The sequence below is a fragment of the Hemiscyllium ocellatum genome, chromosome 30, assembly GCF_020745735.1.
Source record: "Hemiscyllium ocellatum isolate sHemOce1 chromosome 30, sHemOce1.pat.X.cur, whole genome shotgun sequence".
Classification (NCBI taxonomy): domain Eukaryota; kingdom Metazoa; phylum Chordata; class Chondrichthyes; order Orectolobiformes; family Hemiscylliidae; genus Hemiscyllium; species Hemiscyllium ocellatum.
The window spans coordinates 35,700,565-35,772,653 of NC_083430.1; the positions used below are offsets into that span (position 1 = coordinate 35,700,565).

The 72,089-nt window shown below is 39.1% G+C and overlaps 1 protein-coding gene across 1 annotated transcript; it reads right to left on the minus strand.

Moving 5' to 3' along the window:
* Positions 1 to 31,762: 31,762 nt before the first annotated feature.
* On the minus strand, positions 31,763 to 54,753 carry pdik1l (PDLIM1 interacting kinase 1 like). The gene is made up of 3 exons (XM_060847301.1): positions 54,657 to 54,753; positions 35,354 to 35,655; positions 31,763 to 33,716 (listed from the first exon to the last, which is right to left on the minus strand). The coding sequence occupies exons 2-3, from the start codon at positions 35,636 to 35,638 to the stop codon at positions 32,976 to 32,978; spliced, it is 1,026 nt and encodes a 341-aa protein (XP_060703284.1). The 5' UTR covers positions 35,639 to 35,655; positions 54,657 to 54,753; the 3' UTR covers positions 31,763 to 32,975.
* Positions 54,754 to 72,089: the final 17,336 nt, after the last annotated feature.

A 72,089-nucleotide genomic window follows, 5' to 3' on the forward strand; every position in this document is an offset into this window, starting at 1 on the left:
CCCAGCTCTTAATTTTAATGCCCTTCCCATGATCTGAATACCCTGGACAATCATGGTAAGCATCCATTATCTACCTGATGAGCTGGCACAGTAACTGACCAGATCCTCATCAGGTCTGGGAAAATAGATAACCAGAAGCTGCTTTATTTATCTGGGGTTCATTAGAATCCGACAAATCAAAGACTTCACAAATATCAAAGAATTGAAAAAATGTCAACCTCTTTACCACAAAGTATCCAAACCAAAAACTTGGAATGACAAAGATCAGTAATGGAGCTACACACGGTGAATAAGAATCACATCAGTTGGCTGCGAGATTATGGTGTTCAATTCTGGACATAACATCTTTTCTAAAGTGCAAAGGTCTTGAAAAGAGAAAGAGAGAGAATTTTAAGTGGATCATACAGAGATTAAAAGTTATTTATTTGGAAAGATGGGTAAAGCCAGGATCATTTTCATTTGTGCAGAAGCTGTAAGAATTTTTAACGATTTACTCATGGGATGTAAGCATTTATTATCCATCCATAGTTGCCCATGATGCAATGGTGGTGAGTGACCTTCTTGAACCAGTACATGTGCTATAGATAGTCTCAGTGCACAAAATAGGGAAGGAATTCTAGGGTTTTGATTTGGTGACAAAGGAACAGCAACATATTTCAAAGTCAGGATAGCTTAGTTTTGGAGGAAAACTTGAAAATGGTGCTGTCTCCATCCATTCCGTGCCTTTGTTCCTTTATCAAGGTGACAGATTTTGAAGCTGCTGCAGAATGAGCTTTGGTGAGTTGTTGTAATGCACTTTGCAGATGGCACACCATTGTGACAGTCAGTTGTTGGTGAAAATAGTGAATGGCAAAGGGGGTGGACAGGTGTTCTAATTAAGCCAGTCACTTTGTTGAATGAATGATGTTAGAGCCACATTCATTCAAGGAACTGTAAAGTATTCCTGACTTGTATATAGTGGATAAGCTTTGAAAATGATGAAGCAAATTACTTACTGTAAATACTAGCTGCAGAATTTATATGATTGAACCAATTATATTTAATGGGAATCCAGGATGGTATCGGTGGAAAGTTTCAGTGATAATGACATTAACATCATGGGGTAATGATTGGATTTTCTTCCAGCTAATGTGTGTAAGTGTTGCTGGTCAACAAGTGTATCAGTCCAAACCTGAATATTCAAGTATTTGATAGAGGTGCTCAAAATCTTGAAGGGTTTCAGCATAAGAAAGCAAAACTATTTTGAGCATATAGGTCAGTAAGAGTACACAGATCATCGTGCAAAATTTGTTCTTTTGCCAGTAATTTGTCGTGATCTGGAATACATGACCTGTAAAGCTAGTGGAAATAGAGAGAGAGAGAGAGACTTCACCAGAAATGAATGATCAACAAGAGTTAAAATAAATTCATTATACTGCTCTAAGGAGTACTAAGAGATGGCAAGGCCAGTAGGGGATGCAAAGAATGGCTAAAAGGTCCATGATATAATAGTACAAAGACTTTCCAAGGAATAGACTTCATTGGTAAAATCTTTCCATTCCCATGTCAGAAATCCCTGCCACTGAAAATCCTTTATACAACATTAACCCAAGTAGCAGTTTCATATTAAGCTCTGGTATTTCTTTCCTAAATCTCATCTGGTTTTTACATGTAATACTTTGCAATTCAAATGGTGTCCCATCCTTTTCATATCCTCCAATTCTTCACATTGTCCTTAAATATTAGTATGTATCCCCAACATTAACATCTGCAAGGGGCCCAACTCCTTACATTCCTTAAAATATTATCCCACCCAGCTCTGGGATGGGCATTTTTCAGCTGTCTTTGGGCCATGGGATGTGAGTTTTTAAAACAAGGCTTCGTAGCCCCATTTTAAATTACATGAAATAGATGCAAGTTTCAACTTTTACCTTTATTATGACTGTAGCAGATCAGATGTTTCTCAGTTCAATGTAGGAGTGTTTCAATTGAGAAAAGGCAATACATGGTGGGAGGAGCTTCTATAACTAGTCCTTGTTTGATTTTGTAGATGGTGGATTAATGTCAGCAAAATTGTTCCTGAAGGATTAAAGGAAATAAAATATCGCTACAATATCACTGTTACCAACTTGAAAACAAAGCAGCTCTCAGTGTTATCTATGAAAAGTAAAATGTCCAAGGAATACTTGGTCAAAATATTAATCTCAATTTAAACATTGTCAATTTCACTCAACCTTAAGTTGTTTTTGACTGCACTGCCTGAAAGTATGTTAGCAGATTCACTACCAACGTTCAAATGGGAATTTGATAAATATTCGAAGAAAAAAAATTGCAGGTATATAGGGGAAGAGTAAAACTGACCATAATTGTTTGAATTATCTTTTATGCAGTAAGGTCATTTGAAAATAATTGCAAGAATAATTTTTCTCATATCAGCTTAAGATTAGTTCATAAACTGAAACAAGTTTTAGATTGAAAAATGCTGAAATAAATGATGCAAAAGGAAATACTTTTAAAAGTTTCAACTCAAACTGACATTTTTCTATGCTTTAGAATTAAGGTTGGCATTGTGTAATAGTACAAAATGGGTGTCCATTTTAGGTCTCTCTTTAAATTTCCAATGACTCCAGGAGTGCCACTATCTCTATAACCTATTTGGTACAATGAAATGTCATACAATTCTGTATAATTCCTTTAGATTGGAGACATTGATCCTTTAGATTTCATGAGGGATATCATCAGGTCTTAATGTCTTAACCCAACCACGTGGTTCATTATGGAATCTTATCGGTATTAGCTTTGAATGAGGAGTGGGACTATTCAGTTGACCTTTCAGAAAGCCAGCATAGATATGAAAAGGCTAAATGTCTATTTTACAAAACCCTAGCAAGAGATATCAGCCTGTTTGACAAAAGATTTAAAACATAGCACTTTACTGGGAAAACAAAATAACATAACTGGAACAAAAAAGATTTCATACCTAATCAATATAAAATATGATCTAACTTGAAGAGCATATTAAGAGTTAAAAAGTTAGTATTTGTAATTGAATGTTTCCTGCCTGCTGTGCAGTTTGTTACTTATGGCCATATTTACTAGCAGATTTGGCCAAGCTTAATTTCAAAATCCAGGCATTTTAGTGCTTACAAAACACATATATGGATTTGTGTCAAGAGCGTGGTGCTGGAAAAGCACAGCAGGTCAGGCAGCATCCGAGGAGCAGGAGAATCGATGTTTTGGGCATAAGCCCTTCATCAGGAATGCATTCATGGATTATACCCAAACCTCAAGTTTTTGGGAATGCCATATATGTAATTTTTTTGCTTTGTGTCTTACAAATGAACAGCTTGGAAACAAAACATGCTGCTGTGGGGTCTTAGAACTCATATCTTTCAAATTGTAATTGGAAACCAGCACAAATATCACAAACTGATTTGTCAGTCTCAATGCAATGATGTTGAAATATGTGTGGCAGAGTACAGTTTAATTATTTTGTAGTAGTTCAGGATAAGCATGAGGGAGAAAGGAATAGAAGAATTTATATTGATGAGGTTCATTGAAAAGCTGGGAAAAAGTTCATATGGATCATAAACACCAACATTCACTCAATGCACTGAATGGCTTGATTCAGTGTTCCAAATTTGATGTTGACCACATCATTAGGATGTGTTCGGAGATGTTTCAGGAAATGGTGGGGTTTGAGAAGGAATATCAAGACATACAATACACTTAAACAGAAACATGTTTAAGCTGAAGCCACATTAAGAATTAGAGGTCAAGTGAACATAGGTACACACCACATTGTTAAAATGAGTTGCTGGCTATTCAGATGGAAATTTCCAGATTCCCCAACAAACTAAGTAAAAAAAATTCTCAACTCCTTTGTAGTCTTCCTGCTGTCTACCTCAAATCTGTACCTTGTGAATTATGAAACTGTTAAGTGAATTAGGTCCTTTATGGATTGGTAGTTAAAACTGGTCAATCTCTTGTGTCATCCTAACTGCCTTCCTAACTTTTTGAGTCATCCACAAGCAGTGACTGCTATGAGAGACAGACAGCTGGCTCAAATCAAATTTCACAACACAGTAAACTAAACTGAAGTCCCTTCCCAAATGGTCACTCTCATGGCTCCTAACTTAGCTTTTGAATAACCCATCCCAAACTTAGCAATTAATTTCTAGATGCCAGACTCAGGTGTTCATATATTTACAGGGTCAGAATCAAACAGGATTGAAATATACCCAGTCCAACTAGTCCACACCGACCATGTCCCCAAACTAAACTAGTCCCATTTGCCTGCATTTGGCCCATATCCCTCCAAACCTTTCTTACTCATGCACTTAGATTAAGTGTCTCTTAAATGCTGTAACTGTACCTGCATCCACAACTTCCTCTAACAGTTCATTCCATGCACAAACCACTATATTAAAAAGTTGTTCCTCAGGTCTTTAAAATCTCTTCTCCTCTCAACTTAAAAATATGCCCCTAGTTTTGAAATCTCCCACCCTAGGGAATAGACTCTTGCTATTCACTTTATCTATATCCCTCATCATTTTTATAAACCCCTATAAAACCTCCTACACTCCAGAGAAAAAGAAAGTCTCAGCCTATCCTTATAACTCAAAACTTCCATACCCAGCAACATCCTGGTAAATCTTTTCTGCAGTCTCTCCAATTTAATAACATCCTTCTTATAGTAGGGTGACCAAAACTGCACACAGTACTCCAAAAGGGGCCTCACCAACATCTTGTACAACCTCAAAATGATGCCCCAACTCCTAAAGGCTAAGCAATGAAGGCAAGCTTGCTAAATACCTTAACCACCATGTCACCTTGCAATGCAAATTTCAAAGAATTATGTACTTGAATCCCTACGGTCTCTCTGTTCTACAACACTATCCAGGGGCTTATCTTTAATTGTATTATTCCTGCCCTTGCTGGTTTTACCAAAATGCAATATCTCACGTTTATCCAAATCAAGGTCTAACACATTGACCCAATTGATCAAAATCTCTCTGTAACCTTAGATAACCTTCATTATCTACATTGCACCAATTTTGGTGTCATCCACAAATGTACTAACTATGCCACCTATATTCTCATCAGAATAGCTCAAAAACCTGGACAAGCCTATCCCACAAGCTCAGTGTGTAAAATAATCTCTCCTTCACTTTTTGTGTACATGTATTGAACTATAAAAAGTTTCAAACAGGGAAAAAAAAAATCCCTCTCTGGATCTACACATAAACACATGGAGGCCTCTCCCACAAACTCCATGTGGAAAAAAAAAACTCTCCAATGATATTCTCCAGACTATAAGTCCCAAATGATTTAAAATAAAAATTCTGCTTCTGCTATATAATCACCATAAGAAAATCACAAGAAAAGCATGCAACTCTGGAGAAGTTGCAAAATCCATGCTACTCTGACTCTACCATCTTTTTGAATAAAAGATACTTTAACAGATAGAAAATTAAACATTTTAAGCTGATGTGTATTTTAAACTCCAAAACTTTATTTGTGGTCTCCATTCACACCAAAGACAGACAAAACACACGGTTAAGGCATAAATAACAAAACTGACCAGATTATAAATTCATGAAGTGTTCCACATTTTTAAGAGGTTTATAAAATCATGAGGAGAATGGATAGGATAAATAGACATGATCTTTTCCCTGGGGTGGGGAGTCCAGAACTGGAGAGCATAGGTTTAGATTGTGAGGAGAAAGATATATATATATAAATAAATAAACTAAGGAGCAACCTTTTCATGCAGAGAGTGATGAGTGTATGATTCCAGATGAACAGAGGAAGTGGTGGAGGCTGGTACAATTGCAACATTTAAAAAGGTACCTGGATGGGTATATGAATAGGATAGGTTTGGAGAGATATGGGCTGGGTGCTGGCAAATGGGGATACCTGGTCAGCATGGAGGAGTTGGACCGAACGGTCTGTTTCCATGCTATACATCTCTATGACTGTCTTTCACAATATGTTGTTTCAGTTATAAATGTGGATTCCTTCACTATTTTTCTGGAATATTGATCAAGGATACTTCAGTTCACTCAGGCAAAGACAGCAATACTTCTAACTCCGTTTTCTACTTTGAGCTTCCGGAAGCTGGTGTATCATATTAGGCAAGGAACTTTCAAATCATCATGCTTTTTCTGTAGAGGCCCAGAACTTTCTCTCAGAAGACTTAGTTCAAAAAACATTTATTCTCTCAGAGTGATTGAGGCTTCGGAGGCCTCAGGAAGAGTCAATTAACATTCAACAATCGTCAACTGTTGAACATAGGATCTCTTCCAGACTTGGCAGAGCCAATTTCTAGGCACAGACCTCATTAATAGCTAACTTCTGTTTAAACACACTGCTTTTCCCAGGGCCAGAGTGTCTGTTGGAACCTTTTAATCAGGGCTTAGTCTGCAATTACCCTCGAGGTGTTGCCTCACAAACAAAGCTTGCTCAGCCTGTTCTTCGCCTTTTCCCCACACAAGCTGTCCCAAAGTTCACAAATCATTTCCAGCTCATAATTCAAAATGGATAAAAGAACAAAAATTTTTTTAAAAAATAAAAAAAAAATCAGCAAGGCTTCCAACAGTCACGATATATTCAATTCCCTCACCTAAATATACACACATACAAGCCCTTCTCCTAGGTGCTAGAGGTCATAGGTTTGGAAGGTGTTAGTGAATGAGCTTTGGTGAACTTCTGCACATCTTGTAGATTGTATTATAGAGCTGCTATTATAATGCATTGTGATGAAGTCAGTGGATATTCTAGGAGGAGGTAAATCAGCAGGATGGTTTCTTACCATATTTGACCAAAAGCAATGAGACTTTGTGCACTCTGGAGTTAATATTGAGGACTTACAGGGCAATTCCTTCCTGATTTGTATAACATTGAATTGCTACTTCCCATGGGCTGACATAACCCAGACATGGTAGTGGTGGTGGCTAGGACACTTGATCATGTCTTTCAGATATGTCTGGCTATTACATGGACCAGACTTGGGAATGACATTCCCAATTTTTGTACAAGCCTCCAGATATTGGTAAGGACATCTTTGCAGGATCAATAAGACATTCTGATCCTAGCAGAAGCAAATGAACAGAAATTTCAAATACTTCTGTTCAGCAGGATGGTTTACGTCATATTTCGATGCGGATTTAGTGACAAGCTTTCAGTAGTAAGGATACACATGCTTGGAAAGCTCATGGCACAATGGTATCCTCTGGGTCAGAAAATCTGGGCTCAAATTCCATCTTCCCCAAACACTTCATAACATATGTGAACAGGTTGATTGAATTATCTACAACTAAATTGGGGATTATGCCCTCGTATCTTTATAGATTGCTCATAATTCTCAAGATAATCTTCATCTGCCAACCACAATGTTCCTTCATTGGGAAACTTAAACTTTTCTATTTATTCCATCTTCCTGGAGGAAAAGATTCCTTCCTGGATTAAACTTATTTGTGGTTCCTTTATAACAATCATCTGATATCAAACTCCCTCCATTTTTAGCTTCTGGATAATTAGCAACCAATCCACAACTTCCATTTTATGTCCCAGGAGCTTTCATTTATTGGCACTTGTCTTGAGGGGCTATACACAGCACTTATTAGGAGCAGCATAGAGATTAGGCATCAATCATTCAGGTCTGACTGTATGTGAAGTGTATTCATTTGGGTGTGTAGTGGTTAATTGTGATGAAAAACAGCAGCCACTAGAGTGTATAGCAGTGTAAAACAAAACATCAGCAAACAGACCAGCAATAGACAGGCATTGAGCATAATAATTTTTATTGGTGCAGAAGCAGGTGTGGTGAGGTCACAGCTATCCTTTGTAGATATTTTAAGCAACTTGTTCAGACATGTTATAACACACCTGAACAAGGTAGCAGTTGAACCAGAATCTTCTAGATATTAGGGACTCTACCACTGTAGCACGACAGCCCTTCCATCAATTGCATCATAGTATTAATTGTAGCAATCACTGATCTCTGAAAACAAAGAGTAGCAGCACCAGTGACTTGGAGGGAAGGAAAATGAAAATAGGTCACAATTCATAATGAATAGTATTTGCCTCAAAATAAATATTTGAATCAGGGTGTTACTGTCAAAAAGGTAGCATTCATCATCAATTGAAGTACTGCTCATCTGTCGAAGGAAAATGAGATCAAGAACAGGGATTTATGGGAACTAAACAAGATGCTATTTTAATGATTTGCATTGTAAAAGTCATCCATTTTATGATTTCTGATCATTTTTTAAATAGCTTGCCATTTAAAAGTGGAGATAAATAAGAAAGTGTTCCATTAAGCCTGTGTAGCATGTGGTATTGATCTGCATTCACATTAAGAACTACATAACAAAAAGGAAAACAAGATGGCTGTCATCAAGAAAGCTGTAACTATACATGGGAAGAAAATGCAGCTGTAACTGGGATGAGAAGCGATACATATTAACAAATAAACAAAACATAACTCTCAGAGGCAAGACAAAAAAGTTTTAAAATGTTTTATCTAAATGCACACCATCTATGCAACCAAAAAAGTTCATAAAAAAAGGGTTTTCACGTTCGCCAAATTTCATCATCCAAAAGTTTGACCAAGAGAGTTTTATCACAGCAGAAGCAATAAGTACCACACAGGCATGAAGCATGATGATAGTGGTTAGTGCTGCTGCCTCACAGCACCAGGTACCCAGGTTCAAGTCCAGCCACAGGGTGCTGTGTAGATTTTGCACAATCTGTGTCTGCATGGATTTTCTCCAGATGCTGCAGCTTCCTCCCACAGTCCAAAGATGTGCAGGTTAGATAAACTAGCCATAGTGTCCAGGGATGTGCAAGCTGGATGGGTTAACCATGGGAAATGCAACGTTAGAGGAATAGGGTAGAGGGTGGGTCACTCTTTAGAGGGTTGGTGTGGATTAAATAGGCCAAGTGGCCTACTTCCACAGTGTAGGGATTCTGACCTATACACAGACAACTATTCAGTATCCAAATGTGAAACACAAATATCTATTTTTAAACGTTATGCTCAGACCCAATTCCATGGATAGTTTGTCCAATTAGCCATAAGTTATAACAAAAGTGCAAGCCGAGACAGCAGCAAAGCCAGAACAGTTTATTCAGGTAGCACCTTGGATTTATACTGAGCTTTTCATGAAAAAGCATCCCAGGCATATCACAAGGGTGTTGATTTAAAACTTAAACAGTATACCAGAGCATTAAAAATAGGAATCAATATAGAGTAAATTATAGATTAGCCATGATCTGATTAAATGGTCATGTACAAAAGAGAATGAAAAACCTACTTTCCTCGTGTTCCTAATACCATTTTAGATGTTTCATCTGCACTATAATTTGGGCTTATTTGCCGCCCTTACCAGAGATGTGGTGAGGTAGAGATTAAATTCATCTGGTGGGAGGATTGTTGAAATCTGCTGTATATACACTGCATTAGATGCCTTATTCTTATTCAGCATATTGATTAGATCTGTACTTTATCCATGAAGCTCTCCTAATATTTAGAAAAAGGTAATAGGAATAGATTTTTTAAAAAAAAGTCAAATACTTCCTGCTAACAAGTCAGGAGAAACGGCAGTCTGAGCCCATCATCAGTCCTCAGCCATCATTCACAGATGACATTGAAATTGGTTTTGTCGTTTCTCCTCTCCCACCGCCCCCCCCCCCCCCCCACCACCCCAGTTATTTTTTCATATTACTGTAGTTCTGACAACAGTGTGCTAACAGCAAATACAGATTCAAGTACATGCAACTTGAGCAGTCATCTATTTTCCCCACCTCAATCCTTCTGGAAAGCACATGAAAAAGTTAACAACTCTCCAGTCCATCACATCTTATTCATAAATCCTGCCGAAGTACCATTTCAAATGGCTGTTCAATGGGGAGAAAAGAGAGAGAGGGATTAGTTATACATTTCAGCGGTTTTATTTTGTGTATTAACCAACAATCTGAAAATAACTTTGACTTCAGCCCAAAATTTACTGATCATAATACTACCTTCACTATCCTTTGCAAATAGAGCTGATCTAACCACTGTTTCAGCTCCATTCTGCAACAGTATTTGTGCTATGACCTCTTGCTTTGTATCACAACACCCACATTAAGCAGCACTCTGGAATAGAAATGGCAAGAATATGGGTTTATGCTGCACTTTACCCTCAGTAAGATCCTAATTTCAAGAGGATGACAGACATTGTTGCACAAATAATTAAGTTATATTTCACTGGAGCTTTTACTATTACAGAAACTAGGTCAATCGCCATCTAGAGTATATTAATTTGCCTTCATTAGCAAAGACCATTTGGAGTCAGAGTCCTACAACACAGATACAGGCCCTTTGGCCCAAACTGATCCATGCCGACTCAACAATGTCAGTCTATATTTACCCCATTGCCATGCAGCTTGCCCATATCCTTCTAACCCTTTCCTATCCATGTATTTGTCCAAATGCCTTTTAAATGTTGTTAATATACCCTTCCACTGGCAGCTCATTCCATATGAATACCACCCTCTTAAATAAGTTGCCCTTCAGGTTCCCATTTATTCTTTCCCTTCTAACTTAAACTGATGTCTAGTCCTCAATTCCCCGACCCTGGAAAAAGAATGAGTGCATTTGCCCTATCCATGCCCATGATCTCATACACCTCTATTAAAAAGTCCCCCCCTCAGTATCCTACGTTCTAAAGAAAAATGTTCTAGCTTGTCCAAACTCTCTATAATTCAGACCAAATGAGTCCATGCAACATCCTTCCTAGAACGTGACCAAAACTGAACACAGTACTCCAAGTGTGGCCTCAACAACATTCTGTACAACTGCATCATAACTTCTATACTCAAATGTCCTGACTGATGAAGGCCAGTGTGCCAAAACCCTTCTTCACTGCCCTGTCTACCTGTAACTCCACTATCAGAGAACTGTGAACCTGAACTCCAAGATCACTCTGTTCCACTATACTCCATAAAGCCCTGCCATTCATCAAAAAACACCTAAACTGATTGGTCTTTCCAAAATGGACTTTCCACTTATCTATATTAAGTTCCATTTGCCATTTCTCAGCCCACTTCCCCAGCTGATCAACGTCCTGCTGCAACTTCTGATAATCCTCCTCACTGACACTTTAGTATCAGCAAACTTACTAATCACGCCTTTTACATTCTCATCCAAATCATCAATATAGATAACAAACAGTAATGGGCCCAACACAGATTCCTGAATAACTACACTAGTCACAAGCCTCCAGTGGTGATAGTAATGGCAAAGTAACTCCAGCATGCTGAACACCCCAGTGACCAAGTACATCTAAGCTGTGCATTCAAAAAGAAGTGGTAATTTAAAGAAGAAACATTTCCAGGGAAAAAGGGAAATAGCAAGGAGTGAAGTGGTACTAACTGGATAGCTCTTCAAAATAATCAGCAAGGTATAATGGGCCACATGGCACCTTGGAGGCATTTTAAATTTTGATTCTGTAAAATTACAATTCCACAAAAGCCCATAGATAACAGGGGAGATACAGGCTTGCAATGCATCCTGGTCCATTAAATTTGGAAATGTTACCTGTAACTACTGTTATTTTGGCATTGCGCAAGAGCTGTTCCACAAGACTAGAAAACTTCCAGAGACAGCAGCATAGAGAAGGTACCTTTAAGCATATTAAATCGTTATCCAGTTTGGTTAAAGATGGCTTTATTTATAAGCAATATTACAATGACATTAAATTAGACTTCATGCCAGCAGGTGGGCTCTAAGGTCCATTCTTCAAGTAGCGAAGATATTCCATACAAATTATGAAGAGAGTAGACTTTCCACATGGTAAGTCAATAGAAAACGCCTTGCTTGGGTGTGAAGAATTGTTTTACTAAAGATTAACAACTTAGTCTTGATGTGGCTAGCAAAGATTGATTGCAGTTGTGTAGTATTGATGAGGGATGGATAATAGGGCAGCCAGCGTAGTCTATCTGTAATAGATATATTGGACATTATAATTGCCAGTGTGACAGATGATTGCCCTAATAGAACATGAAAATTTTTTGCATTTACTGCATATTCCATAAAGTGTGATGCAAACATGCTTTATCCAAATTCAAATCAAATTTTCACACTTGCCAGGAACATCATGATTATTCCACAAACTCCTCGGTAAATTATTACATGTTTCATTTAATACAACATCATGCAACACGGAGTTGTATTTCTTCCCCACAAATGTTTTTAAATTACATTTGCTCTTCCTTCCCGTTCCATAGTTAAAGTGCATTTCAAAACAATATCCTAAAACAAAAGTGATATTGCACAATAACCACATTACATTTAAATGTAATAGAAAAAACCTTGAAGGCCTCAGCTTCAAAGAAAACATCAAGGTTCAATTTTAGTCAAAGCTATGATCCTAATCAGATCAAAATGGATTGTGCAGTTCAAGTATAAGAATCACAATCTAATGTTTAGATTGATTTAATTGGTGTGACAACCAAAGTAAAACAGCAGCAAATGAAACGGAGGAGCCAGGAACTCAAAATCAGAGTAAGCAACCACAAAAAACTGTCAACGGAAAATGTCAACTGCCCACTTATGCATACCCTATCCAACACACAATTCAAATCTTTCGAAAGCACCTGAAAAATCTATGAAGGACAAGCACAGCAGATTCATGGGATTGTCAAAGTTCCTCTCTAGGCCATACTTGGCACCATGTTGGCTTGATTCGGTGTCACCAAGTAAAAGCCTGGAACTCTGATCTTCAAATGTCTGAAATTTACTACGTCCAGTTGTAAGTTTAAAAATCTACACATTTAATATTATCTATTGAACAGTTTTGTCATTTTCATGTTTTCCTTAAAAACCCCACAGATGAAACCTCAATTCTCTTAACCTTAGGCTTCAATTGAATATTTTCTCTGGAATATTAAAACGCTCACCATACATAGTTGAGAATATTTTTGAATATATAAAGAAATTACCTGTATGCCTACAGCATCTTTCCATGCAACCAGTAAATCATTAAGTGTAGTTACTGCTACAAAGTACGTGCCTTGACTGAAAATATCAGAACAGCAATGAGAAAATGATTAGACAATCTCTTATGCCAGTAGAAGGAACATTGTGCAGGGCCACTTTGAAGAACTTCCCTGTTCTTTGAACTAATGCTAATATTTCAAAGAATATATATACATATCTGAGACAGACAGGATGCTAGTTTTGTTTCTAACTCCAAAGATGACACCTCCAGAAATATATGACAAGTCCAGATGTTGTTCTCCAAGTGGCATTTGAGTTATACAGTATAGAAGTAGACCCTTGAGTTCAACCATCCATGCTGACCAAATATCCTAAAAATTACCTCATGCCTTTTCAATCAGAGGTAACAGTACTATTTAGTCATGCTGACACCTACACAATTTACAGAAATATCCATAACAAATTGTTTTCAACTTAGGAAATGTGTACATGTCCCTCACTCCAATGGAATGTTACCTAGTCCTCTGTAAGGATTTACAAAAGATTCAAAACAGGATTACATTTTTTAATGCTGTCTCAATTAAGGATCCTTCCGAAAAGGACTGAGCACACATTGTGCAGGCCAGCACTTGCCCTCCAGAACAGAGGGAGTGCAACGATGTCAAAGATATTATCTTTCAGAAGGAAATATTAAAATGAGGTTCTGCCTGCACCCTCATCTCATTGTTGTATTGAAAGACATACCAGGGGAGTTATCCCTAGTACACAGACACTATTTATGACAAATATTAAAACGCAGATGGTCTGGTAATTTTCTAATTGCTTTTTATGAAAGTGCACAATTTGGCTACCATATTTCCATATGGTATATATGCTATGTTTTACTCATTTGTGGGATGCAGGTGTCATTGTCTGGCCAGTATTTATTGCCTTTCCCTAGTTGCCCAAGGTGGCGGTGAGCTGCCTTCTTGAACTGCTGCAGTTCATCTGCTGTGGGTTGACCTACAATGTTATTAGGAAGGGAATTCCAGGATTTTGACCCAGCAAGGAATGGCGATATATTTCCAAGTCAGGATAAGCAACTTGAGGGGACCTTGAAGGTGGTGAGCCCCTTCTAGATGGAAGGGGTCAAGAGTTTGCAAGATGCTGTCTGGGGATCTTTTTCTGTAGAGCACCTTGTAGATAGTAGCAGCATTATGTACTGGGTGTCAGTGGTGGAGGGAGTGAATGCAGTGCCAATCAAGCAGGCTGCTTTGTCCTGGATGGTGTCAAGCTTCTGGTGTCGTTGAGGCCTGCACTCATCCAGTCAAGTGGGGAATATTCCATCATACTCCTTACTTATGCCTTGTAGACGGTGGATAGGCTTTGGGGAGTCAGGTGGTGAGTTACTCACTGCAATATCCCTAGTTTCTGACACTTGGTGAGTCCAGTTGAGTTTCTGGTCAATAATAATCCCCAGAATCTTGACAGTGGAAGATTCAGTGATGGTAACACCAATGAATATCAGTTGGCGATGGTTAGATTGCCTCTTATTGGTGGTCACAGACTGACATTTTTGTAGCATGAAATGTTACTTGCCACTCTCAGCCCAAGCCTGGATATCGTCCAGATCTTGTTGCATTTGAACATGGACTGCTTCAGTACCTGAAGTTGTGAATGGTGCTGAACTTTGTGTAGTGAACATCCCACTTCTGACCTCATGATAGAGGGAAGGTTATTGATGAGGCAGTTGAAGATAGTTGGGCCTAGGATGCTACCTTGAGGAACTCAAGCAGAGATATTCTGGAGCTGGGATGACTGACCAACAACCACAACCATCGTTCTACGTGTCAGGTTTGACTCCAACCAGACAGTTTGGCCCAATACCCATTGATTCCAGTTTTGCTAGGTCTCCTTGAAGCCACACTTGATCAAATGTAGCCTTGACGTCAAGGGCTGTCACACTCACTTCTGGAATTCAGCTCTTTTATCCATGTTTGAACAAAGGCTGTAATGAAGTCAGGAGCTGAATGGCTCTGGCATAACTCAAACTTGGTAGGTTCTTGCTGAGCAGGCACTGCTTGACAGCACTACTGATGACACATTCCATCACTTTACTGATGGTAATGTAGATGGATAGGGCAGTGGTTGGTTGGGTTGGATTTGTCCTGCTTTTTATATACAGGACATACTTTTAGGGGGCAATTTTCCACATTGTTGGGTAGATGCCAGTCTTGTAACTGTACTGGAATAACATGGTTTAGGTAGCGCACATTCTAGAGCAGAAGTGTTGTTGGAATGTCGTCAGGACTCATAGCCTTTGCAGTACTGAGTGTCTCCAACCACTTGATCTATCACAGTGAATCAAATTGGCTGAAGATTGGAATCTGTAATGTTGGGGACCACTGGAAGAAGCTGAAATGGATCATGCACTTGACTCTTCTAGCTGAAGATTGCTGCGATAGCTTCAGCCTTATCTTTTGCATTAACGTACTGGGCTCTTCAATCATTGAGGATGGGGATATTTGTGCAGCCACCTCTTCCAGTAAGTTGTTTAACCATTTACCACCTTTAAGTAGTGAATGTGGTGGGACTACAGATCTGATCCATTGGTTGTGGGATCTCTTAGCTCTGTCATCACTTGCTGCTTATGCTATTTGGCGGCTTCACTAGATTGACACATCTTCAGGTATGGCAAAGTGAGGAGTGCAGATGCTGGAGATTAGAGTAAAATTAGGGCTCCTGCCCGAAACTTTTATGAAGTATAATTCCCTTCAAAGATAAAACATACTTTTGAACACTGAACAAGCAAGTTAACCAACAGCCTATCTAGGTCTCAAGACAGACAACCCCCAAGGTACAAGGGTTTAGTATATTACAATAAAAAAATGATCCATTAAATAATCAGTGCTGATCCAAGAGCTTGTAAAATGATCAGAAATAGCTCTAAAATCCTCATCTCAAATTGTACTGAATCCAAGAATGCCCTCCACTCCCAACTGTTCACAAAATAAAGTCAGAGCTATACAGCACAGAAACAGGCCCTTCAGTCCAACTTGCCCATGCTAACCAGATATCCTAACCTAATCTAATCCATTTTTCCATACCCCTCTTAACCCCTTCCTATTCATATAGGCATCCAGATGCTTTTTAAATGCTGCAATTGTACCAGCCTCCACCACTTCCTCTGGTAGCTCATTCCATACACACACCACCCAGTTATTCCTTTTATACCTTTCCCCTCTCACTCTAAACCTGTGCCCTCTAGTTCTGGACTCCCCCACCCCAGGGAAAAAGTTGTCTATTCAAACGATCCATGCCCCTCATGATTTTATAAACCTCTAAAGGTCACCCCACAGCTTCCTACACCCCAGGGAAAACAGCCCCAGCCTGTTCAGCCTCTCCCTATAGCTCAAATCCTCCAACTATGGCAACATCCTTGTAAATCTTTTCTGAACCCTTTCAAGTTTCACAACATCTTTCTGATAGGAAGGAGACCAGAACTGCACACAACATTCCAAAAGTGGCCTAACCAATGTCCTGTATAGCCGCAACACGAGTTCCCAACCCCTATGCTCAATGCTCTGACCGACCAATAAAGGAAAGCATACCAAACACCTCCTTCACTATCCTATCTACCTGCAACTCCACTTTCAAGGAGCTATGAACCTGCACTCCATGGTCTCTTTGTTCAGCAACACTCCCCAGGACTTTACCATTAAGTGTATATTTGCTTTTCCAAAATGCAGCACCTCGCATTTATCTGAACTAAACTCCACCTGCTACTCTATTCATGAATCACATTATCATTCACTCTGTTCTCAGACCCAACTCTAGTGGCGAAGCAACAAAGCTTCTTTCCCTAAATACTTCAGGCTCCAAATATACCAAATCCACTCTCCTATAAGCTTATAGGAAGTATTGGAACAGTGATGACAATTTTCCTACATTCAAGACACTTAATTCTTTTCACAGGTTTTCCTACAAAGCTGATAAGTCTAACATCCCCCTTGCTTTAACTTCACAGTTCTTTGAATAACCTCTGCAGCACCAAATCTAAAAGCACCGGAATTCACTATTGTTATGTGAAGAGAAATGTTAAATCAACACTATGGTAGCTCTGTATCTACTTCAGCCTCACTAAATTTGTGTGCCCATCACAAATTAAACTTGGCAACTTAAGTGTACTTAGAGTTCAAACCACGTGGCACTTGTTTACTTACACAACAGACCTCTCAGCTACACCTCCAAGGTGAAATATCAATACCCTGCTCCTTTCTTCAAGTTAAATCACTGTCATAATCATCCTCTGAACAATTTCTGTACTGCTGTCACTGCCAACAGCTGCCTTTCCTTTTGTTTGGCTGCTACTTAACAGCACAAATGAAAATAAAGTTTCTCAAAAAGCCCAATAAATGACACCTGTAACAAAGACTGGCAAAGCCCCTTGCAAATCTAACACTTCTTACACATAATTTCATTACTGTTCCATTAACACATGCTTGCACTAGGGAAGATTCTGGTTATATGGTGGCTATTTCTCCACTGAAAAAGTTGAGTTAAGTATTTATAAAGGATCATGGAGCACATTAAAACATAGTGGCTCCAAATTTAAATGTTTTTAAAATTACAGTTTCATTTTTCAGACAGATCCTCTAAGTGTCTAATAATTTTGTTAACAGTCTCTTGACCAGGATAATGAGAAAGGTTGTGTATGCCAGAGTCTCCAGGTCCCATGATATTGGGGAGGCAATTTAATCTCTGAACATTGTCCAACATCTTTTAAATTGAAAGTATTCTTGCAAAAGGGCAAATTTGAAGTTCATTCTTGCTACAAACTGGTTTAGCTTTCTAAAATGTGCAATACCTATCCCAATATCTGTCTTAAATAAACATGCCTAGGTCACCATAACTTGTCTTCCAGCCAAAAGGAAAGAAACCATGGCATCAAGCATCACCATAGAATCCCCACAGTGGTGAAGCAGGCTATGTAGCCTATCGAATCCACACCAATCTTCCAAACAACACCCCACCCAGACCCACCACATCCCTGTAACCTTTCACTTCCCCACAGCTAGTTCGCCTAGCCAGTACATCCTTTGACACGGAGCAATTTAGCAACGCTAATCCATCTAACCTCACACATCTTTGGACTTTGGGAAGAAACCAGAGCATCTGGAGGAAACCAGTGCAGATATGGGGAGAATGCGTGTGGGGCATTTGCACAGTCACCAGAGACTGGAATCAAACCCAGGTCCCTGGCACTGAGACAGCAGTACAAACTACTGATAGACCATGCCACCCTAAGCACCAAACATGACAATGGCAAAGCTAGCCCTGTTGATCCTGCAAAAATGTCTTTACCAATATCTGGAAGCTTGTACAAAAAATTGGGAGTGCCATTCCTCAGCCTGATCCATGTCAGATGTCTTCTGAAAGGCATGATCAAGTGTCCTAGCCATCACCATCATCCAAGTTATGTCAGCCCACCAGAAGTGGCAACATAATGTTATACAAATCAGGAAGGAATTGCCCTGCAAGTACTCAACATTGACTCCAGACTGCACAAAGTCTCATTGCATTTGGTTAACTATGCAAGGAACCATTTTGCTAGGATATCCATTCACTTCATCACAATGCACTATAATAGCAGCACATACCATCAACAAGATGTACAGAAGTTAACCAAAGCTCAATCACTAACACTTTCCAAACCTACGATCTCTAACGCCTAAAAAAGGGCAGCAGATGCATATGAAGACTACAACTAGAAAGTTCCCTTTCAAACCACACATCATTTTGAGTTTGAACTACATCCTGTTCTTTCCTGGTCTCTGGGTCAAATTTCTACAAAAATCAACTCCCTCCCAGTACTGTAGCTTACTGACAGCAGAAAGACATAGCAGTTCACTAAGGGACGTCACCACCATTTTCTCCAGGGCAATTAGGGATAAGCAAAATCCAGATTCTACAAACAAAAGTAATTTGAGTGCCAGATCTCAAGGCTATATTAAGTAGCAGAAAAACATTTGTTGCTACTCAGGTATTTATTTGATCATTATTCATTTTGCCTTTCCCCATCCTGAACACTTGTACCTTCCCTCCCTTATCTATTTACTGTCACACCTCCAACCCTCAGCCACAATCCACATTGTACCCTTACAAGAAAACTACTAAACATACTAAAAGTTGCAAACAGGAAAAGACCAGCAGATCTATCAAGCTTGCCCCACACCAGAACAGCTGGAGCATTAATAAAATTTATTTTCCTCAATTCATCCTTCTCTTTTCCTAGAATTTAGGCAATACTAACATCTTCAAGTACAGGCTGCCCTCACCTAAAAAAAAGGTGTGCAACATGTTGAGTAGATACCAGGTAAAGAATGTAGAAATGTAGAGGGGAGGAAAAGGGTAATCCAACTACTTCTCCTAAAATTGAAATGCCCTTAATCTCTCCCTCCCCTGCACTAATGCCCTTCCGACTGGATTGTTATGTAACTTTTCCGCATATTCCTCACTGGAATGTTATACACAAAAAAAAAATGGGAAAAGTATTCCATTCCTGTCAGAATCAAGCCGGGACAGCTTTAGTCCACCAGGTGTGAAATTGAGACTACCCAAAACATGTTCACAAAATCTGCAAACAGGTGAGACAACATTATTAGTTTAGGTTGAATAAAAATCCCAAAAATATCACATATCTCAGTACACCACTCTAACACTGAAAATGTAGAACCATTAAAGACATTTGAAACTAACACAATAGTAGGTATTAATTAAGTCTGCAATTGAAATCCCTCAAAAGAGGTTTTAAACTGTGTGCAAAGTAATTTTTGTTGTACAAGAAGTTGGTAACTCCCTCCTTTCTTACCAGTCATGTGTGATAGCTCAGCCTGAACTTAGCACAAGCACATGCTGATAGGATAAGTATTCTAACCCAAGATTTCTCTCATTTTAGGCAGAATGAGTTTTCCCCTCTCAATTACACATTGGCAAACAGTTGGCACAAACCAGCTGCGTGGCTAAGTAGCCTAGGCAACAAGACTTGCCCCAAAGCCAGCACACTAAAATGGGGATGGGAAAGAAGTATTTCATTGGGAAAAAAAAATGAAGTGGAAGACTCAGACAAATCCTTTGACAGGCAATAATACCTGCTTCAGACATCAGTCTCAGTTCAGTTTGACAGCTCCATTCAAACATGATCAAAATTTAACTCGCTAACTTGAAAACCCCAAATAACCTCATTATGCTATTCATTCCCAAGGCAAAAGATGACTTTTCTCCAAGAAAAAAAACATTACTTCTCAATTTCTTCCCTGCTCCAAGAATTTTGGGTGCATTACTCAGTCCTCAATTCTGTGCTGCATCTTTAATCTCCAAATTTAGGTGCAAACAAAATTAAGCACTGATCAATTGCAAAGCAAAATTAAGCTCTGAAGAGGAGTCATCTCAACTCGAAATGTACATTTGCTCGTTCTCCATGGTTGCTGCCTGACCTGCTGTGATCTCCAGCATTTACTTTCAGCACAGATTCCAGTATCTGCAGTAATTTGTTCCCTCATTAAGCAATAGCCAACCATTCAGCTTGCTGTTTAAAAAAGCTGGTATGTGAAGAATCTATTACAATTGGTCAGGAGTAAAAAATGGTGACATTTAAAAAGTTTGGGTTATTAACTTCTCTAAACTGAACTGAGAATAAGTGGAGTGACACTAAAACAGAGAGAAATGGTTTAAGTCAGATTAAATTGAGGTGGAGTCAAATGTTTCCAGCTACTGCCTGCCAGGTAATCTTTGAATCCAAAGTGAATTTTTCAAAAGGTGGCAATGCATCCTGCGCTTCAAGTAACTAGTAGTGTCTGCTGCACAAAAAAAAGTCATAAAATGCAACTCGTCTATGGTTGTGTTTATCCTCCATGTGAACGTTCTCTCAGTTAACTTTGCAATCCTACCACCACGTCCTACTTGTTTCTCCCTTGTGTACATACAGCTTCCACTTAAATGCATCCTATTCCACTTGTCAATTCAGGGAATTCCCTGTTGCAGTGCTTCACATTGAGTAAAGAAACATCTCCAGTGGATTTAGAGATACTTTTGTTTTTGATCTTAGGTTTTGACACCAAACACCTCCCTAATCCAAAGATCTTGTGGGTGTAATAAGTACCACTGAATCATTGTTGTTCTGTGAAGTCTCGATAAATTAAGTGCTCATGCACTTCAAATACAGCCTGAGGCAATTCACTTAAAACAAAAACAAGTCACTGAATTGCATTCAAACAAAACCCAGTAAACTGCTTTACTAGTAGCTGTCAATGACCAAGCAAGCTGGGCTCGATACAGAATCTGCATTTTCTCCAGCTATTTTTGCAATACTGAGCTAAGAATCAAGTCTCCAAACAGCTAAACTAAACAGGTTACATTTGGATAAGTTGACATTAACAGACACATCGTAACAAGTATATCCAAATGAATTGACTTAATTATGAAGTTAACCTTTTACACAGTGCAAACAAATGCTCGTTTACTTTTCATTTTTACACAAGAACCATTTTGTCAGAATAGGAACCAAAAAGTAGTACGCCATTCCATGCCCATTTCTTAATTTATTTAATATTCCTTCTATTAAAGCTCAGAATTCCCAGAATAGATCTACATTTGTGGGTAAAACAAAATCCTTGTCAGTAATTTACATTGCAATTCATCTTGCTGATAACATACTTAAGAGTCATAGAGACATACAGCACGGAAACAGACCCTTTGGTCCGACTTGTCCATGCCAAACAAATATCCCAATCTAGTCCCACCTGCCAGCACCTGATCCATATCCTTCCAAACCCATCCTATTCTTATACCCATCTCGATACCTTTTAAATGCTGCAATAGTACCAGCCTCCACCACATCCTCTGGCAGCTCATTCTGCCCTCTGCGTGAAAATGTTGCCCCTTAGGTCCCTTTTATACTTTTCCCCCTCACCCTAAACCTATGCCCTCTAGTTCTGGACTCCCCCACTCCAGAGAAAATACCTTGTCTATTTATCTTATCCATGCCCCTCATGATTTTATGAATCTCTAGAAGGTCACCTCTCAACTTCCGATGCTCCAGGGAAAACAGCCCCAGCCTGTTCAGCCTCTCCCTACAGTTCAAATCCTTCAACACTGGCAACATCCTCAAAAGGATTCAGAAAAGATTTACAAGTTTCACAGCATCCTTCCGATAGGAAGGAGACCAGAACTGCATGCAACATTCCAACAGTGGCCTAACCAATGTCCTGTACAGCCACAACATGATCGCCCAACTCCTGTACTCAATACTCTGAGCAATAAAGGAATGCATACCAAACGCCTTCTTCACTATCCTATCTACCTGCGACTCCACTTTCAAGGAACTATATACTTCATTTTCGACTTGAGCTAATCAAGTTTAGTTTCTCACTAACAAACTGCTGGATTACAAAGTTAAAAATCACAACAGACTGGTGCTGTTTTCCCTGGAGCATCGGAAGTTGAGAGGTGACCTTCTAGAGATTCATAAAATCATGAGGGGCATGGATAAGATAAATAGACAAGCTTTCGGATCGCCGCTCCTTCATCAGGTGGTTGTGTCCAACACCGGCATCTCCAAATCATGGCTGGATTACAAAAGGAAGTTGTGAAGCATTTACCTGGATCAGCAGTACTCCGTATTAACCAGAGCATTTCAACATTAAAAGTAAACCTTTTTTGTTACTTACTAGATCAGATTGATTCCAACTACAGAAATACAAATGTGATATTACACAGATATACAGGGTAAGGAGCTGGGCTGATCAACCAAAGATTGACTCTTTTGATAACGGTAGGATGGAGTGAAGGAAGAGGATGGGCTCATTAGTTATATTTTCCACCATTTTACTAGTCCAAAGCAAGATGGGAAACATTAAATTTAGCTTTCAAAACTGCAGAATACCCACACCAATTAGTGCAAGATCTGGAGGCTACCAAGGAGTTAAACTATCAATAGTAGTCCTAGACTGACTGATTCACTGGGAAGAGTGATAAAACAGGAGCTGGCCATTCAGTTCATCCCACCTGCACTGCATCTCTGAAGTGGAGCTATCCAATTATTTATTTTGCTGCATTTCCTCTCCTTTAAATGTTTATTCAATTTAAAATTAAAAAAAGTTCAGGCAACATGTTAAACTTACTTGCAAGTCCATAGAAATGAGGTGCTATCAAGTCTCAGAAATAAGTTTCAACAATCTTGTTCAAACTTTGCTGCAATTATAATATATAGTAAATTTATGAAAAAGTCAACCTTTAGACAGTTCATTTTAAAATCGCTGAAACAAGTTATACTACTGGATTAGCTATCACTGAGCTAAACCAATGGCCATGAATGTGAATTCAAATGATAACCATGGAAATTTTGGTTTTGAAACGTAAGGGAGAGACTGCAGGTCTCCTTTTTAAAAACTCAATTTCATTGAAGTCCTTATGACAATCCAGGAGCTTGATGGTCATTTTTCTTCAAATCAGCATTTTTCATTTCTATTGAATTTGATTTAAAAAAATAATATCTAGTTTCCTTGTTGTCCATTTTTGTATAGGCAAAAGTTTTTTTCAGAATCCACATCAAACAATAACTTAGGAATACTTGTCTCAACATCACTAAAAGACAAAAAAAAAGACACTGAGTTTCACTTGGTAGACACAGTAGATGCTTCAAAGCATCAACACGAGAAATTCCAAAGCTAGAGGCCACAAATTTAAAGTTTCTTTCCACATACATCAAAACTTCATTTATCTAAATTTATCATAAATGAGTTGGATCAGAAACATGTTAAAAACTTCAATTAACAGTAGGTTTTTACAAGTAATATTTCTAAGCAAAATATGAAACAAAGTAAAACCTACCTTCACAAACCAACTGGAGCAACAAAACTAAGAAATAAACCTTTGAGAAAAAAAACACTACTACCCAGTATTGGAAGGTCTGCAGTAGGAAAGTGGAGAATCCTTTCATCAAGGAATTTGAAAAATTAATATTCAGACATTAACCCACTGTTAAATTCTTGATGCTGACATGAAGAAACTTGAATAAAGAAAAGTGAATATACATATACAAGACAGTACAGAGATATAATAAAACAGTTTAGATCTTACCATAATACCAGGTCGCTATTCAAGTTATGCATACCAGCATACAAGAGGAGTCACAAACATAGAATATTTGTCTTCAGAAATTAAGTCACATTTTCTTCTCTTTAAAAAGGTGCCTGCTTTCTTTTAGACAAAAGAGATCAGATCAAAACACCTTAAAATGTAATGCTAACAATAAAATTTAATAATTGGTAACACAGGAAACTATTGAGATTCAAGTTTCAAAAATTTCAAATATTTTCAATCGCTCATAACAGATGGGTTACCTACCTAATTAGTCACCTTTAGTCTGCAACATATTAGGAGGCTACTCCATTATGCCAACTTTATGAAACAATTAACTAGTCCTAATCCCCTGCTCTCTTCCCGCAGCTATCCAAATATTCCTCTAATTCTTTTTGTAAAAAGTTTTCAATTCTATTTCCATTACCTTTTCAGGCAGTGCATTCTGGATCACAGCAACCCATTTCATAAACTATATTCACCTCAATCCCCATACTGGAGCATATTGAGATGCCAAATCAAATTCAGCTAATATCACTGTAGAATAATGAACATTATGCCTATTCCCTTCAGCCAGTAAGGGAGGGAAAGAACAAACATCTGTGCATATACATCACTGACATTGTCAAACTATCGCAAAGTGTTTCACAGCTCTTAATTACTTTTGAAGCGAGAGGGCCTATTGCACTGCACAGGAATGCAGAGCCAACTTGTGCACAGCAAAACTCCACAGAACAGAAATTGTCCAATAGGCCGTACTAGATCATTGTAAAATGGTATTGTTCAGGAATAAATATTGACATTGAAAAAAAATTAAAGGCATCAATTGTTACATGTGCAGAGAATGGTTTTAACATTTCATCCTGAAAGATAGTACTTCTGACAACAATATTCATTCTGGTTCTTGCCTTTAGTACTGTGTTAAATAGAACAGGACAGCTGTACAAACTACAATAAATTTATATAATTCTCATTTTGATTATTTTATCCACAAACATGTGATAGCATCACCCAAGTCAAAAGGGTATAAAATTTTAATATCCACTTCAGAGACAAATGCATAAACTAGGCAGTGCAGTACAAAACAGAAGGTTGCTACATTGTTAACAGTCCCTTTTCTTGGGCAATACATTAAATAAACTCCACAGTTGCCCTAAGTTGGACAATTTTTTACCAAGCACTATTTTAAATACAGGAGCTGCTGTAACTGTTCTGGTCAATATTTTCGATATTCTTGCCAATGTCCGCTGATGCACATACCATTTACAAGATGAACTGCAGCAGTTTGCCAAGACTCCAACAGTACCTTCTGACCCCTACCACAGAATAGGAAAGGATAACACACATGGAAGCACCACCATCTGCAGGTCCCTGTCCAAGCCACACACTATCCTGACTTAATAAGAACATAAAATAAGAACTGGGAGCAGAAGTCAGCCCCTCAAGCCTGCTTCACCATTCATGTGATCATGGCTAACCTCAGCTCAGCCTCAACTCCAATTTCCTCCTGAGCCCAAAACCCTTCAGCACATTACTGCACAATTGACCACCACCTTCTCAAAAGGCAGTAGAGATTCCAATAATTATTTGGCCTAGCCAGTCAAACTCATGCTGTGAACAAGCATTTTGATTATGCATCACCAAAACAGATTATCTGAATGATTGTGTACAGCAGACTGCTGTAAACAAATTGATTGCATAGTTTCTACAATGGAACAATGCAGACATGTTTAAAAAAACATTATTTAAAATGGACAGTAAAGCAGAGCATAAGACTAGCTATTTAAAATGCAAGCGCTTGCTTTCTGCAAATAAATTAACGACATGCAAAACAGCAAGATGCTCCGGTGTTTAGAAACAGGATGCTGTTACAGGCATTAAAGTGCTATAAGGATGTTCTTCTCAGCACTGAGGGGCACAATTCAAAAGGGAAGAGCCAATTTAGGTCAAGCAATGCTAGAAACTTAAGTGGGCTGCTATAGTGTCTTATTATTTTCGTTAAATGGAGTTAAAACAAAATCAAATGGCGAAGATTGCTCTATAATGGTCATTATAAAAAGTGAAGCAGCTTAGCAGTTTGAACCATGTTTCACTTAAACTAGTGCTAACTCCACTAATGCAACGGAAGAGGAAGAATTGCAAAAGATAATGGGCAGACATAACTGTTACACCACTACAAAGTGCAAGTGGATATAGGACAGTGGGACTCAATGTCCATGACCTGAATACCCAAGTATATAATGATCATCTGTGACATCTTCCCAAAAAGATGTTGGAGTTGTGGTCTGCTCAACATAAAGATGCCGCAATTTCTTTATAAAAGGTAGATCACAGTTTTCTTCAGTTTCTTTATAACAGTAATTCCAGTAGGCTTTTAATATTGACCTGCATAATGCAGAATAGAAATGGCATTAACAATCAAATTCCTTGGCATTCCTTAAAAGCTATTACAGCAAAGTTCTTGGAATCATCCAGATGATTAACCTCCAGAAAACCTCCACCCCAACTCTCCCAGCCACTGCCTGACCCCACCCCCCCGGGCAGCCAGACCGGACACCAACAGTAAGACTGCTGTTGCCGTGTGCACGTGCGTGGCCGGGGGAGGGGGGGCCTAGACTGTCCAGGACTGTTCTCGGCAGCATTTCAGTGAGCGGTGTTCGTTTTTAACCATTGTACCTGTAAACAAAAGATGCGATCAGGGTTGAAACGGCTCTTTGATGTAATATTTCTATCAGGACCTTGAGATCCCCTTCGGATAATGGAGATTCCTCTGTAGATCGCGTCTACCGCATGATTTCCCACGCACAAAGCCATGTTGACTATCCCTAATCAGTCCTTGCCTTACCAAATACATGTCCCTCAGGATTCCCTCCCAACAACCTGCCCACCACCGACGTCACGCCTACTGGTCTATTAAAGTGGCTTGTCCTTACCACTAACCAGCACCACGTTAGCCAACCTCCAGTCTTCCGGCACCTCACCTGCAACCACTGATGATACAAATATCTCAGCAAGGGGCTCAGCAATCACTTCCCGAGCTTCCCAGAGTTCTAGGGTACACCTGATTAGGTCCTGGGGATTTGTTTACTTTTATGCGTTTTAAGACATCCAGCACTTCCTCCTCTGTAATATGAAGAATTTTCAAGCTGTCACCATCTATTTCCCTACATTCTATATTTTCCATATCCTTCTCCACAGTAAGCACTGATGCAAATCCTCATTTAATATTTCCCACATCTCCTGCGGCTCCACACAAAGGCAGCCTTGCTGATCTTTGAGGGGGCTTTTGCTTCCCTAGTTACTCTTTTGTCCTTAATGTATTCGTAAAAATCCTTTGGATTCTCCTTAACTGTATTAAAAAGGTCAACTAAAAGATTATGCTTATTCCTTTGATAATTTCTCAAGATTGGTAGCAGTTTAGTTTCTTTGCAACATATCTAGACGCTTGGACAATCAAGAAACTCTTCAATACTGTCGTCATGTATTACTTCACTCTTAAGTAACTGTGCTTAAAAAGCAAGAGCAGGTGAAGAAGTGAGGACTGCAGATGCTGGAGATTCGAATCAAGATTAGAGTGGTGCTGGAAATACACAGCAGGTCAGGCAGCATCCAAGGAGCAGGGAAAAAAATAATCAATGTTTTGGACAGAAGCCTGATGAAGGACTCCTGCCAGAAACGTCGATTTTCCTGCTCCTCTGATGCTGCCTGACCTGCTGTGCATTTCCAGCACCACTCTAATCTTGACTTAAAAAAACAGCCCAATGACAGGTGGTGTCACAATGGCCAAGGAATCCTCAACTTTACTGTTAACTCCAAGTTTCACAAATGCAATATGGTAAGGAAACCTCCAGTTGATTAACACCTATTGCACTTAAATACTGCTTCATACTGAATAAACATGCCAAGAAGCAGGGACTTCAACATCCATCTCCAACAGTGCACCGGTATATCACGATAACTGATCAAGCCTTGAACAGCACAATTGCCAGATTGCACCTGAAGGAAATGTTAAGAACTACACAAGAGAAAATCTATTTGACCTAGTCCTCACTAGTTTATCTATTGCAAATGCAACTAATCAAAAAGTGGTTACAGCAGAAATGACCTCCGCATAGCCCTTGACACAACGATTTGCTTTTACATGGAAAACACTGCCGTGTCACTATTACAATGTAAAGACAGATTCAGAACAGAATTAGCAGTTCAAATTAGGCACCTGTGGCACTGAAATCCATCAGCAGCAGAACTGCATACCATCATAATCTGTAAACTCCACATACCATACCAGTCCACCATTACTATCAAGCCAGAAAATAAAAACTTTGGTTCAAAGAGTGTAGTGTAGACTAAGAACATCTTAAAATGAGGCTGAAGATACATCATACCAAATAACAAAATGGATCAGGTTAAAAACTCTGCAGTCATGTCACATCAATTACCATTCGCGACTGAATATTATCTCCATCTCTCGAAGATGGGAAAGCCCAGCACTTTAGCACAAAAGACTTGTGGTGAACAATTCTTCCCTATCATGTAGGTCGATGTTCACCCAATCCACATGATAAAGAAATAGCTGAATGTACATGAGAATGCAAAGGCTATGGGACCCCCCAATAACATCCAGCTGCAGCAAACATTTATGCTCCAGAAACAGCTGTGCATCTAACCAGTGTATTCTAGTGCAGTCCAATATTAGCATCTAACAATGTGGAGATTCGCCCCAGGAAAAAGGATGACAAATCCAGTCTGCTCAGGTGAAAGGGATCATTGACACGAGAAAATATGCACTCTCTAGTCATCTTTTGCCAGTGCTTTTTGTTCTTCACCCCCGCCGGACTAACATCTCCACCCCAATCCAGGAAATTTTTAGCAATTACAACTGCTACACATTTCTAGACAAAGATTGGTAGAGATTTAGAATTCCTAAACTATAGTTGACGCTAGATCAGTTGTTAATTTTAACGGAGATAGATACTTTTTTGTTAAGCATAGGTATTAAGGAATGGGCCAAAGGGCAGCTACATCTTGCTTGGCTACAGATGACTGAAACGATGGAACAGGTCCGAGGAGCTGAATGGCCTACTATTGTTCCTACCCAAAGTTTACCTACGTTACTGGAAGTCCAAGGTTCAAAAATGAGGAGATTTTTAGGTCGGACTCGATTCAATTATAAGTCAGCTTTAAAAGTACCAGAGGAATTTACACTGGGTACACAGTTACAACACAAGTCAAAACCAAAAGGGGAACTGCAAAAACTATGTTAATAAAAGCAAAGACTAGCAGCTTTAAACATAGGAAAAATGCCAAAGCTCTGATCTCGGCACAATTAAGTAACAGTTCAAATCTATGATAAAAGGACATAATAGGAGTGACAAAAAGCTTGGGTCAACATATAGGAATAAGAAGAGACACAGAGGTATAGTAGTTAGGGGACAGAATCGCACAGCTAAAATTCCTGGACAACCGACAGCAAACAGCTAACAACGAGGAACAAAGGGAGTGATGGGGATGCACAGTGAGGCATGTTCACAGTGAACATATGGAGGGACAGTTACAAGCACTATGAAAAAATGTCAATTCCGCACATTTCTAGATTATATTGAAATGGGTAATGCTGTTCTGCTGAAATTTTGTGGGCATCAGAATATCTATCAAATTGCCCTGGATTAGTTTAGTAGCAGAAAGTAAAAAGAATGAAGGGATAGGGTTGATCCAATTATACCTTACTGTGAAACATGCAATTTCCTTCTTTGTAAGTAGTGGCTTTCCATGATTTTATTTCATGGAAATAAGCTCAGTCATTGAGAAGCCTCAAAAGCAGTGCTCTTCTAGAGTTTGAAGAAATTGTACAAATATGAATCATGAGTATTTACAGATATCTTAATGTTTTCTTTGCACTTTTCCCTGAAGTAAATGGATGTGGCCATCTGAATCATGACTTACGATCAAGTAACATTCTTCCACTGAAGAAACATGGCTACAAAATATCTTTCAACACCATGTTGCCAAACTCTTATCAGCAGCCCCATGACAATATCAGAAGCTGCAGAAGCCAGTGAAGCACTGCTGTTACAAAAGAACTTAAGCATTTATCCTCCTTGACGACTCAATTCCAACATCGATTTTGCATTCTACTACCCCCGCCCCCATCATGTCTTATCGATAGTATGCAGAGATGTTAATTAAGCAATACTATTATGGCCTCAAAAATAATTTAAAACTAAACAAACAAACAAACATAGTGCCACCCATTTCAAAATGAATGGAACATTTAAATAGAGAAACCAAGTTGAGATGTTAGCACCCAAATGCAAATTAAAAAAGGTATTATAAAACAAAAAAAAGTCATAAAATGCCCTAGTGTCAGAGCCCATGAAGGTGACAAACAGTACTTGCATAGTCAAACAGCTTTAAAAGGAAAAAAGTTAAAAGAGCCTGAAAAAAAAGCTAAACACCATCATATTATTACAGAATATATTCTTTAAATTCCCCAAAGTTTTGCTCAGCAGATAAAATTTAGCAAACGTTCTTCACAAAACCGTCATCTTCTTTTCCACAAACTCAACACATGGATCATATGTGACAAAAACAAATGAACCATAGATGTTGCACAAGATTTTTCAACATGGGCATCAGGGTAAAAAAAAACAATTGTACCTCCACATCCTTACAAAGAGTGCAAATAATATGGAACAGGCTAAGAATTTTTTTTAAAAAGTACTTCCCCATTTACCTGCTCCAACTATTTTAAACCTGTCTTTATTATAAAAGGCAATCAAGATACTCCATGCACCATGTATGCAACTGCTCTACACCACTAAATAAAGAAGTCCCTTTTAATTTAAATCACGCAGCTATTGTCATAGGACTAGAACTTTACTGTCTGGGTTTAGACTCAATTAAATAGAAATTCCTTAAAATTCAAAAATTGTTCAAATAGGAAGACCACCTGAGGGTGTTTAGAAAATTCTCATGGGCTCTGGCACCTTTGTTTTTGGCACAAAAATCTCAGAGTATGAATGGTTACATAATCTGACAATTTAAGGAAAAATCTGTGGCAGCCCTTTCCCTTCAACAATCATGGATCCCAAGCATGAGGTTAGTAACTACAAGCAATGTTTTAGAAACTAAATTCCAACTAAAACAAAAAAAATGGCAGATTATAAACTTGTCTAAACCATAAATGTTAATGAGCAAAAATTGAATACAAAAATAGTTTTCATATAATTTTAATTATACATATTACATTTAAAATAAATTACACAAATCTTACAAATTTCACAGTAAAGTTTACGTATAGTTTAATACATTTTGTTTTCAGTAGAAAGGTAACCCATTTGACAAGATAGTGCCTTGAAGTTTTAAAAATTTCTACATTTTGTAGCTTTATGTAATAATGCATGACATCACCATTACACCCACTTTAACTTTTAAATAGTTTCCATTTGACCTGATGGATTTTATATGTGCAATACCCTTGATACAGCAACATGGCAATGACAGTAGTCAAAAAGGCATAAAGTGGAGCAGACAGATGTTCTGCAAAACACCCTTATTCCCTTCCATCTGCACAATCCATTCTAAATTACATCTTCTAAAAGGACAATTATGGGATTACATTTCTATTGCATCTTTCCCCACATATTTCCTTCCCCCCCCACCCCAATTTATGCTAGTCCAAATAACGTAATATATCAAAAAGTAAAGATAACCTCAGATTTAAATTATAGCCAATATAATGAAAGTCCTAATTCTACTTTTAAATGGCCTCTTTACATTTAACTCAGAAGTATGGTCATCTTTTCCATGTTCAAACTGGTGAAACGTCCTTCTTTAGAGAATAAAAAATAACAGAGCAGACATTTAAATATGCCCAAACGGACAGGGTATTACTACTGGGGTATTACTGGCCCATATTCCACAGATTAGAAGATCAATTTCAACATGGAGACAGACAGCATTTAACACTTTTTAAACCAATTTGTAAAAATAAAGATTTGGGGTAGAGGAAGAGGAGAAATATATTTCTTAAGAATATATATTAAAAAGTCAGCAGTCACGAAGTTCAGGCACCACCTTGAAAGCATGTATGTTGACATTTTACTGTTAAATAACATCAATTTCAAAATTACATTTGTCTCAACTAAGACAGTGTTGGAACACAGCTCAATACACCATCAACATTTGGTGGATTTCTCAATCAGGGTCAGTTAACTTAGCACCAGCCTTCTCACCGTAAAGGCATTAACAACATAGAAAGTTGTATTAATGCCAATAAATTCTAAAACGTTAATTGGTTGTCATTTCCAATAAGAATTAAGTTGTGGTGGTCTAAGATTTCTCTGAAAGGACCTTAAAAAGGGGCCAGACCACCATAAAATCATTTAAGAGCACCACTAGATTATCATAACAGCTTAGATCAAGAGGTCTTATGAGGTTGGGGTGAGCATGGAGGGAGGAAGAGGAGAGTCTGAACATATGAAACAACTCATGAATAATTAGTGATTAATTAAATTTCATAAAATCCAACAAATGGCATTCCAGAGCCATACAATAGATTATGTCCTTCAGCACCAAACAAAATATTTCAACTAGTGATATATTCAACAAGGGATTTGCAAGCTATGGGTCAGAACGTTCAAGATTCATCAATTGGGATTTGGTTATGTAACAGTAGTGGTGTCAGTTTTGAGTCAAGGTGTAGGAATAGCAACACCTTAGAAGTGCAGGTTAAATTGAGCTCGTTAAATTTTGAATTTACACTTTGGGCGTCTAGGGTGGCAGAGAAAAAAAAAAGTTGCTTGCCTACAATGTCAAACCTTTGGCAAGTCTCAAAATTGGTCAGAGCCAGCCCTGTATACCACTTCTTATTTTCACATGTATACTCAACTTACGCAGTCCGGCTGCACTCTCTGCATGTGATTTTACATATCCTCAGTTCTAATTCAAAAGCATCAGGTCTGTCCTGTGGATTTGCTGCAAGCATTTCTTTAATCAGTTGTCTCATTCCTGCATTCATGGACTTTTTCTTAACAGGAATATTAAGTTCCATCTTGGGGTTTTCCAACAGTGCCTCACCGAGGGGCACAATCACTGCTCCCTGACGCACATAGCTTCCCAATAGTTCTTTCTTAGTTTGCGAATCTATAAATGTAATCCTTTCCAACATGGCCCAAATGATGACCCCCAGTGCAAAGATGTCAGCTTTAGCTGTATAATGGCCTTCCCAAACTTCTGGTGCCATATAAAAATCTGACCCACAAGCTGTCGAAAGCCAACATCTGTTCACGTTAACTGGTTCTTTTTGATCTGCTCCCAGTCCGGAGCAGACTTTACTCAGACCAAAGTCTGCCACTTTTAGTACAGGCCCACCTCCTCCAGCTTCTGATCCGGTCTCAGTAATCAATATGTTATCTGGCTTCAGGTCCCTGTGCACAATTTGATTTTTGTGTAGAAAAGCCAAGGCACTACTGAGCTGCAGCATGAAACTAGTGTTGGTCCGACGGTTGGGCTTTCTCGACAGCAGATACTCATTCATGTCCCCACCATCACAGAAATCCATTACAAGCCAGAGATAGTACGAACTTCTAGAATCAAAGCTGAGTTCCCCTTTCAGTGAAGTTTCCACCAGCTTTAAAAGCAAATACATAGAAGATTTTGGTCCAGTTGAACATACATATAGAAAATATAGCTTACTGGCTGGTGAGTCTCCATTCTTATTTAGAGCTAGACATTTTAGAATGCCACAACACCTGACTATCAAAAATTTACATGGAATTATTACATTTATTGAAGCTTGCATTAGTTTAAACAATAGTCAGCAAAAAAGACAGATTTTAAGCTTTTTTTAATACATTTTTCAATACGAGTCATAATAGCAACCATTTTAACTCAATAGATAAAAACATGACCCCAAAATGACTAAACACTAATTTTCAAATCCAAAGTACATGCCTTCAGCTTCTCATCAACTGAAATTTTGGACATAATTGTTGGCAGATGCTTAATGATCAGCCTAGTCGGGGTACATTCATTACTTACTCCACTTGAATAGTCACAAATAGTGAGATAAGAATTCATCTCCCAAGTCAGTGGGCTGATCTCCAGAAGTTGGGAGAAGTAGAATGACTTAAAAGAAGTTGGGGCTAAGACCACACAGGCAGTATGCGACATCTCATGCTTAACAGGGTTCTCAAATTTATCTTATCTGGCAAGCCACATTCGTTAGGATCATGGAAAACTGTCTTAAAATTAAGCAGTGTCTAGTGTCTCACTTCATAAAAAACATATAAAATAATGAAAGTAAAATAATTACATATGGGACATCACCTAATGGCTAGCTCAAAAACTAAACAAAAGTAAAAAGGCAGAATATATTACAGAAACCAGTAAAAACCCTTTTGAATCTCTATACACTGGACATTTACACAAGCCCACTCTCAATCTTTGCACATTTAATGCAATACTGAGCTACACAAAAACATTATGGAGATGCAGCCTCAGAAAAATATCACTTCCCATTGTTCGCCAAGTATTTAACGTTCGAGAAATGCGACAATAATTAAAAAGGGTTAAAACATTGTCATGAAGAATTACATTGTACTTTCTATTCATTTTGCAACAAAACTGTTGAAATGAATCCATTTCTAAAGGAGCACAAATGCACATAATTCTCCCTTTCCTCTGTTCTGAATTAGAAATCTCACTTTAGAATCTTAGGACAATAAATGATTGGCTTAAAACCCAAAGAAAATCACTGCAGTTGAGCTGATGCTAGTACAATCTGCATCTGCACCATACTACCTACACATAGCTTGGATGTTCTTGATGCAGACAAGATTCTTTACTCTGCAGTATTAATATTCTTCACCATAAGTGGGAATGCAAAATATGTTGGGGTATCACATTTTCTCAGATCAGACAATACAGCCATTACTAAACTATATTAGTTAAGCGAGATAATTTTAAACCATTTTGAATATTAAGAGACTGCCTGCCATTTACCCCTCAACCGTACTTCATTGTAGCACTATAACAAATTGATATAGATCAAAGAGGCGCTCACCACTTTTACATTCAGACCTTGGCATCTAAGTTTAGGGATTCTGCCATCTTTGTAATGGGATATATAAAAAGTATCCATTTTCAAAAAAATTTAGGAAAACTTGGATGTTTTTAACCATTTATTTGGTCTTTATTTCCCTGCCTTTAAAACAGATTTATCATCAATAATCTTTTGCAGAAAAAAATCATTAAACTTTTACTTACCTTTAAATAATGAGAAGAGGATGATCCATGTGTCATCTTTTGCAACATCCCATCTTTCTGCAAGATGCACTCCTCTAGGTGGATCACATTAGGATGAAGGCTCTTGATACTGCTTAATGCCCAAAACTCTCGCAAAGCCAGTTCCACATTCTCAGGTGCATGGCACCGAATCTTCTTCACTGCTACCCGTGCTCCAGTCTTTCTTACCACTGCTTCATAGACTACACCATAGCTGCCACGTCCCAATTCACGTACCAGATTGTACTTTGGCTCTCTACTCGCCATGGACAACACTTGAAAAACTGCAGAGAATAAAGAAAGAGAGGAAAGGCAAATAATTCCCGAATTACAAAATTAAAAAAAAACAAACTAGTATTTTGAAAAAGAAATGGCACTAATGAAATAGGAGTTTTTATGAATAGACTTTTTTTTAAAAAGGAGAATGGTGTAAACCATTTCTAATTTCATGAAATAAGACCAAGGATTTGTTTCTGTGGAGAGAAACAGCCTTGCATAATAATGGTATAAAAATAATAAACACCCTTTCAGAAATTAAATACATTCCACATTCTATGTCAATTCTTGTTCATTGAACATTAGAATTCTAATGCATTCTACCAACAGTTTAGCTGCTAGATAACAAATTTTGTTAGATAAAAAAGGAAGGCTAAGCACACTGTATGCCTGGTTGGCAGAAATTGAATATACAGAATAACATGATAATCATTTAAATCCATTTTGATGACTGAATTAAGCATCAAACTGGGGACCTTTCAAGTAATACAAGAAATGTTATCACTGATATTTACACTGCTGCTTTATATTTAAAATAAAAATGCCTGAAGTAATGACAAGATGCTAATTGGTCACTAGCTCATAGTTTAAATGGTGGTGATTTTCAAATAAAGCAGAAAAGCTTAAATTTTAAAGTTCGGATTTCAAGACAGCTGTGCCCTCATTCCACCACCCCAGGCTCTCAATTGTGAAAAAAAAGTGCCATCAGCTAAAGAAAATTTCCTACATGTTCGCAGCACAAATGCCAGTCATGCCTGTGATGGTTTTTTGCTTGAGCAATCTAAAATGAATCCCAAGTTCAACAATTCAATTTTTAACTGCTACAAAATGTTAACACAACTGAAGCTTTGAGGAACAAGCCTTTGCTTTATTCAACGAATTAAGGTGGAAGGAGCGTAAATGTACTTTGGATTAAAAACAGTAACAGAGTTTTTTTTCACTTTGCTGTTAACAAAAAGTTACAAGATGTTTGAAAATGCTGACTTGCCTGTTGTTTATTGCTTTAATTTTAAATGCCCAAGCTTTGCTATTTTTATATTGGACCTTCTGTAAAAGGTCAAAGCTAAAAAGTAGCAATTGAAGTATGGATGGGGAAAAAAAAATATCAATAAAAATAATTGGTTCAATTTAGAGCTATCAAAACTACAATTCTCCCATTCTTAGAATCAAACTCTTATTACTTTTGAATACGGTATACCCAAGAAATTTTTAAAAAGGTTTAAAATAAAATTGGTCCAAGACAGAAAAGGAGTCTCCCAGAGTCTCAAGTATTCTGTATTTCCACCCAACACAATATACAATCCTATGACACATTAATTTCATTGAATTATATTTTTACAAATGTCAAAATATTTTTCAGAATGACATGACATGTACACAGTCAAAAGGTAAGCCTCATCAGATTTGCTGGATGCCATAATCCATGCCAGCCCATTTTTGTCCACTAATCACTGGCTAAGTACTTAACCTCAAGTCACATTTTTATGCATAGGACCAACTTTGACCAAGTAACCCAATCATGTATACATGAATGTGTTTACAGGCTATGTCAGTCAGTCAATGGTCTCAATTGTTTTTCCAAAATTACACTTTGCAAGTTTTCATAAATTTTTAATTCATCCATTAGACTGAACAAAAAAAAATTGTGGAAATTCCATATTCAAAGTAGAAAATGGGCTATTATTAGATCTACACAAAAGATCCAAAAACAAAAAAAAGTTTGGCCAACATGCTATTCAAAGTTGCTAAAACAATTACTCACATCAGATTTCCTTTACACAGACAAGATGCAACACTAAATTGTTGTTATTTTCCTTTTGTTAATATTAACATTTTAAAACCAGTAGAGAAAACAAAATACTCCTTTAGATAGCAACATGCCAATATGTTTAAAATTCACATATGGCTGTACAGATTACAACCATGTTCACCATGTGCTTAAGGTCAGAAGTCACATGACAACAGGTTATAGTCCAACAGGTATAATTGAAATCAAGCTTTTGGAAAGCTTGTGATTTCAAATAAATTTGTTGGCACTATAACCTGCTATCATGCGATTTCCAACCTTGTCCACCCCAGTCCAACACTGGCACCTCCACATCACAGTCACCAGGGGCTTAAATAGATATTCTTGATTTATAAATGGAATAGACAAATCTACTCATAACAGAAAAAAAAATCCAAGTTTTTGTTTCCCAGCTGCAGCTCTGCTAATGACTTAATTTGCAAATTATCTCTAATAGAAAATATTGCACATAATTCCATTTACATTGTTTTTGAAATCCAACCCCATCACAGGATTTTGCAGTTCAAATTAGGCAGCTGATGCACACAAATAGCAAACATATGCCTTAAAATATCACCACTGAAGTAGTAGTCATAGCGTTTTGAAGTAACCAGAAAACACCCAGTTACAAGCCACTAAAATAAAGGAGATAAACTAACCTGCATCTTCTGGTCCAGTGTGGCAAAACAAATACACAGTATCCAGATAGGAACATGAAATATGCTATTTGGAACCTCTAGCCAGTTGTACCATTCAATAACGTAATTGGTGACTCGGGAACTAACACCCATTTTTGCGTGATATTCCATTATACTTTTGTACCAAAAACCTCAGACTTAAAATACTGCCAAAAGAAGATAAAGTCAAAGCTTTTCACCTGACATTCATTAGGTTTAGGACACAAGAAACCAGCCTGGAGAACAGGAACACCAATTTATTTTCTTCTTCTTATAGAGTTGGAGGGGGAGAATTGGAGATTACATTTTTTTCTCTTTTTATAAAGGAAAAACACCCGAGTCTCCAGAGACAAAGCAGTGCCCTTCACATCAAGGGGCAAGGAACACCAATTTATACAGCAGTAGACAGTGCCATTTGGGAGTACAAAACTTGGCTATTACTGAATAAAAACAGTTTGTTGAAGCTTTTCATCAATATATTTCATAAGAAAACCAATTCAAGGGGAATAGCAACATTTATATTGTATGAGAGGAGAGACTGATTGGTTGACAACTGGATTCTGATTGCCATGGAGAAAGTGCACCCATTAATGTTGATGCCTGTCTTGTTTAAAATTTAAACCAGGAAGGTTAATTCCAAATATCAGGACATTACACTGATAAATGAACCAACAAATGGCTGTCACCCAATTTCCTCTCATGTACTATAATTGCTGTGTTTTCCTTTGAATTGGTATTGTTGCCAATTGTCCTGTCATGTGCAATACAAAAAGCAAAAAATACATCCTTTTTTTCAGGAATACTAAATCTAACTATCATACAAAATTCTTAGGAGTGGCAGTGTCCAAGACCTCTTTTCTCTTGAATGAAAAATGTAATATACAAATTCCTTTTGCCTACATTATTTCACGGAGATTTGGACAAATGGGTAAATACATAGCAGAGGCAGTATGATGTAGATAACTGTGGATTATCCACTTTGGTAGCAAAATTTATCTGAACAACAGGTTGGGAAAGTGGTGTTCTTGAACACTTGAAAAGTATACATGTATATGGAACAGACAGTGAAGACATTTGGCCTTCATAGGAAGGGATTTGAATACAAGAGCTGCAACTGTGCAGGCACTTGCAAGACCACACACAGTTATGTATGTAGTCTTGATCTCCTTATTGGAGTATTGATATTCTGGCTTGAGAGATTGCAAAGGTGGTTTTCTAGATTGATCCTGCAATGGCAGTATTGATGAATAAGGAAATGAGTGAATTAATTAGGACTACATTCACAAGAAGTTCAAGTAATAGGAGTTCAAGTAATCTGTCCATCAGTCTTCGATGACTAGAGAATTCAGAACTAGGGTCATTCTAAGGGTAAAGACTTTTGGGACAGAGACAAAGAGGAATTTCTCCGAGAGAGTAATGGGCTTAGACAATTCTCTGCCCACAGGAAATTATTGATGTCAACACATTAAAGACCATCAAGAAAGATTTAGATGTAGTTCTTTAGACTAAAGGGATCAAATGAAATGGGGAGAAAGCAAAAACAGTAGAGTTGGATAATCAGCCATGATCATAATTGAATGACAGAGCATGCTCAAAATGGGCCAAATGGCCTACTCCTGCTCCCATAGTCAATGCTTCCATTAACACATAAAACCTGGTTTTATGTCACTTTTTGAACATGCAAATATATCTCAGAACCCAATTAAAACACTTAAATTTTTGTTTAAAAATCCATAATTTTCAAGTTGATTTAAAGTTCACAATTAATCCAATATCAATTGCTGGTGGTGTAACAGAGTTCCAAACTTCTACCTTTTGCGCAGAAATGGTTCCTAGTTTCACTCTTGAAAGGTCTGGTTCTAAACTTTTATACTACACCCCCTAGTCCAAATCATTTTCAACACCAGAAACACAGTTTCTCTATTACCTCACTTCATGAGAAGAGCCAAAGAAAACATCAGTGGATGAAAAGTAACTAATTCACCAGAAAGAAGAATTAAAAACTTTGATGATGATTCAAGTAGGGAATCTTGCAAAGGAAAAACATCTGCCAAAAGTAAAGAGCTTTCAGTCCCCCCATGCTGCTGACTGTTTTAGACCTTTACAGATTCACCACTTTGTATTCATATTCATTTTTTAAAAAAACAAACAAACAGAGAATGATGATTATCTACATAAACAAATGGAATAATATTCGGCTATTCCCCAACACAATTCCCAAATTTAAACTATTAAACACTTTCATCATGGTCAACAATGGTTTAGAATATTTTGTGAAGTCAATTTCTCTTTATACCATTCCGAATATCACTCCAACACTAATGGCATTTATGAAATAGATCAAATGGTTTAAGAGAGAGGTCGAAAAATATCCACCTTATCTCCCAAGATTTGGAAGGCGATAGCCTAATGGTATTAAATCACTAGACTATTAATCAAGGGATGCAGGGAATATTCAAAGGACCAAGTTCAAACTTGTCATGGCAGATGGCAGAATTTGAATTCAATAAAAATCTGGAAGCTTAAGAGCCTAATTATTACCATAAAACTGTTGTTGATTGTCAGTAAAAACTCATCTGGTTCACTAATGCTCCTTACGAAGAAAGTTGTTATATTTCTCTGGTCTGGACTGGGAGTGACCTACAGCAATATGATGGACTCGTAACTGCCTTCTGGGCAATTAGAAATGGGTGATAAATGCTGGCATGATGCCCACATCCTGTAAATTAAAATAAATTCACCAACTCAAAAGGTTCTAGAGCACAATAGTTCCATCATCTTTAAAGCAACAACATTTGCTTTGGCTTAGCTACATTACTTCACAGATGACAGGTATCCAAGACCTTCCATACACAGTGAATTGGTCAATGGGTTATATTTTCTGAATATCACATTTCTTCTACAAGATATGAAGTGGCATACATCATCAGAAACAAGTGGGAGACAGTCACCAATGGCCATTACCTTCAGAGCCTGACTATTTGAAGGGTCTTTGAAAGAAGCAATGAGAATTGAAAAACTCAGTTTGTTCAGAATTGGGTCCAGTGAAAAGAGGGCAACAAAACTTCTCATCCTACAGTCTTCATCTACAGAAAGAGACTATGAAGCCTGATTATTAAAAATCACTTAGCATTGCTCAGGAGATTCAGAATTCATCACTAAGTTAATAATCAAATGAAATGAAAGACTGCCAAAAAGAAAAACAACATAAAACAGCCAAGTTACAATCTATCTTCCCTTATACCTGGTGTAACTGAACCTCAAAAACAGAAAACCGTAGAAAATACATATACCACAATCAAATAAGTTTTTGATTGGAATCTATTGCCTCTTACAATCACTGTTCTATCGCTTGGACACTTCTACTTTTGGGTGGAGGTTTCTAATGGTATTTATTTGTCAAAAGTGATAACATCACAATTTAATCACAAAAACCTTGCCAGCACAATTATACAATATTAATAGTATACAGATGCCATGCCTGGGTTTCCTTCGTGAAAAATTCTTAAATACGCTGGAAATACTATTTTACTTTATTCTATATCTAACATTTGTTGAAATTATCCTACAAATACTCAATCTGTTCCAATGCCAGAACCAAGAAAGGCCGTATTTACACCTTACCTTTCAAGTCCACTCAAATAGATGGAAAAATATTATAGATTTTACTGCCGTTGCATAGCTATAAACCTCTTGACAATAAAGTCCATATAGTACTTTGAATTCATTGGCTTTACAATAGTTCACAGGTTTTTGCACAACAAAATAAAATAATGTTTACAATATCAAAAGTGGTGTTTTTAATCCTATACAACCTCCAGCTGCACTTTAGTTGAATATGACATCACATCATTATGACCACCAACTTAGCTCAAATTTAGTTGAAGTTAAATGTTGGTGATTTATTTGTTGATTTTAAAAAAAGCCAACCATGAGCAAAAAAAAATGATCATGTCCAACCTGCCCAAAATTCTAGAGTCCTTCAGTCAGCTTATTACAAACATTGGTTTCAACTGTATGGCAACAATATCAAAGTTGTCAGCAGAGTCCATCATTACTCAACAAAAATTGTTAAAAGCCGAGTCTGCACATAGACTGAACAACAATTCCACAAACTACTGTCAGAAGGTGCATTATTACTGAGCAACCCCCATCTACTCAAGTGCAATCATGTAAGTGAAGGGAATTTTTGTGAAGTTAAACTTGTATGCTGTTCATCTCACATTCTCTGCACCTCTCCCCAAATATGTTTAGCAGCTGCAGCTTGTCAAATAAGGTACAACTGGCATTTTAACAGAATATCAACCTTTTAACTACTGCCAAGTACACTCAATGGTCTTGAAAAGTTAATGATATTGTGGAAGCCAAAAGTCAGATGTATATATTCATTTTTTTAAACAAAGGTTTATATTGTGTAAGAAAAGGGATGTAGGTTTGCTCGCTAAGCTGGAAGGTTCATTTTCAGACGTTTCTTCGCCATACTAGGTAATATCATTAGTGAGCCTCTGGACAAAGCATTGCTGATGATTCCTGCTTTCTATTGATATACGTTTGGGTTTCTTTGGGTTGGTGATGTCATTTCATATTCTTTTTCTCCAAGGTCAAGTCAAACAGAGACATGCACAAGAATTCCTAGAAGCATGGCATTCCAATCAGAACTCTATCAACAAACACATTAACTTGGACTCGATTTACCACCCTCTGAGAAAAAGAACATGAAATGACATCAACCCAAACATATATAACTAGAAAGCAGGAATCATCAGCAATGCTTCATACAAAGACTCACTGAAGATCTTACCTAGTATGGTGATGAAATGTCTGAAAAATGAACCTCCCAGCTCAGCGAGCAAACCTACATCCAGAACCTCAACCTGAGCTATAAATCTTCTCAAAACTCACTGTCTCTATCTTTCCCCACACATAAACTGTGCCCTTACTTCCATCTTTAGAGATTTTTCTTTGCTGTCTCAAAACACATGACTGTAAATTCATTTGCGAAAGGAGCACCCACTGAATTCAAGATGGGGGAAAATTCTTGGTCACTTTACATTCAAGATCAGTTGAATTCTTTAACCAATAATAGATTCCTCCAAATAGATTTGGCTTACAATGCCTTCAAATGAAGGTCAAATAAATTAGGTCTTGTGGAATTCATCACTTTCAAACTATTTTTTCTGCACAAAAATTACAAGGACCCCTAGAATACTGGACAAATGATCAAGATCATTTTGCCATCAGCAAATACGCATTTTTTAAACACTCGATCTAACTAAGAAATAGAATGATTCAGCTGCGAGGGCTGAGGTACTATTGGATCAAGATCCTCTACAATCAAGAATCCTTTTAAAGGATAACTGGACTCTTTAGGTTGTGAGTGCTAAAAATGAGGGTACAGAATTACATTGCAACTGTATATTAGTCATGTAATTCCAGTTTAAATATCAGTCACTTATAAATTTGACAAGCCAGATTATCTAAGTTTGCAACGACGCCTGGGGCATCAATACATTAATAAACAAATCATTTACGTAAATGACAAAAGGTAGAGGACCCAGCACCGATCCTTGTGGCACTCCACTGGTCACAGGCCTCCAATCTCAAAAACAACCCTCCACTACCACCCTCTCTGTCTTCTACCTTTGAGCCAGTTCTGTGTCCAAATGACTAGTTCTCCCTGTATTCCATGAGATCTAACCTTGCTAAATCAATCAATCAATCAGTCTCCCATGGGGAATCGTGTCGAACACCTTACTGAAGTCCATATAGATCATATCTACTGCTCTGCCCTCAATCTCCTTTGTTACTTCTTCAAAAAACTCAATCAAGTTTGAGAGACATGGGAGGTCATGTTGCAGCTCTACAGGACATTGGTGAGGCCACTGTTCAAATATTGCGTGCAATTCTGGTTTCTTTCCTATTTTAAAGATGTTGTGAAACTTGAAAGGGTTCAGAAAATATTTACAAGGATGCTGCCAGAGTTGGAGGATTTGAGCTATAGGGAGAGGCTGAACAGGCTGGGACTGTTTTCCCTGGAGCGAAGGCTGAGGGGTGATCTTATAGAGGTTTACAAGATTATGAGGGGCGTGGATAGGATAAATAGACAAAGCCTTTTCCCTGGGATCGGGGAGTCCAGAACTAGAGGGCATAGGTTTAGGGTGAGAGGGGAAAGATATAAAAGAGACCTAAGGGACAACCTTTTCACACAGGGTAGTACGTGCATGGAATGAGCTGCCAGAGGATGTGGAGGAGGCTGGTGCAATTGCAACATTTAACAGGCATTTGGATGGGTGTATGAATAGGAAGGGTTTGGAGGGATATGCGCTGGGTGCTGGCAGGTGGGACTAGATTAGGTTGGGGATATCTGGTTGGTGTGTACAGGTTGGCCCGAAGGTCTGTTTCCATGCTGTATCCATCTCTGACTGTATGGCTCTATAAACAGCAAATCAAAACTTTTAATTAAAAAAAAACCAACAACTGTCAGCCTACATCCTAAGACAGCAGGGAAGTTAACATTTATGTTTAAATCCTTGTCACAACAGCTGGGCATTTGTTCTAAATTGATTTTGGCCCATATCTCTCTCAACCCTTCCTATTCATGTACCCATCCAGATGCATTTTTAAATGTTGTAATTGTACCAGCTTCCACCATTCCCTCTGGCAGCTCATTTCATACATGCACCACCCTCTGTGTGGCAAAAGTTGACCCTTAGGTCTACTTTAAATCCTTGCCATCTCACCTTAAACCTAGGCCCAATAACAAATTGAATGTTTTAAAACACATGGTAAAATAGAACCCTATTAGCGTTCCTTTGCAGTGCTCACATGAGAGAGAAGTCCCTTCTCCATTAGCTCTAGAGTTTAATTTAACTGTATCTTCAATTCCCAGGCTCAAGAATCTGATAGCCTCTTACTCAAGTGTTCATACACCTGAGCTCACACTTTCTCAGCTCAAAATAACCTCCTCAGGTTTTTAAACCAAACACTTCTGGCCTGGAATTTTCAAGCTAAAAACTTAATAGTTTCAAACTCTTAAAGTAGTAATCTATCTCCCATCTTTGTAAGCAAAGATGTCTTGCACATCCATATACAGAAAAGACTTCTGCAAACCTGAAGCTATGGATATTTCCCTCTAGCCAAAAAATCTTTGCATCCTTTCATTTGAAACCTAATGCATAACTGTTTGTTCTTTTCATTCAAAACTCTCCCAATACAGATAAGTTTGTATTAACCTATAAGAACCAAGACTTTGTAAGGAGGTCATCACTGCTATAAAAATACAAGCTAAGCTCTTTTACCCATTCAAAATCCTAATGCCACAAATTCAAAATCCAAAATAAAATGATAGCAAAGTATATGCAAGTCATACACCTTGCAGAGTGGACAAGAACATGGTCAATGGAACAGAATGTGGAAAAAATGTGACTTTCTCTACTTCAAGGCAGCAAACAGAACAGTGGAGTCCACCATTATTTAATGGTAACAGATTGGGTAGGAAATATGTGGAAAGAGGTTCGTTTATTTACCTACGGTCGGCAGATTCTGCAAAGAGATCTCTGTATCTTTGTGCATGAAATCACAAAAACCTAGCAGCTATAGCCATTCTATCCTCAGACCTACTCTGCTAATCAGTTCACTGCTGACCTAATAGTGACCTTAATACTACTTCTTTCCTTCCTTTCCCCCAAATTTCAGCTCCTTTGATCAAAAATCTACATAGCTTGATGTTGAATATATTCCAAGATCCAGTCTCCATTCTTTGCAGGGGAAAAAATTGTAGAAACTACTATCCCTCTAAGAGGATAAATTACTCTGCCTGACAAAAATGCAGGTACAGTAAGTAATTAGAAAGGGAATGCGGACTTTATTGCAAGGGAAAATCTTGCTGCAGCTCCACAGGGCATTGGCAATACCACATCTGGAGAAATATATCCTATTTTAGTCTCCTTACCAAGATGAAGACCAATTTATACTAAAAGCAGTTCAGAGAAGGTGAACTTGATCAATTCCTTGGAGGAGCAATTGCTCTTGTAAAAAAGAATGGTCAAACAAGTTGGGTTCAGCAGATACTAATCGAAGTTTAGCATACTGAAACAAGGGATACCAAGGGGGATTGACAGGGTAAATGCAGACTCATGCAGAAATCTAAAATTAGGAGACAGCTTGAAAATAAAAGGTTTCCCGCTCAAGGAGATGAAGAATTTATTTTCTTTGAGGAATGATAGTTTCTAGAGATCTTTTCCCCAGAAAACAATGGAAGTTGGGTCATTGAATACATTCAACACCAAGTTGGGAGATTTTTGATCAACAAGGGAACTGAAATTTCTGTTTGTCTGTCATGAAAGTGGAGTTAAGGTCACTATTAGAGATCAGCCATGAATTCACAGAATGGCAGAGCGGGTAGGAGATGTGGAATGGGTATCTATGTACAGTACACAGAAACCATAATGTAAGCAAATGTCTAAAATTGTAGATTGGGGCTCAAATATTAAATAATTGTCTTCAATATATCACTCAGGTCATAAATTGATTCTAAACTGACAAGGGAGGATTCAGCTCAAAACATTCTTTTCTCAGAAATCAACCAACAGCACTGAATAAGACAAGAATATTCTTAACTTCAGTTTTTGTTAAGCGATGGATGTGCAATTAAGTTACCATACCAGATACAGCAGGTTAGTCAGCATCCTAGGAACAGGAAATTTGACGTTTCGGGCATAAGCCCTTCATCAGGAATCGGGCTTATGCCCGAAACGTCGAATTTCCTGTTCCTAGGATGCTGACTAACCTGCTGTGCTTTAACCAACAACACATTTTCAGCTGTGATCTCCAGCATCTGCAGATCTCATTTTTTACCATACAAGATAAAACAGCCTACAAAAGGAAAGGTTTTAGCTTTACTTAAGATAGGCATGCAGAGAGATAGAGTACAGACAGCATAGATTAAAATAACAAAATAACTTTATCCTGTTCACAGCAAAGCAGTAAGAATAGGAAAGCATGGGTCTATTGAAGACTCGTAAATGATTCCAAACCTATTTCATGTGCTGAAAGGAAAAGCTAATTAATCCATGGCCAACTGATGAATATTTTAATGATAGTTTAAAAAGTTGAAGAAATTGAAGAAAGGCTTCATGAACCTACTCCTGAAAACCATCTGCTACTACGCAGCGAAATTGAGTGGGAAATATTGACATAGCAACTTAGAATGGTAAACAAGGAAAAGACCAAAAATCAAAATGACAGGGTAGGTTTGCAGTCAGGAAGTACAAAGCATGCACAATATGCGCAAATAGATTTTAGAAGTTTAATATGCTAACATGGAAAAAGATGTTCATTCGCTCTGGTTGAATACATCAAAAAGAATTAACGGGAAATGCATTCAACTTGAACTGTCAAAGATATAAATACATTCAAAATTCCAAAATTTAAGTAAAATTCTTTGGTACTTCCCGTATTTTTAAAAGCTAACCATTGAGGTGTTTAATTGACCACTGGACACTAATCAGCCATTAACAAAGAAAGTACAACCAGAAAAAGAATGATTACTCCACAGAATGTGCTGTGAAGATTCAGTGCCTTCCAGGGATTAGACTACACCAAACCATTACAGAAGATTCATCACTACACCCTATGATGCTGTCCCAAATGAGTATAACATGCTTAGAGGGTTTCTGACTAAACAAGGCTTTCTTCTGTATTTGGTTTCATAGAACTTTGTCCCAAAGGAACAGATGCTACTCTCCTAAAATCAAAGCACTATATTGGAGTTACACTGAAGGATTGTGAAAAGTCCTGTCATATAGATGTACAGTACAGAAACAAACCTTCGGTCCAACTTGTCCATGCTGACCAGACATCGCAACCGAATTTGGTCCCACTTGCCAGCACCTGGTCTATATCCCTCCAAACCCTTCCTACTCATACCTATCCAGATGCCTCTTAAATGTTGCAATTGTACTAGCCTCCACCAGTTCCTCTGGCAGCTCATTCAATACACGTACCATCCTCTGCATGAAAAAAGTTGCCCCTTAGGTCTCTTTTATATCTTTCCCCTCTCACCCTAAACCTATGCCCTCTAGTTTTGGACTCCACCAGCCCAGGGAAAATGCCTTGTCTATTTATCCTATCCATGCCCCTCATGATTTTATAAACCTCCATAAAAGGTCACCCCACAGTGTCCGATGCTCCAGGGAAAACAGCCCCAGCCTATTCAACCTCTCCCTATAGTTCAAATCCTCCAACCCTGGCAACATCCTTGAAAATTTTTTCAGAACCCTTTCAAATTTCACACATCCTTCCGATAGGAAGGAGACCAGAATCACACACAATATTCCAACAGTGGCCAAACCAATGTCCTGTACAGACTCAACATGAGCTCCCAGCTCCAACAGAGCTCAATACTCTGACCAATAAAGGAAAGCATACCAAACTCCTTCTTCACTATCCCATCTACCTGCAACTCCACTTTCAAGGAACTACGAACCTGCACTCCGAGGTCTCTTTATTCCTCTCGAGGACCTTACCATTAAGTGTACAAGTCCTGCTAAGATTTGCTCTCCCAAAATGCAGCACCTCGCATTTATCCAAATTAAACTCCATCTGCCAATCCTCAGCCCACTTGCCCATCTGATCAAGATCCCGTTGTCATCGGAGGAAACCTTATTCGCTACCCACTACATCTCCAATTTTGGTGCCATCTGCAAACTTATTAACTATACCTCTTATGTCCACATCCAAATCCTTTATATAAATTACCAAAAGTAGTGGACCCAGCATGATCCTTGTGGCACTCCACTAGTCACAGGCCTCCAGTCTGAAAACAACCCTCCACCATCCTCTCTTCTACTTTTGAGCCAGTTCTGTATCCAAATGGCTAGTTCTCCCTGTATTCCATGAGATCTAAGCTTGCTAACCAGTCTCCCATGGGGAACCTTGTCAAACACCTTACTGAAATACATATACTTCACGTCTACCGCTCTGCCCTCAATCCTCTTTGTTACTTCTTCAAAAAAACCCAATCAAGCTTGTGAGATACGATTTCCATGCACGAAGGCATGTCGATTGTCCCTAATTAGTCCTTGCCTTTTCACATAAGCGTACATCCTGTCCCTCAGGATTCCAACATACAAACGGCCCACCAGTGACGTCAGGCTCACTGGTCTATAGTTCCCTGGCTTGTCCTTACCACCTTCCTTAAAATAGTGGCAACATGTTAGCCAATATCCAGTCTTCCGGCACCTTACCTGTGCCTACTGGTAATGCAAATATTACAGCAAGGGGTCTAGCAATCACTTTGCTTGCTTCCCACAGTTCTCGGTACACTTGATCAGGTCCTGCTAATTTATCAGTTTACACATTTCAAGACATCCAGCACTTCCTCCTCTGTAATATGTCATTTTTCAAGCTGTCACCATTTATTTCCCTACATTCTATATCTCCCATTTCCCTCTCCACAGTAATCACTGATGCAAACCCCCCCACCATTCCCCACCCCCCACCAAATCTCCTGTGGCTCCACACAAAGACCACCTTGCTGATCTTTGAGGGGCCATATTCTCTCTAGTTACCCTTTTGTCCTTAAATGTATTTGTAAAAACCGTTTGGATTCTCCTCAACCCTATTTTCCAAAGCTCTCTCAACTCTTTTATCCCCCTCCTGATTTTCCTCTTAAGTATACTCCCACTACCTATCGACTTTCAAGATTCACTCAATCTATCCTGTTTATACTGGACATATGATTCCTTCTTTTTCTTAACCAAATCCTCAATTTCTCTAGTCATCAAGCATTCCCCACACCTTATTCCTTTCACCCTATCAGGAATATGCTATCTCTGGGCTCTCGTTATTGCATTTCTGAAGGCTTCCCATTTTCCAGCCGTCCTTTTACCTCCGAACGTTTGCCCACAATCAGCTTTTTAAAGTTCTTGCCTAATAATGTCAAAATTAGCCTTACTCCAATTTAGGAATTCAACTTTTAGATCTTGTCTACCCTTTTCCATCACTATTTTAAAATGAATGGAATAATGGTCGCTGGCCCCAAAGTGCTCCCCCACTGACACCTCAGTCACCTGCCCTGCCTCATTTCCCAAAAAAATGTCAAGTTTTGCACCTTCTCTGGTAGGTACATCCACATACTGAAATCAAAAAAATTTTCTTGTGCACACTTAAATTCCTCCCCATCTAAACCCGTAATACTATGGCAATCCCAGTCTATATTTGGAAAGTTAAAATCCCCTACCATAACCATCCTATTATTCTTTCAAATAACTGAGATCTCCTTACAAGTTTGTTTCTCAATTTTCCTCTGACTATTAGGGGGTCTATAATACAACCCCAATAAAATGATCATCCGTTTCTTATTTCTTAGTTCCACCCAAATAACTTCCCTGGATGTATTACCGGGAATATCTTCCCTCAATACAGCTATAACGCTATCCCTTATTAAAAAGGCCACTCCCTCACTTCTCTTGCCTCCTTTTCTGTCCTTCCTGTAGCATGTGTATCTGGAACATTAAGCTGCCAGTCCTGTCCTTCCCCAAGCCATGTTTCAGTAATTGCTATGATATCCCAGTGCCATGTTCCTAACCATGCCCTCAGTTCATCTGCCTTCCTTGTTAGACCTCATATTGAAATAAATGCAGTTTAATTTATCAGTACATTTGACTTTTCAAAATGGTGAAAACGTGAAATCATGTTTAACCGTGAGATGCTACGAATGACCACAAAGCAGCAACTATGGGATATTAAACACCTTTGTGTTATTTCCATGGTTCATGGTTTCCTGGCCAAGAACCCATTTTTCTTCCTAATGCAAAGCATTAGGGTCAATTATCATCACACTTGTCATAAAGTAATTCTCATCCATAAATACTTTGAGAAATTATTACATATAAAACTACTCAGCTTCATTTAACTGAAACAAAATCCATATATATTAAAGTCAATTAGTCCACAGTTTATTTTGAAAACTGGCAGGTAATGGAGAATGAACATTATGAATTTTTGTCGAAATTGTGAAACCAATTAGCTCCAAACCTTTTTAAAACAAAGGTGTGACATGAATTAAAACTTAAGACTTAGTTAAAAAAACTCACTTGGATACATAATGTTAAAAAAAGCCCCATTTATATAAACTATTTTCAATGCTGTATAAGTAGTTTTGTGAAATCAGTCTTAATACATACACTTGCCCAACACTTAAAAAAAATAAAAAACTGGAAATCGTAATAAATTGGCTCAACCAGAAACAAAACGTAATCATTCAGCAAATGCCTGAATGTGCCTAATATTGACTGATATTTAGCACAATTGCACCTTTAACTCAAGCTGAATTGAAGAAAAGCAAAATACTGCAGTCTAGAAATATAAAATAAGAACTGAAAGTGTTATTCTATTAAATTTTACTGATCCCCCACCCAGCCCTTCAACAATGTCTCTCTACACATTTATTATTTAAAAACTCATTTTGAAATAAAAACACTTACTTAATTTGCACCTTAAAACATTAAGGAATGGGGAAAGAAATCATTTAAGTCAATTAACATGTTCATTCTCCGTTACACTTTATTGGAGGTACCAAATCATCATTATTTCACCCTACTAAATTTAAAACAGCCTAGATATTAATTTTAAAATTATTGCAGGAGCTTTAAAAAGAAAAAACACATGTATAACAGCATACAAGAATTGAGGTGGCCATTTAGCTGAAACAGTTATTTTGTGATTGAGAGGGATGTGAACAGCATGGGTTCAATTCCCACACCAGCTGAGGTCTGCCACAAAAGGTCTTACTTTCTCAACCTCATCCCTCTCATGGTGACCTTTGGTTTAGTCCTAGTTCTCCAATGGGACACCAGCTCTAAGGCCCAGTAAGACTTTGGCAATTTTACCATTACAGGAGTCATGGAAATGTCCCCAGGTCTGCCAACAATGCATTTAATTTTTTAGAAAATTGGTTACTTGGAGGGGATATCATGGAGCCATGTACATCCAGAATCAGCAGTTTCTGCAAATAAGTGAAACTTGATTTGAACAAACATAGACCAAAGACCCAATTTTCAAAAGGTGAAAAATGAGACAATGACTGCTTTTGACATCAAGACAGCTATTGACGCTGAGTAACAGAGTGCAGCATTAAGAAATCCTAGCATAATTGAAATTAACAGACATTGGGAGAAAGCTCTTCACTGGCTGGAATCATAAGCTCAAAGCACTAAGCTTGTAGTTACTGGAGCCCGAGCACCTCAATTTCAAGTTATCATTGCTGAAGTTAGGTTCGATAATCTTCAGCTGCAGTGTCCCTCCAGATTAAAAATTTCAGAAATGTAAATGGTCACTGATGGCACTAGGAATTAGAGGTAGTCCATTTGTTTCTTTGAGCTTATTCTGATATTCAATAAGGTCAAGGCTGACCTGTGGTCTCAGCATTTTCCTAACTGTTCCCTATTGACTGTCTATTAAAAACCTGATTTAGCCAAATAATTTCAATAACCTAATTTCTGTTTTCTCAGGAAAATTCCATTGGCTAATAGTTCTCAGAAAAATTGCCTCATGATATTCATTGTAGAATTCTATACCATTCACAACTTCTCAGAGTTGAAGCAGTCAGTATGCACCAGACCAGCACAATATTCCAGCTTAGGCTGGAAAAATGACAACATTCACACAGTAAAAGTGCTGAGAAATGACCTTTTCTAACAAGAAAACTAACCATTTTTCCCTTGACAATCCACAGCATTTCCATCAGAATCCCCACAACTAAATTCTAGGGGGTGACTAGCTCCTAGAAAATTAAATTGGATCAGCCACATAAATTTTGCAGCTATAAGCAAGCTAAGATACGAGATTGCAGATCCACAATCGGCATAGCAATGCCATTCACTGCACTGACTTCCAGTTTTGGAGAAGAAAGAAACATTGGTGCAAACGCTGGCTACAAGTGCAAGTCAGATGGGAACCCTGCAGTGAATGAATTACCTCCCAAACTCATCCACATTTAAAAAGTGACAAATCAGACGTGTCACAGAATTCTCCATTGTGCACTTGTCTGGAAGAGTGCAATTTCAACAAGACCAAAGATTAAACAAGACCTAGAGAGGATAAAGCAACCTTTTTGTTCAGTACCCCATCTACCACCTCAAATGCTTACTCTCTCCTTTATCTACAGTGACAGCAGTGTCTACAATCTATAAACTATCTACACTTTAATGTTATTATAGTATGGATATACAGAAATAGTATCTACAAAATGGTCAACTTCCAAAGCACCTTCCAAACAAAGCTCTACACATAAAAAGGATAACAGACATATGGGAACATCATCTCCTCAAATTCTTTTCCAAGTCACACAATCCTGACTTAGAACAATGTTTCCTTTCCTTCATTATCACTGTGTTAACAGTCTGGAACTCATTTCCTAAAAGTTCTGAGTGCACCTAGACAAGATCTACAGCAGTTAAAGAAAGGAGCTCATCACTTTACCAGAAGCAATAAATATTAGCTATTAGCAATACTCCCATCAGTCAACAAATATGAAAGAACATTCCTTGTTACATGGCAATAAAAGCCCAGTTGAAAATAGCAAGAGGGGTTCCTGCACTGAAATTGATGGACATCTCATCTCAAGACACAGAAGTTCTGGATTCACAATACCACTTCAGAGACTGGAGCAAATAATCAAAGTTGGCTTCAATGGAGTACAACACTGTCAGAAATGCCCATTCAAATGAATGTAAACATAAGCAAGACCACATTCCCCTGCCCACCCCCAAAGCTTCCCAAACTGCTGGCAGATAATCCTCTAGTACTAGCCAAAGAGGAAAATTGTCAAATGCACTGTCCCCTGGTCTCTCAATCAACAGTTATATTCTTTCATTGCAGTATACAGAACCTGATCACCATATTTCCATATTAGAGTAATTACCTAATTTCAAAAGTACTTTATTGGCAGCAAAGTCCTTTGAGGCCTCACGAGGTCATGAAAAGTGCTATACAAATTCAAAATTCAACAGTGCTTGAGAGATCTATTTAATAAATATCTAATCGTTCAAGAAAGCTACGAAGTGTGTGTGTGGGGCGGGGGGAATGTTGCCAACGGAGAGAAAGGTAGGAGCTGTGGTCATGTAGGGAGCAGCAATCTAAGATCTTGTAAATGCCTCAAATACAAGAAAAGTATGGCCTGGTCTGGCCCTCCTCTCCAGCCTGTTTTCCCTCAATGAAGCCGTTCCTGTAAAGCGCCTGCGGATGGAAATGCAGGCAGAGGCTCACCAATCGCCTTTGAATCCACTTGGGCCCTGATCGGGAACTGCAGAAAGTCAAAACCGTATATTATTGAGAGGAAAAGGGCTTGCAAGCCGCATTGAGACTTCAATATCTCCTCCCCCACCACTTGGGATTCACATCAGGGTACGAGCGGCCTGTGAAAGGAGAGGAGATTGCGGAGAAGCAGGCGGCCGTTACACCGCTCGGTGGTTATTAATATTCATCCGTGTGTGCGTGTCACAGTTCGATGTGTGGACACATGTGCCTGTACTTTGTTTTCTACCTCAGTCGGTTGGTGCCCGCTGATCTCCCGCTCTGCTCTCGGCCATTGCTTCGCTAGTCCCACTCCCGCGTTCCCGCTCGCTCACGCCGGCCGCCAATGCGCGAGCTCCGGCTTCAAATAACTGCCACTCACGCACGTGCTCCCGCCCCGTTACGCGCACCGCCCCCTTCAACCCGTGGTCCAATCGGAAGCCTCAAGACCACCCTCCTGTCAATCACCAAGCCACCCGCCCCTCCGTCAATCACACAGCCGCTCCTCCGTCAATCACACAGCCGCCCCGCCCCTTGCCACTCTCCCTGGGCGCTTTCATCTGATGATGACCCAGGTTCTAGGCTCCGCCCACCCCGTTTACAGTGAGTCAAGTTCAACCACCCCGCCCCCATCTTGAATTCTCAGCAGGTATTGGACGACGGGGAGGAGGGGGAGCCGTATAAGCTCCGCCCTGCGCCTGTCATAGACGTTCCCACCTCCAAAAGTAACCCCGCCCCCTTCACGCGAGCGCAAATTCAAAATTAGGTGCATCAACTGGCGGGTGTCATCCAGATGACCTGACTTCGTTATCCTTTCATTAACAGTCATAACAACGTGTTGTAGATGTTAAAAATTAGCGAAATAGAGCTTTGACCAAAAAAAACTGTGTTTGCTGGAAACGAGAAACAAAATTTGTTGGAAAACCGTACGTTTCTGGTCCAATGACACTTCTTCAGAACCAGTTTTGTTTTTGTAACTTTCTGTTTTATAACTGTGAAAAAGGCCCTTCGGCCCATTGCGTCCAAGTGGTCACAAAGCATCCATCTGTTCCAATTTCATTCTTCCAGCACTTGGACCATAGCTTAGTATGCCACGATATTTAAAAGTTTTCATCTAAATTCTACTTAAATGTCTTCATGGATCCTGCCTCCAACACCCTTTCAGGTAGTGAGGTCCAAATACTTACCACTGTCTGGGTGAAAAATTGTTTTTTCAAATCACCCCTAATCCCTTGGTCCTTACCTTAAAGGTAGTCACTGATTACTGACTCAGAGTCACGGAAATAGACCCTTCGATCCAACTCATCCATCCCAACCAGATGTCCTCATCTCATCCAGTCCCATTTGCTCCTCTACTAAGGGAAAAGGTTTCTCCCTAATTTTGAACACTTTCATCAGGTCACCATTCAGCCTCCTCAGCTCTAAGTACAACAAATCCAGTCTGACTGGTCTGTCTTCATAGCTGAATTGTTCCAAACTAACCAACATCTTAGTGAATCTCTTCTGCACCAGTGTTCCCTCTATTTTTCTTTGAACAGCAACTACTGAAGCCAGAAGGTAATGCTGCATCTGTTCCTGCTGATTGCTGTGTATGGAAATTTGGGGTTGCTGTGCATCTGCAGCTACACAGTTGCTCTGCCCCCTCTCTAACATAATCACAGTCTTCCTATTCTGTGGCAACCAGAACTCCACACAATATTTCACCTGTGGCCTTATTAATACTTTGTGCAGCTCCATCATAACCTCTTAGTCCTAGCATTCAATGCTTCAGCTAATAAAGGCAAGTATCCTGTATACCTCTTGACCATATTATATCTGTCCTGCTGCTTCAAGGATCTACAGACATGCACACAAAGGTCCATCTGATCCTCTGTATTTCTTGGTCAAGTACCACTCATTATGTACTTGTCAGTCCTCCCAAAATGCATCATTTCACTTTCCTCCTTGCTATTTTTTGTCTGAATCTGAAATATAAACAGTATAGTGAAAATGTTTTAAGGTAAGCGCAAGGTTGGCTGAGTAATAGCAAACATGGCAGTAATGAATGATTGAAAGAAGGTAGACACTACAGACAGAAAGGGAGGTCTGTAGGGATCAGTTCTGAGATTACGTTTTTTCTTGACACAGGGTAATGACCAAGATTTGAGTGCTAAGGATGCAATTTTGAGATTTGTCGATTATACAATATTTAGAAATAGTTGAGGATAGTATTAGATTTGAAGAGAATATAAGCAGGAGAAAGGAGCAGGCATGAAACAGATGGCAGTGCAGTGGAGTGGAACATAATATTTTTCATAGGAAGAATGACTAAAGTTAACAGAGACTAAAATATACAATTCTAAAGGGGGTACAGGAACATCTGGATCTCAGGGATATGTAGATGAATTATTGAAAATGCTAGTGTGCATTGAGAAAGTGGTGAAAAGGAATATGACATCCTGAACCTTATAAACATAAGCATTTCAGGAAGGATCTGGAGGTTATTGCAAAGGTGCAGAAAACATGAGAATTCTGGACAGAATAGATAGAGAGACATTTCTCCCATTGTTATGCAGGTTGGCAGGTTCAGGGTTGAAGGTTAGATTCTTACTTCTTGGAGGTAGTCATTGTCTGGCACTTGTGTAGTGCAAGTGTTATTTGATTTGTTTGGTTTGATTTATTGTTGTCACATGTACCAAAGTACAGTGAAAAGTTTTGTTTTGTGCGCAGGACAGGCAAATTATATCATACAAGGTCATACAGATCATAGGATGTTTAAATAGAGCGAGGCATTTAAGGTTATGGCTGCACAGGAGGCAGATTAACATGAGATTTGAAATTTGAAAGGTCCATTTAGCAGTCTAATAACAGCAGAGAAAAAGCTGTTCTTGAACTCACTTGTATGGGTGTTTAAGCTTCTGTATCTTCTGCCTGACGGAAGCGGTTGGAAGAGAGTATTACTGGGGTTGGAGTTGTCTTTGATGATATTGCAGCCTTTCTGTGGCAGAGAAGTGCAGATGGAGTCCATAGATGGGAGGTTGGCTTTCGAGATGGTCTGAGCTGTGTTCACAACTTCCTATAGTTTCTTACAGTCCTGGGCTGAGCAGTTGCTGTACCAATTTTATGGACCTACAAAGAATGCTTTCTATGGTGCATCTGTAAGGATGAGGGTTCTTATGGACGTGTAGCATTTCTTGAGCTTCCTGAGGAAGAAAAAGTGTTGTTATGCCTTCTTGACCATTGTATCTACGTGGGTGGCCCAGGACAGATTGTCTGTTATTGTCACTCCTAGGAACTTGATGTCCTCGGCCCTCTCCACTGAGCTGAAAGGGCCTCTCGATTGATGTAGATAGGGTCAAGTCCTCCTCCTTTCTTTCTAAAGTCAATGGTCAGTTCTTTAGTTTTGTTGACATTGAGAAAAGAGATTGTTATCATTGCACCACGACAACTAGCATTCTATCTCCTTCCTGTATTCTGACTTATCATTGTCTGATATCCGGCTTACAATAGTGGTGTCATCAACAAACTTGTAGATGGTGATAGTACAAAATTTGGCCATCTAGTCATGAGTGTACAGGGAGTACAGTAGGGGATTGAGTATGTATCCTTGCAGGGTGCCGGTGTTGAGGATTGTCGTAGAGGAGGTGCTGTTGTACATCTTCACTGATTATAGTCTATGGGTCAGGAAGCTGAGGATCCAGTTGCAGAGGGTGGAGCTGAGACCTAGAGCTTGGAGTTTTTAGATTAGTTTGCTTGGATTATAGTGTTTAAGGCAGAGCTGTAGTAGGTAAGTAGGAACTGGACATTGTATCCTTATTGTCCACATGTTCGAGGGATGAGTTCAGGGCTGGGGAAATGGCGTGCCTACCTGTTTCGCTGGTAGGCAAATTACAAGTGATCAAGGTAGGCTAGGATGCCAGCATTGATGTAGGCCATGACTAACCTCTCAAACCATTTCATGATTATGGAGGTCAGAGCTCCCAGGCAATAGTCATTGAGCCACGTTGCATGTGTTTTCTGTGGGACTGGGATGATGGTGGTCTCTGGAAGCAAACGTGTACTTCGGATTGTAGCAAGGAGAGATTAAAAAACATCAGTGAATACCTACACCAGCTGGTTCACACAGGATCTGAGTGCACAGTGGGAGACTCCATCTGGGCCTATCACTTTCCTCGGGTTCTCTCTCAAGAAGGCTAATCTGATGTCTGCAGTGGTGACTGAAAGAACAGGTGCATCCGGGGCTGTTGGGGCACTGTAGGTGACATCGTGCCATTGGCATTCTGCTCTAACTAAGCATAAAAAGCATTGAGCTTGTAAGAGAGGATGTATTTTTGTCTGCTTTTTTGTTCTGCTTCATTTTATATCGCATTATGTCTTATAGGCCTTGCCACAGATTAGTTTGGCCCTCAATCTTGGTCCGGTACTGCATCTTGGCATCTCTAATGGCCTCATGGAGGTCATATCTGGATTTTGGAGGTCGTATCTGGATTTCCTATAAAGGTCTGGAATCATACTAAGCATAAACACTATGCTTGTAGTTACTGGAGCCCGAGCACCTCAATTCCAAGCCATCATTGGGCAGATGTTCGCAGGCTAGAAAATGGGAAGCCTTCAGAAAGGAGATAACGAGAATCCAGAGAAAGTATATTCCTGTTAGGGTGAAAGGAAATGCTGGTAGGTATAAAGAATGCTGGATGACTAAAGAAATTGAGGGTTTGGTTAAGAAAAGGAAGGAAGCATATGTAAGGTATAGACAGGATAGATCGAGTGAATCCTTAGAAGAATATAAAGGAAGTAGGAGTGTACTTAAGAAGGAAATCAGGAGGCCAAAAAGGGGACATGAGATAGCTTTGGCAAATTGAATTAAAGAGAATCCAAAGTGTTTTGACAAATTCATTAAGGACAAAAGGTTTAACTAGGGAGAGAAGAGTGCCCCTCAAAGATCAGCAAGGCAGCCTTTGTGTGGAGCCGCAGAAAATGCGGGAGATACTAAATGAGTATTTTGCATCAGTATTTACTGTGGAAAAGGATATGGAAGATATAGACTGTAGGGAAATAGATGGTGACATCTTGCAAAATATCCAGAATACAGAGGAGGAAGTGTTGGATGTCTTGAAACTGGTAAAGGTGGATAAATTCCCAGGACCTGATCAGGTGTACCCGAGAACTCTGTGGAAAGCTAGATAAGTGATTGCTGGGCCTCTTGCTGAGATATTTGTAGTATCGATAGTTACAAGTGAAGTGCTGGAAGACTGGAGGTTGGTTAACATGGTGTCACTGTTTAAGAAGGGTGGTAAGGACAAGCCAGGGAACTATAGACCAGTGAGCCTGACGTCGGTGATGGGCAAGTTGTTGGAGAGAATCCTGAGGGAAAGACAAATACATATGCCTTTCCATATGTATTTGGAAAGACAAGGATTGATTAGGAATAATCAACATGGCTTTGTGCGTGAGAAATCATGTCTCACAAACTTGATTAAGTTTTTTGAGGAAGTAACAAAAAGGATTGATGAGGGCAGAGCAGTAGATGTGATCTATGTGGATTTCAGTAAGGCATTCAACAAGGTTCCCCATGGGAGACTGATTAGCAAGGTTAGATCTCACGGAATACAGGGAGAACTAGCCATTTGGATACAGAACTGGCTCAAAGGTAGAAGACAGAGGGTGGTAGTGGAGGGTTGTTTTTGAGACTGGAGGCATGTGACCAGTGGAGTGCGAAGAGGATTGGTGCTGGGTCCTCTACTTTTTGTCATTTACATAAATGATTTGGATGTGAGCATAAGAGGTACAATTAGTAAGTTTGCAGATGACACCAAAATTGGAGGTGTAGTGGAGAGCGAAGAGGGTTACTTCAGATTATAATAGGATCTTGACCAGATGGGCCAATGGGCTGAGAAGTGGCAGATGGAGTTTAATTCAGATAAATGCAAGGTGCTGCATTTTGGGAAAGCAAATCTTAACACTTAATGGTAAGATACTAGGGAGTGTTGCTGAACAAAGAGACCTTGGAGTGCAGCTTCATAGCTCCTTGAAAGTAGAGTCGCAGGTAGATAGGATAGTGAAGAAAGCGTTTGGTATGCTTTCCTTTCTTGGTCAGAGTATTGAGTACAGGAGTTGGGAGGTCATGTTGCGGCTGTGCAGGACATTGGTTAGGCCACTGTTGGAATATTGCGTGCAATTCTGGCCTCCTTCCTATTGGAAAGATGTTGTGAAACTTGAAAGGGTTCAGAAAAGATTTACAAGGATGTTGTCAGGGTTGGAGGATTTGATCTATAGAGAGAGGCTGAACAGCTGGGGCTGTTTTCCTGGAGCGTCTGAGGCTGAGGAGTGACCATATAGAGGTTTACAAAATTGAGAGGCATGGATAGGGTAAATAGGCAGAGTCTTTTCCCTGGGGTCGGGGAATCCAGAACTAGAGGGCATAGGTTTAGGATGAGAGGGCAAAGACATAAAAGAGATCTACAGGCAACTTTTTCACACAGAGTTTGGTACATGCATGGAATGAGCTGCTAAAGGATGTGGTGGAGGCTGGTACAATTGCAACATTTAAGAGGCATTTGGATGGGTATATGAATAGGAAGGTTTGGAGGGATATGGGCTGGGTGCTGGCAGGTGGGACTAGATTGGGTTGGGATATCTGGTCGGCATGGATGGGTTGGACCAAAGAGTCTGTTTCCATGCTGTACATCTCTATGATTCTATGATTCTAAGTTAGGTCCGATATTCTTCAGCTGCAACATTACTCCAGAATAAAATTTCAGAAATGTAATGTCTGGGTCACTTGAACGTGAATGCCACATGCCTGGTCTTCAGTAGGCAGTGGATTTCCCAGTTCATCCAAGGTTTCCGGTTAGGTAATATAAAGATTGAACTTTTTTTCACGCAGTCCTCTGAGCACTTGCTAATGTTCCACATGTCAGCAAAAACCTGGATACTATGCAGGTCTTGCTACATTTGGACTTGGATTGCTTCAATTTATGAGGAGTCACTAATGGTGCAAAATATTGAGCAATCACCAGTGAACATCTCCACTGCTGATCTTATGATCTTATAATTTCCCCTCCCCTCACCTTGTCTCAGTCAAATCCCTCGAACTCAGCACCGCCTTCCTATCCTGCAATCTTCTTCCTGACCTCTCCGCCCCCACACCACTCGGCCTATCACCCTCACCTTGACCTCCTTCCACCTATCACATCTCCATCGCCCCTCCCCAAGTCCCTCCTCCCTACCTTTTATCTTAGCCTGCTGGACACACTTTCCTCATTCCTGAAGAAGGGCTTATGCCCGAAACGTCGAATTTCCTGTTCCTTGGATGCTGCCTGACCTGCTGCACTTTTCCAGCAACACATTTTCAGCAAGTCATTAATGAAGCAGCTAAAGATGGTTGAGCCTCGGACAATATCCTGAAGAATTTCGGCAACGATGTCCTGAAGTTGAAATGACTGACCTCCAACAACCAGTTGGGGTTGGAGTGATAAGAGAAAAGGGAAAAAGTGTGCAGACAATAATAAGTGTGGTAGAATACCTTTAATGTAGCAAAAATCTCATAGAACACCTCATCTTGGTGATCACTTTCCAGACATATTTTATGTGAAAATTTGAGTTGATGTTCATTTTATAATACTTCGACATTATGTAATATACCAAAGTTACCTTGAATTTTGAGAACTCCAAAAGTAATAATAATTTGTTTGGAATAAAGTAATTTCAAATGTTCAGATGTGTTACTGTAAGACAGAATAACCCAACTTGATGATTCTGTTTCATAAAGTTGCAACAGCATGAGACAAAATAACATGTTCCATCAAAAATAAATCCCTCATATAAAGTCCCAGTTAATACTTGAACATTTACATTTTTTGTCATTTTTACTGTTGGCAAGTCATCATAATCTAAATGAGCTGCCATATTCTATAAGTTAATCTGATTCAAATAAAGCTTTTATGATAAAGCTGTCATAATATTCCATATGCAAATCTTGAAATCAAGCTTAAAACGTGTATAAAATGATCTTCACATCCACTTCTAAATAACATGAAGACATGCTTCGCTTGGGAAGGGAAAATACCTTATGTCTTCAAACAACAAATTAAATACTGATGCAATTTAGCAGGCACTGACATGCTGAACTAAATGCCTTGCATTTATATTGTACCTTTCACAAATTCAGGCTCTTCAAAGATGCTTTAAAGTTAATGAAGTATAAACAGAGTAGGAACCATAGAGTCCATTTTGTGTACAGTAAAATCCCACAAGAAATAATATGATCAGGACCAGATAATCTCTGTCATTTATCAATCAACATTTAAAAATCAGATCATTTGATCAGCAATGTATTGCTTTTTGTAGGAGCTCACTGTGCACATATTGACTGCTCCATTTCCTACAATATAGCATTGACCTTTATGGAGATAAGACTTTACTCTTTAAGATCTGGATATTTTCGTACCTTTTGGTTCTTCTTTTTATTTTTTCTGTTGTCTACTTACCTTAAAATTTTTAATGTTATAGCCAGCCTGGCCGTAACTCAAGGAATACCAGGTGTGAAACCCTACAAAGCCTGTGGCGAATCACCAATTAATCTCCTTGTAGAGCTCCTTGACTATGAGTTCCCTTGGTAATTGGCAATGGCCTGCCCAGCTGGACCTCATCACACCCTTTATAAAGCAAACACAACTTTGGGCTTCTGGTGAGGAGAAATGAGGGCAGATCAGAGGACCTCCTCATGGGTCCACTTCTGGGCCTCATGAGGCTGACTATAAATAAGTCAAAGCAGTAGGCTGTGGAGGTGGTCATATCTGCCAACTGTCTGTCCCTCTTCTGCAGTTATGTTCATACCTGGCTGTCCTTGGAGAGGAAGCATGCATTGTCCATCAATGTTCTTGATACTGTTAGAGAGAAATGGGCACTGTAGGAAATACAGGCTTAATTTCCACCTCCTTAATTCCCTCTCTCCCTATCTCCCCTCACCTTTGATAGTTTGCATTGCCTGTAATGGGCATTGAATATAAATATATAGTTGGTTGCATGCGTGGCTTACTCGTTGTGGTTGGTAGTTAGAAAAACATCATGGTGAGAAAGCTATTTGGTGTAAGAGAACTGGATATATTACAAAAAAGAAAAAAAGTAGATCCATCTTTCAACACAACTGTTTATTTTGTGGCATTATGGAGTCCATGGAACATGTCCATGCTGAGTGATTGCACCCCCCTTTTTAGTTATTTGAAATTTTTTTGTGTTTTTTGTTGCACTTCAGCCCTATGCTTCTGATCTTTGGGCACCCGATGTGGAGGGGTGTAGGCAGTTGGTTGGATTGCCTCGCGTGTCTGCTGCTGGGCTTGGCCAAGCTGGCTATAAGCAGGCGCAAGCAGCAGGCTGTGGAGGGGGTCATGTCTGCAGACCGTCTGTCCCTCTTTCCCAGTTACGTTCAAGTCAGGGTAAGCTTGGGAGCACACGGTGTCCAACAATGCTCTTGATGCTATGGAGGGGTTGGAACCATGGGGGATACAATATTTTATTTCCCTCTCCTAGTCCATTTTGATTTAGTCCCATTCCATTGTCCCTCCCTCTCCTTCACCTTTGATGTTTTGCATTGCCTATAACAGACTTTGCATGTAAATATCCACTTGTCTGGGGTGGGTGTTTTGTTGATGGTGGTTGATATTTTAAAAACAAAATGAAAGTCACAATGATTTGGTGGTAGGAAACCCATTCGGTTGTGTGTGATTACACTTTCAGAAATATAAGAAAAGAAAAAAAAGAGAAAATAAGTGAAAATAAAGTAGATCTATCCTCTTCCAACTCCATTTTGATTTATTCCCCTCCTGCTCTCCCTCACCTTTGATAGTTTGCATTGTCTGCAATGGCAATCTTATTATACTTATGCAAATGGCGAGGGAGACCCTGGGGGTACAAGTACACATAGGTTTCACAGGGCCATTTATTGGCTCCATATAATTGACATGTATTCACAATAGACCAACATACACTGAATGCCTCTATTGCCATCAAGAGTTACATCACCAGAGAAAAACTCCACCAATGCTCGAGTACACATGGTATACCCAAGGTTCTTGTAACAGACAACAGTATCTATTTATCAGTGGATTTTCAGACCTTTATGAAGACAAACAAGATTAGGCATATCTGCATGGGACCTTACTATCCATCCTCAAATAATCTGGTTGGGCAGGCAGTTCAGGTATTCAAAAATAGCATTAGAAAACAGACTACAGGTTCTTTAGAAACAAAACCTGTACTTTCCTCTTCAACTATAGTTCAACACTGCTTCTGGTGACAGGACTAGCCCTGGCAGAACTATTGATGGGCTGCCGCCTTTGAATTAGGCTTAACTCGATTTTCCCAAACTTGGGCGTCAACTTTGAATTAAAACATGACGCCCAAAGAAGGGGCCATGATCGGCATAGGCCAGATAGAGGGTTTAAACCAGGAGATATGGTCCACATGAGCAACTTTGTTGTTGGCTCTCCATGGATTCCAGGAGTTATCTTTATAAAAAAGGACCAACATTGTACTGTTAAATCAGTGAAAAAAGACTGCAAAAAACACATCAGCCACTTCTGTCAGCGGAACTCTTCATAGGGGCAATTGTTTAATCAGAAACATCAGTATCGGCATCCAAGCACCAATTTGTAGATGGGAAACTAACCCCGCAAGCCAGTTCTGAGGATAATAAGGATTCAGAACTTTGAGGCAGAGACAGAGGCAATGGAGACTCAGTTGAAGGTCACCACTGAAGATAAGCCCCTGCAATGGCTCTTTGATGGGTTCACAGAGCAGGTGTTCACCTGCTACTTATACTTATAACATGCCACCTGACCAGATCCGGGATGTGGTTAAGATTCGAGTGGTGCTGGAAAAGCATAGCAGGTCAGGCAGTATCCGAGTAGCAGGAAAATCGACATTTCGGGCAAAAGCCCTTCATCAGGAAACCCATACAAGGGTCCTTGGGGAATTACTAATTAATCTCCTTGCGTAGCTTGTAGAGTATGAGTTTCTTTGGTAATAGTCAATGGGCCATCAAGCTGGAACTCATCACCTGAGACCATTATAAAGCGTAATAACATTGGTTATAGTAATTTGCACTCTCTTTTTAGATATTTGAAAAATCTTTTTGTTTTGTTTTTGGTTGCACTTCAGTGCCACACTCCTGATCTTTGAGCAACTATAGGCGGCACGGTGGCTCAGTGATTAGCACTGCTGCCTCACAGCACCAGGGTCCCAGGTTTGATTCCAGTCTTGGGTGACTGTCTGTGTGGAGTTTGCACATTCTCCCCATGTCTGCATGGGTTTCCTCCGGGTGGTCTAGTTTCCTCCTACAGTCCAAAGATGTGCATGTCAGGTGCATTGGCCATGCTAACTTGCCCTTAGTGTTGGGTGCATTAATCAGAGGGAAATGGGTCTGGGTGGGTTACTTTTCGGAGGGTCCGTGTTGACTTGTTGGGCCGAAGGGCCTGTTTCCACACTGTAGAGAATCTAATCTAATCACCCAGTACAGAGGGGTGTGGGAATATTGGAGGGCATCCTCATCGATCTGCACCTGGGCAAGGCCAGGCTGGCTATAAACAGGTTCAGACAGCAGGCTGTGTGCCCCTCTTCTGTGGTTATGTTCGAGCCTGTGTGTGCTTGGAGAGGGAGCACATGGTGTCTAACAATGCTCTTGATGCCTTTTCGGAGAGGTGGGCACCACAGGAGATAGAATGCTTTATTTCCCCTTCCAACTCCATTTTGATTTAGTTCCCAACCCATTCACTTTTTCTTTTAATGTCAGCATTGCCTTCAACAGGCTTTGCTTGTTCATATACAATTAGCTACACGGGTGTTTTCCTGGTGGTGGAAAAAAAGTATAATAACGCCTATTCACAATGGTGTCTTTTTCGAAAGAAAAGAGAAGTAACATCCCTGAACAGATCGATTAGAAAAATAGGTTGAATAAAAATATTTTAAAATGTTTAAAGTAATCCCAAAGGTGGAAGCATGGCTGAGCAGTCTAAAGTGCTGGATTAAGCTCCAATCTTTGGAGGTTTGGGGTCAAACCCTACTGTTCCCAGTAGTGCTAGTGGTTTGTCACACTGGATCTTTCTAGCATTCTTGTGGTCAGTGGTAGTATGCCTTCCTTTGAGCCAGGAGACCTGGTTTCAAGTCCAATCTGTTCCAGAAGCATGTAATAACATTGCTGAGCATATTGTTTAGAAAATAGGTTAGAAAACAATCAATTAAAGCAGATCCAGCACGCCCATCAATGCTTTAGATGCTTTCTGATAGAGGGGAATGTAGTGCTTTATTTTCACCTTCAACTCCATTTTTACTTAGATGTTTTCCTCTCTCCCTACCTCCCCCTCACTTTTGATGGCTTGCATTACCCACAATGTGGGCGGCATGGTGGCACAGTGGTTAGCACTGCTGCCTCACAGCGCCTGAGACCCCGGTTCAATTCCCGACTCAGGCGACTGACTGTGTGGAGTTTGCACGTTCTCCCTGTGTCTGCATGGGTTTCCTCTGGGTGCTCCGGTTTCCTCCCACAGTCCAAAGATGTGCAAGTCAGGTGAATTGGCCACGCTAAAATTGCCTGTAGTGTTAGGTAAGGGGCAAATGTAGGGGTATGGGTGGGTTTCGCTTCGGCGAGTCGGTGTGGACTTGTTGGGCCGAAGGGCCTGTTTCCACACTGTAAGTAATCTAATCTAATCTAAAAAACAATGGACTTTGCATGTAAACACTTAATTGGTTACATGGGTAATTACTGATGGTAGTTAAAAAAAACAAAATGCAAAAAAAAGTCAGTGATTTTGGTAGTGGGAAAGTCACTCAGTTGCGCATAATAGCATTTCGGAATACATAAAAAAAAATAAAGCACACCCAAATTGTGTGATAACACTTGGATATATTAGAAAAAGACGCAATTGCTCTTAATGGGTTTTGTTTGTAAATATTTATTGACTATACGGGTAATTACTGGTGGCAGTTGGTAGTTTACAAAACATGGTGATTTTTTTTACATCATAGAGTTATAGAGTCAAACAGAACGGAAAAAGTTTGATCCAACTGGTCCATGCCGAACATAATCCCAAACTAAACTAGTCCCATCTGCTTACTCCTGGTCCCTATCCCTCTGAACCTTTCCCATTCATGTACTTATCCAAATGTTTTAAATATTGTAATTGTATCCATACCTATCACTTCCTCATACAAACCACATTCTCTGTATAAAATTTGCCCCTCATGTCTTTTTTAAATCTCTCTTCTCTCACCTTAAAAATGTACCTTCTACTCTTGAAATCCTCCATCCTGGAGAATAGACAGCTACTGTTAACTCTATCAATACCTCTCATTATTTTCTGAACTTCTATCAGGTTGTCTCTCAACCTCCTACATTTTGATGGTGAGAAAGTCACTCAGTTGTGATATGAGGAGCAAGCATTTTAGGCAGAGGGTGGTTCGCACGTGGAATGAACCCCCTGAGGAAGTTGTGGATATGGATACAATTACAACATTTAAAAGATATTTGGATAAGTACATGAATAGAAAAGGTTGAGGGGGATATGGACCAGGAGCAAGCAGGTGAGACTAGTTTAGTTTGGCATGGACTAGTTGGACTGAAGGGTCTGTTTCTGTGCTGTATGGCTCTGGGTAATCAGAAAAAAAATCAGATCCAGGGATTCACTGTGTAAACTGTTCACAATGAGTATCAAATTACTTGCTTTCAAACCATTGAGCAATCATTGCAAACCATGGTCTTAAGACATATCTTTTCTTATTTCACGATAAGAAACAAAAATAAAGAAACAAAATCTTGACACCATTAAGCATGTTTCAGTGACCCTTGATGGAAAGGAAATTTGCATGGTCTTCTAGATTGGACTGGCTCAACAACCTCTTACATTTTTATAAGTAGTAAAATGACTTCACAGAAGCATCAATATACAAAGTTCAACATTGAGCAACATAAGGAGGTGTCAGGACAGAGGATCAAAAGCTTGGTCAGAAAGATAACTTTCAAAGAATATTATAAAGGAGAAGAGAGGTAGAGACGTTCCAGAGCTCAGAGCTTTGGGGCTTCTAATGATGAACAATGGAAAGAAGGGATGGACAATAGGACAGAATTGGAAGGGGTCACAGATCACTGGGATGCAGGGTTGGAGGAGGCTATATGATTAAGAATGGGCAATTCAAATCCTTCAAAAACAAAGAATTTGAAAATGAGAATGTTAAAATCAGATAGTACCAGATGAGTTGCAAATGAAAGACAGAAAATGGAGGATGGTTTGTGTTAAGGTGGTAACATCAAAGTTATGGCAGGTGTCTGTGGGAATGTCAGCCAGAAAACATTAGACTTATTTAGTTTAACAAAGACATGGATGAGAATTTTATCTGTACATGTGCTAAGGTTGTGGCTGAGCTGAGTATAGACACAGATGACATGTTGCCACCAGTTGATTTATCAGCCAGCATTTAACATCCAAGTTCACATGTGTCACGTGGCTCTTCAGACTGAGTACAAGTGAATTGGTTGTTCCTGTAAATCCAGCAAAAAGTTGTACTTTCAGGAAAGGGATGAAGGAAATAGGGGAAGAGAAAACAGGAAATAAACCTGCTATACCTTCCACCTCAAAACATTGCCATTATAATGTGGAGAAAAGACTTAGCATTGAAAGTGACTAAAGATCAGAGCCAACAGTAAAATACTTCATCATTACAAAGACAACTGTAATTCAACCACATAGTTTGTATGAATTTCAGAATAAACAAAAATAGGAATAGGCCATTCGGATGCATGACCCTGCTGTACTAATCATGGCTGATCATCTACTACAACACCATTTTCCTGTGTTAACTCCATATCCCCTGATGTCATTAGTAACTAGAAATCTAGCAGTCTCTACTTTGAACTTAATGACTAAGCCTCTCTAGTAAGGAATTCTAGAGATTCGCAACTGCTAAATGAAGATGGTTTCCTTAACTCAGTTCTAAATGGCCTGCCCCTCATTCTGAGATTGCATCCATTGGTTCTAGACCCCACTGCCAGATAACATCATTCTGTATCAATCATTTCTAGCGCTTCAGGAACTTTGTAAATTTCTATGCGACCACCTCTAATTCTTCTAAATTTCAGAGAATACAGTCCTAGCCTCCTCAATCTCTCAATATGCGACAATCCCTTCATCCCACCATTGATTGCACTTTCTCTGGCACAAGTTTTCTTTGGACCAGAACTGTACACAATGCTCCAGGTGTGGTCTCATTAGCATTCTATCCAAGTGAAGCACCACATTTTTGCTCCTGTGCTCAAATACTCTGACTATTAAGGCTAACATAAACATCTACCTTCTGAACAACTTGTTGCACCTGATGCTGGTTCTCAGTTATTTGGTCAAGGATATCTAGGTCCCTTTGGATATCAACTCTTTCTAATCACCCACCATTTAAGAAATGCTCTGCTCCTTCAATCAAAGTGGAACAAACTCATACTCATCTACATTGTACTCCATCTGCCCACTTACAGTCTTTCTAAATTCTCTCAAATCCTCTTTGCATTCTCCACACAACTAATTTTCATATCATGTTTGTCAACTACAAACTATACTAGAAAAATTACATTACGATTAGTATTGGTGTCCATTGATATAGGTTGTGAACAATTGGGATCCAAGCACTGATCCCTGAGATAAGCCACTGGTCTCTTCCTGCCTACCTACATGAGAATGTATTCTACTCTGTTTTTTGCCTGTTAATTAATCTTCAATCCCATGTGCTTTAATTTTGTATAGTAATCTTCTCTATCAGACCATATTATAAGCCTTCAGTGTTTTGTGGGCAGCACGGTGGCATAGTGGTTAGCACTGCTGTCTCACAGCGCCTGAGACCTGGGTTCAATTCCCGACTCAGGCGACTGACTGTGTGGAGTTTGCACATTCTCCCCGTGTCTGCGTGGGTTTCCTCCGGGTGCTCCGGTTTCCTCCCACAGTCCAAAGATGTGCGGGTCAGGTGAATTGGCCATGCTAAATTGCCCGTAGTGTTAGGTAAGGGGTAAATGTAAGGGTATGGGTGGGTTTCGCTTCGGCGGGTCAGTGTTTCTTGTTGGGCCGAAGGGCCTGTTTCCACACTGTAAGTAATCTAATCTAAATCCAAATACACCACGTCTACTTGTTGTCAAATGTCAACGCAGCTAGTAATCTCCTTAAGTCAAACATAACTTTTCTTTGTAAATCCTTGCTGACTCTGTTCAATCTTATAATTATTTGCTGAATGTCCTGTACTAACATTTCTTCATAACAGATCTTAGCATTTTGCCGATTATTGATGGCAGGCTAACAGGTCTGTCATCCTTGGTTTTCCACCTTCCTCCTTTCTTAATGGGGTGTAATCTTTCAAACTGCAGATACCATTGCAGAATTTTTAGACTTCTGAAACATGATCACAAATGCATCCATTATCTTTGTTGCTAACTCCTTCAATATTCTATAACAAATATAAAAAGGTCCCAGGGATTTATCAAATTTCAGCCCCATTAACTTGTCCAATATTACTCTTTCTTGCTAATACTAATTTCTTTCAATTTCACAATCTCACTTGATTCTCGCATTTCAGTTATTTCAGGGAGAGCCCACATTTGTCTTTGCTAATCATTTCCTTTTTTCATACCTATTGAAGCTTTTACAATCATTTTTATATTTCTTGCTAGTTTACACTCATATTTATTCTCTCTTTCTTTATCAATTACTATATCTAAAATAGCTTGTATCTTAGATGGTTCCTTAACGTATTGCTCCAGAAAACCATTTTGAACAGATTCTGGAAATTCTCACTCCAAATCATGGTGGTCATTAGATTTACCCAGTCTATATGTAGATTAAAAACCCTCACAATTACTGAATTTCCCTTGCTATGTGCACCTCTAATTGCCTGTTTTTACAATGCTGTATATTACCACTACTTTTGGTGGCCTAGAAGCCACTCCTACCAGTAATTGTGGCCCTTTGCTGCTTCTTAGGTTCACCCAAACAGATCATACATCCTTTTCTTCTGACCAATGCAAAAATCCAACCCCTTATTATCAACAACACCCACCTCCTTTTCCTTTTTGCCCATCCTTGCCAAATGTCAATACCCTTTCATATTCAGTTCTCAATCCTGTTCACCCTACAGTCACATCTCTAATGGAAAATAAATTATATCCATTTAGTTTTGTTTGTAGCTATCAATGCACTTACCTTGTCACCTTTGTGCATTCAGATTAGAGTGCCGTTAATTCTGCTTTTCTTAAGACTATTTTTAATGTGACCCTGACTGATTCTCAGATTTGTTTCTACTGCTTTCCACTTTCGTTTATAGATTTTCTACTTCCCTTAACCAGCTTTTTCTTCTATTTAAATGATCTCTCAAGTTTCCATTTCCCTGACAAGCTGAGTGAAAGAAACTAAAAATAGTTTCTCCACAGCAGTGACATAACAGTGACAATACAACATCACAAAGCAGTTTCAGCTGATCTTCTAGAACATTACAAACTGCAAAATTAACGTTCTGATTATAAATTATAACTGCAGAGAAAGTGACAGATAAAACACGTTCACAGCCTGGTATGGTTATGTATTAAGAAAATTGGGATAGAATTCAACCTCTCTGTCTTCTTACACGATTTAATTAGATCATGACTTATCCTTAATTCTCAACTCCCTGTTTTGGTTCC

What these genes read in the sequence shown, in the direction of transcription:
- pdik1l (XM_060847301.1), bottom strand. Translation starts at nt 35,638, where the DNA reads ATGGCGAGTAGAGAGCCAAAGTACAATCTGGTACGTGAATTGGGACGT. An exon ending in CCTCTTCTCATTATTTAAAG is followed by an intron (nt 33,717 to 35,353) that starts GTAAGTAAAAGT and finishes TTGCTTTTAAAG; the next exon opens with CTGGTGGAAACTTCACTGAA.